The sequence below is a fragment of the Oryza glaberrima genome, chromosome 4, assembly GCF_000147395.1.
Source record: "Oryza glaberrima chromosome 4, OglaRS2, whole genome shotgun sequence".
Lineage (NCBI taxonomy): Eukaryota > Viridiplantae > Streptophyta > Magnoliopsida > Poales > Poaceae > Oryza > Oryza glaberrima.
Window position 1 is genome coordinate 13,698,882 of NC_068329.1, and position 70,159 is coordinate 13,769,040.

The 70,159-nt window shown below is 39.5% G+C and overlaps 7 protein-coding genes and 2 pseudogenes across 9 annotated transcripts; 7 read left to right on the top strand and 2 right to left on the bottom strand.

The window, feature by feature from the left end:
* Positions 1-1,903: 1,903 nt before the first annotated feature.
* LOC127769265 (uncharacterized) lies at positions 1,904-7,569 on the top strand. 2 transcript variants are annotated; one of them, XM_052294800.1, is made up of 11 exons: positions 1,904-2,161; positions 2,252-2,328; positions 3,130-3,274; positions 3,565-3,766; positions 3,857-4,521; positions 4,962-5,123; positions 5,849-5,962; positions 6,546-6,633; positions 6,715-6,770; positions 6,970-7,024; positions 7,137-7,569. In XM_052294800.1, exons 1-11 carry the CDS (start codon positions 1,964-1,966, stop codon positions 7,178-7,180), a joined length of 1,806 nt encoding a protein of 601 aa, XP_052150760.1. In that variant the 5' UTR covers positions 1,904-1,963; the 3' UTR covers positions 7,181-7,569. The 2 variants fall into 2 exon arrangements, with proteins under 2 accessions (XP_052150760.1, XP_052150759.1); XM_052294799.1 differs by having other exon boundaries at positions 3,565-4,521.
* Positions 7,570-10,211: 2,642 nt separating this feature from the next.
* On the top strand, positions 10,212-14,722 carry LOC127772107 (uncharacterized). Of its 2 annotated transcripts, none has more exons than XM_052298093.1 (6): positions 10,212-10,487; positions 11,220-12,214; positions 13,404-13,494; positions 13,582-13,637; positions 14,126-14,186; positions 14,307-14,722. In XM_052298093.1, exons 2-6 carry the CDS (start codon positions 11,396-11,398, stop codon positions 14,387-14,389), a joined length of 1,110 nt encoding a protein of 369 aa, XP_052154053.1. In that variant the 5' UTR covers positions 10,212-10,487; positions 11,220-11,395; the 3' UTR covers positions 14,390-14,722. The 2 variants fall into 2 exon arrangements, with proteins under 2 accessions (XP_052154053.1, XP_052154054.1); XM_052298094.1 differs by having other exon boundaries at positions 14,138-14,186.
* Positions 14,723-15,868: 1,146 nt separating this feature from the next.
* On the bottom strand, positions 15,869-19,306 carry LOC127769723 (uncharacterized). The gene is made up of 6 exons (XM_052295344.1): positions 18,922-19,306; positions 18,651-18,846; positions 18,401-18,473; positions 17,732-17,781; positions 16,333-16,446; positions 15,869-16,240 (listed from the first exon to the last, which is right to left on the bottom strand). The coding sequence occupies exons 1-6, from the start codon at positions 19,211-19,213 to the stop codon at positions 16,114-16,116; spliced, it is 852 nt and encodes a 283-aa protein (XP_052151304.1). The 5' UTR covers positions 19,214-19,306; the 3' UTR covers positions 15,869-16,113.
* Positions 19,307-19,923: 617 nt separating this feature from the next.
* On the top strand, positions 19,924-24,653 carry LOC127770779 (ethylene-responsive transcription factor ABR1-like; annotated as a pseudogene).
* Positions 24,654-28,347: 3,694 nt separating this feature from the next.
* On the top strand, positions 28,348-35,433 carry LOC127770349 (cell division cycle 5-like protein). The gene is made up of 4 exons (XM_052296015.1): positions 28,348-28,619; positions 30,515-32,239; positions 33,815-34,096; positions 34,396-35,433. Exons 1-4 carry the CDS (start codon positions 28,443-28,445, stop codon positions 35,128-35,130), a joined length of 2,919 nt encoding a protein of 972 aa, XP_052151975.1. The 5' UTR covers positions 28,348-28,442; the 3' UTR covers positions 35,131-35,433.
* A 3,251-nt stretch (positions 35,434-38,684) lies between these two features.
* Positions 38,685-42,139, bottom strand: LOC127769484 (U-box domain-containing protein 9-like). Its single transcript, XM_052295068.1, has 2 exons — positions 41,787-42,139; positions 38,685-40,131 (listed from the first exon to the last, which is right to left on the bottom strand). Exons 1-2 carry the CDS (start codon positions 42,078-42,080, stop codon positions 39,046-39,048), a joined length of 1,380 nt encoding a protein of 459 aa, XP_052151028.1. The 5' UTR covers positions 42,081-42,139; the 3' UTR covers positions 38,685-39,045.
* Positions 42,140-51,086: 8,947 nt separating this feature from the next.
* LOC127769768 (two-component response regulator ORR29-like) lies at positions 51,087-53,534 on the top strand. The gene is made up of 4 exons (XM_052295395.1): positions 51,087-51,198; positions 51,666-51,821; positions 51,938-52,099; positions 53,140-53,534. The coding sequence occupies exons 1-4, from the start codon at positions 51,087-51,089 to the stop codon at positions 53,532-53,534; spliced, it is 825 nt and encodes a 274-aa protein (XP_052151355.1).
* A 9,045-nt stretch (positions 53,535-62,579) lies between these two features.
* LOC127770780 (two-component response regulator ORR29) lies at positions 62,580-65,815 on the top strand. Its single transcript, XM_052296583.1, has 6 exons — positions 62,580-62,694; positions 63,089-63,244; positions 63,441-63,602; positions 64,427-64,503; positions 65,185-65,349; positions 65,462-65,815. Exons 1-6 carry the CDS (start codon positions 62,580-62,582, stop codon positions 65,813-65,815), a joined length of 1,029 nt encoding a protein of 342 aa, XP_052152543.1.
* A 3,426-nt stretch (positions 65,816-69,241) lies between these two features.
* Positions 69,242-70,159, top strand: part of LOC127770781 (two-component response regulator ORR29-like) — a 1,071-nt pseudogene continuing 153 nt past the window's right edge.

Here is a 70,159-nt window from a genome sequence, read left to right on the forward strand (position 1 = left end):
CTTCCCCCTTCCTTCCCTGGACGACTGGCCCTCTTGTCCCTCTTCTCCACAACGACAGCGAGGGCATGACGATGATGGGGAGTGGCGGCACCGAGCACTCCCCTTCTCTCCGACCTAGGAGGTGCTCGTCCAATCGGCTCCTCTTCAACCCAGGCGCGTCGGCCACGAGCTCCATACTAGAGTGATGACGAGATGTTGGTTGGAGGAAGAGGCTTGGAAGGAGTCATCGTCACCTCCTAACCTTCACCAATTGGCGACTCGATTGAGACTGTTGTCTACGTTGGCATCTCCCAGCTGATGTCACCATCATTATATTGATCTGTGCTACAGTCGTTGCCCTTCCTGTTGGCTTTGCCTCCCACATGCCTACCATGCCGCCAAATCTAGTGGAGACAGCCCCGGGCCAGTGGAGGGGTGGTGATAGAGATGGAGCTCGAGGCAGTGGCGACATGCGGAGAGGCCAAGTCTAGCAGCGAGCTCACAAAAGGCAGATCTCAACAGAGCAGGAGACTCAGTGAGCTTCTCCTGCCCCTCGCCACCCTCCACTTCGGGCTCCCTCACTGCTCTCAAGCGCCTCACAGCCTTCCTCAATCCTCTCCAAGCTCGGCCGGCGACGGTAGGTCTTGGAGAAGGCACGTCAGCAAAGGAGCTCGAGGGAGTTGGCAGTGGCGGCTTCTCCTCGACTACAGGGCCTATAGAGCCAGTCACCATCGATTATGATGCCATCCTCGAGGAGAGCTTCGTGGTGATCATGGACATCCTTCGCTTGTGCTACCTAGCTCCCTCAAGCTTCTTCATTGCCGTCACCCTACTGATGTCAGTCACCATCCTGCTGCGTTACCCTACTGCTATCAACCATCACCTTGCCGCGTTCAAAAGAAGATAGGGAGAGAGAGAGAGAGTGGGTGTTGAGCTAGAAGAAGAGAGGGGATGACATATGGGCCCTACTTTTTTAATGTTTTTTATGACTAGGATGCCACATGGACGCCACATCAGTGAAATTCGCTCTCAAAATAGCTGACGGAGTCATTTTACACGGTTTGATAATTAAAGGAGTCGTTATACCCGGTTTTATCGTTGACGGATATGAATTAAATCCGACCACTAGTTTAGAGAGTTTATTAAGGTTACAGATGAAACATACCTCCTATACTTGGATATACTTGGATACGTAACATAGGGAAATACCGCATACCAATATTATACGGAAAGATATATCAAATATTCAAATATAGGAATAAAACGAGTAAGAAATGTTTCCTCTGCTTGTGTCCCGTTAGGGTTCTCCGAGTAATCCGTATAGTGAATACCAGAAATATTTCATATAAACTGGAGTAGAGCTATTACTCATCCTGAGAGCCCAAACTAGTATAAAAATCTTTATCCCTCAATAATTTTTTTAAGGTGATCAAACCAGCCTGGAGTAATGGAGCTAACTAGGGATTAGACGACAAAATATCGGACGGTGTTTCACCTTTTATATGTTTTCTCACCAAGTTAAAGAAACTTTCAGTTGTTTCATCATTTGATAAAAAAATGTTACGGAGCTAACTAGGAATTGGACGATAAAATATTGGACGGTTTCACCTTTTAGATGTTTTCTAGTTACGGAGCTAACTAGGGATTGGACGATAAAATATTGGACTGTGATTCACCTGTTAGATGTTTTCTCGCTCAGTAAAAGAAATGTTTTAACTGTTTCATCATTTGATTAAAAAAATATTTCATCGCTTGATAAATAATATTTGAATCAAATGCAACATTGAAGAAAAACTAATAAAAAAAGATATTTCGAGACGCGAGCCCGGCTCTGGGGTCCCATGGCCCCACTCGTCAGTACTTCTCTCCATCCGTTCTCCTCCCTACTTCTCTCCCCCGCCCCCCTCTCCCGCCTCTTCGATTTTTATCTCCCAAAAAAGAGCGGTAAAAAAAAAAGAAAGAAAAGAGAAAAAAAAAAGTAAATATGGGCACCGAACCCTCCCAAACCCCTACCCCGCCGCCGCCGCCGCCGGCGGCGAGCCCTCTCCGGCGCGCGCCGCAGCCGGCCACCATCCTCAGCCCTTCCTTCTCGCGGAACCCTCTACGCGCCACCGCCGCCTCCGCCTCCGCCGGCCCCGTCCCCTCCCCCTCCTCCTCCTCCGACTGCGAGGAGCACCCCTGCGTACGCTCCCTCTCCCGCTCTTACTTTCTCGCTCGTTGGTGGTGATGGCATATTGGATTGAATGCATGAGATGCACTGACGCTGTTTCAGGTGGAGCTGTTCGATTGGTGGCTGAAGAGGGTGGAGGGGGACGACCGGAAGGTCCGCATCGCCGGCCACACGGAAAGGTGAGGCGTTTCTTCTTCCAACGACTCATCAAAATATGATGCATCTTTTCTTTTCTGGGTTGATGCCTCCCCCATCGATCCGCTTGGAGTTAGCATTGTGTGCATGTGTGTGTTTTTGTCTCTGTGGGAATCTTTTGTGGTTTTCTTTAGAGGAAAAAAAAAAAGAGATTCTAATCATTTGGTAGAAAGACCAACCAATGGGGCTAAGCGATTGGGAGCATTTTGGTTCATTTTAGTTTTTTCTTTTTGGACATGTTTCTACTTTCAAGTTTCAAGTCTGTTTGGGTAGATGAAGTGGCATGAAGAATTGGTCCTATGAGCTGGATTGTTTTTTGGGTGTTTGTTGAAGAAGAGATCATGGGCGCAGGCTAGATGTACAAATCTGCAATCTTCATATAACAGAGTTGTAGAACTGAGAGTCTGGAGAAATGTAATATAAAGTTGATCTGCTGTCCATAATTACAGTACTCAAGCCATGATAAGCATGCGTAGAAACATTCCCTCCCTGACCACAACCTCCTTGCTAGGGGTGTGCCCAGATGATTCTTTGATAATCCAACCCAAAATGTTCTTCAACTTGTGCCTTACAGTGTTATTCTTGCATTTAGTTGTATCTTGGAGACCATGAAACTGTAGTTGGGCTAGGTAGGTACCTCATTGTCTTGAAACAGATTGAGCATCATTGTTTAGCCATGATCCTCATATTTTGGAAGCATCAATAATGTTTCTCAATTTATTTTCTTGTTTTAGGTGCAAATTTCTGGTATTTTAGTGAAGTTATTGGTTGCTCATGTTTAACAGGAACCACAAACCCCATCTATTCACTTCTGCACCCATTGTAAAACGGCATAAGGCTTGTATGCTTGAAGCTGAAGACAGCATCATAGTGTTAATTGATGGCCCGTTGGACCTTTCGCAAATGGAAAATAATGGATATTCGCTTGAGGTATGCTCATTTTTTTTGTGCCTTTTGTCTTATGGACCACTGGAACGGACAATGTCAGGAACTTCTCAACCAAAGGCCTGTTTCTGATTTGTTCGTGTAGCTATCCTACTGTGTTACTATTTGATGATAGACAACACCAATACCATTTGAAATTCAAGCATTACCTATATTAACTTTGGCATTTTTTGCCTATTTGATAACTTCTGTTCAAATTCAGGTCCAAAAAGCTTCTACTTCTGTAACTGCACTTATACATGACATGGTCTTTAATATTGAAATAATGTATGCAGGTCTGCGAAAAATTCATGACTGGATTCCCATGCTTGTGGGAGAGTTACAACTTAGGATCTCAACAGAGCTGTTCTTACACTAGCATTTCACGAGATGGCCGAACTAAATTTTATTTGGAGCGATTCCAGATAGGAAACTTTATTGATAAAGTTGGATCTTCTTTCCTAGCGAACCTTCTTAACAACTCAAGAAGTTCCTCAGGTAATGATGCTGATTCCTTTGAAAAAGGTTCCTATTTGTCAAACAAAAAACCAAGATTTGAGGAATACACCTGCGACCTTGACATTTCAGCAAAGGAAAAGACTACTGCTTTTAACGAAGGCAGTACAGGATCTCTAGCTGTATGTAACAAGGTGGGTAATCAGCAGATAGACTTGGTCGTGAAGAGCTTTTCTAAACAAAGGGGTCATGGCAATATAGATCTTAGTGCATCTTTGACTTCTATAGAAGAAACTACTAGGGACAAAACTTCTGAAGATGCAGGGAATCAGAATGAATTTATCCATTCAGATGCAGAATATCAGGAGGCTGGCAGCCATCTTGTCAACTCTGATTCAATTTACGGTATGTCCACTGAGTCAGGGAATCAGAATGAATTTATCCATGCAGATGCAGAACATCAGGAGGTTGGCAGCCATGTTGTCAACTCCGATTCAAATTTCGATATGTCCACTGATAATATGATCTGTGAGATGGGAGATGGAAGTGCTAATGCTGGCAGTGCAGTGAGTCAGGGATCTAAAGAGGTTTTAGCCACCGTGCTACCTGAAAGGGCTAATCTCTCCCCAGACAGTTGTTTGGACAATATTCTACCTATAAGTACATGTAATAGCAATAATTGCTTGGAAAATCAAGGTTTCCCGGAAATAGCTCAGCACATGACATTGAACGAGGAGGTAGTACCAAATGAAGACATTTCAACTTCAGTTCATTCAGATGTGGAGTCCCTGGGAAATGTGAGTTTTAACAAACCATTAGTTAGTTTAATCAATGTTCAAACCTCATTTAGCTACTCGAAGTTTTTTCTTCAGGAATTCTTGCTTATGTAGTTCATGTGCTGATAATGCCCCTATTAGTTTTCCATTCTTTGGTCATTTGGTGACATTGGAATAGTTTAAACAAACTTCTTGTACCTATGCACTAAGGTTATGTCACAGATATTTTAACAAGCATAACAATGCTATTGACTCGATGCTACATATAACCTGAAACACTTGATATATAAATAAATAATGAACATAATGTAGCATCTGTGTGCAAGCAGAGAAACATCATACTTCCTTCTTATATTCATGATGCTGAATTCATATTTAGCATGTTTCTACCATTGATTTTAGTTGTGCTCCTCATGATGCACATTTATAATAGGCTTGATAACTTTTACCTGGAAAAGCAGCCTGTAGGCCCAGCAGAGGTGCAGAGATCAGAGTGTGACATATTGCAGGGTGCTCCTAGATCACCTAAGCAGCATGTAGGCTCAGCACAGGAGCAGAGACCTGAGCAGTCCATGTCACAAGGTGCTGCTAGATCGCCAGTGATCAGAACTCCAATTCCAGATGTAAGTATTACTTCACATCCTTTTTACTGTTTAAAATTTTAGAAATTTAGTGCTTGTAATCAGTTAAAGTATTATTGAAGGCAAAAATAAAACGAAAAATGGTAATGGCAAATCTCAGTCATTAGGACTAAATTAAGCACGAACCTACCAAGATTGACACATTATAACAGTTTTCGAACTTAGTAGCAGCCTAGGTGGGCACCTCCTCTGGCAGCAGGATCTCCACATATTCTCCAGCAGTGACGTCATCAATGATAGCACATTGCTGGTTGACATTTTTTTTCTATTGTGGATGTAAATCTTATTCACTACTAGATTAAGGCTACTTTAGTAGCTCAAAAACTATACTTTCTTATAAATATTATGCTGTCCTTTTGGAAGATAGTTATGTTAAACAAACTTCTTGTACTTATGCAAAAAGTTTATGTCACAAAGATATTTTAACAAGCATAACAACCGCTATTGAGTATTGACTCAATGTTACATATAACCTGAAACACTATGATATATTCCTGAAACACTCAAATGCTACATATAACCTGAAACACTATGATATATAAATTAATAATCAACATAATGTAGCATCTTTGTGCAAGCAAAGAGGCATTATATATTCCTTCGATATTCATGATGCCAAATTCATATTTAGCATGTTTCTGCTAGTGATATTAATTGTGCTCATTATACACATATATAATAGACAACTTTTACCTAATGTGTTGCAGGGTGCTCCTAGCTTGCGTAATCAGCATTTAGGCTCAGCACAGGAGCAGAGATCTGAGCATTTCATGTTAAAGGGCGCTACTAGATCGCCAATGATCAGAACTCCAATTCCATATGTAAGTATGAAAGTTACTACTTACTTCACATCCTTTTTATTGTCTAAAAGTTGAAAGTTTAGTACCTGTAGTCAGTTAAAGTGTTACTGAAGGCAAAAAAAAGAAACTGGTGATGGCAAATCTCAGTCATTAGGACCAAGTTAAGCATGAACCAATCAAGATTGACACACAATAACAAACTTCGAACGTAGTAGCAGCCTTGGTGGGCACCTCTTCTAGCAATAGCCTCCAGACCCTCCGAACATCCTTAACAGTGATGTCATCAGTGATAACAAATTGCTGTTTGACATGTTTTTTCTATTGTGGAAGTAAATCTTATACACTATTAGATAGAGACTACTTTAGTAGCTCAACAACTATACTTTCACCATGCTGTCCTTCTGGGAGATAGTTATGTTGAACTGTTGGGTTCGAACATTTGTGCTCTATATTCAATTAGGGTTGCCATTTCTTTCTGCCCATCTTCTGCACCTACATGGTACTTATCTGGCTACATGTACTATGTGAATCAGTGTTCACATCAGTATGATATATATTTTTTATATATAGTTTTCCTTATTGCAATTCTTTTGGAACATCTCAGGGACATTATTCTCCTCTTACCCGTGGCAAGGCCAAGTCATCATCAGTTTCAACACCTGAATCTCTCAAACTGAGAAGAACTAGATCAGGTACAATATATTTTGCTGCTGGACTCTGTTGCTTGAATTATTTATTGACTGCAACTAAATCTACGGCAATTTGTTTTGCAGGTCGCGTGGTAGTTCCCACATTGGATCCTGGATGCCAAAGGATCGTCTATGACAGAGTTAGTCAAGAAACCTGAAACCTCTTTGCCGTGTGATGAGATCTTGTCCATAATTAGCTTACATGTGTTTGCTAAAATTATTTAGCGTAGGTTCAGGGAATATGAGAAAAGCAGCATCCAACCTACTATTTGTGATTTGGTGCAGTGCATTTATTCAAGCCTTTTGCTCAGTGTCTCACTAAATGCATTCCTTTTGTAGGACGGTTTGGTTTCAGGTGTGGCTGGCTTAGAGTTTGAATCACCACCTCTCAAAGGTCTGTATATTACTGTTGTTTCCAGTGTATCTTGTTTCTGCTCAAGAGAGACTATCGGAGACAGCATGCCTCTGGGTAAAAGCATATAATGCTGTATGAACTTTGCTGGCAGGGAACGAGTCAAGGACTCCTGAGAGCAAGAGAAGGGTCCGTTGAGCAACTTCCATAGCCTGCGCATCGATTATATCCTCTTTGAAAATGTGGGCTCCATTCTGCATTTTTGATGATCTATCTGGAATCCGCTTGGTATAGGATGAGGATGGTGGATTTTGTATATACGCCTGGCAGTTTAGCTTGCAGATAATTGTTGTTTGGTAGCTGATTGTAGGCCTTGGTATGGACCAATGTTGCTAGTTTCGAAATGACCAATGTTGCTGGTTTCATGTCAGCACTTGCAGCACCTCTTCACCTCTATGGTGGCCATCAACATTAACTAGCTAGCTAGTTTGTTCTGCATCACCAGTCGCAGGTGTCTGATACAGCTAATGTATTTTGATTCCTGGAACTGTGCTATCCACACCAATATAAGACCCATTGAGTCTCTAGTCTTCTTGCTGTTGGTTGCGAAAATCATTCAAGCCTGTCTGGAGGAATTTGTGTTGGAAGGGCCTATTCGGTTTGGAGGAATTGAGTTGTTTCCTGTGAAAATCCTGTAAAATTCCTGCGTTCCGAAGCTGTTGGAATTTTTATTGTGCCGTAATAGTTTCATGGAACCGAGTGGATCTCTTCTCCATGGCATGAATCGTGTAGTGTTAACGTTTGCTGTATGGAGAAGAGATGCACATCCATGTATATATGTTTTGTCCATTGCTTATTCGAACAGAGGTTCCGTGATTTGATATGGACAAGCGTTAGATTGTACCATATCCCATTGGCAAATTACAAGCGATTTTCTTCGCTTTTCTTATCACAAAGAAAAAAAATTGAAAATATAACTATATGAAATCTCTACAACTTATAGGAAAGAAAATTTTCCTTTGGTTTTTCTAAATCTACATTCCTATGAACCGAATAACATTCATAGGAATTAATAATAATTATTAGGAATCCAAATATTTGGAAATCCTTCCAAAAGGAATAGGCAAACATTCCTCGGATTATCATGTGTCCACTCACAATAATAAAATAGAGGAAAGAGAAATACATAATTTTTAAAAAACAAATCTAGTGCCTAATGTAACATATCCTAGTACATGTCCAAAATTAATATTAGGATGTGTCACATCTAGCTCTAGATTGGTTTTTTTTAGAATTACACAGTGCAACGTAGACACTTACAACGCACACACACTCACCCCTATGAACGCACGCAAACTCTACCCCTATGAATATCTTTGAAGACTAGGCTGGTAAATCCTAAAGATTGGTTTTAGATACGTGGACAACCTAAAATCTCAAGCTAAGAGCAGCTCCAGTGTGGAGCTAAAATTGATTTCAAAGTAAAAAAAAAAGAGAAAAAACTAATCATGCACACTGTGAGAAAACGAACTGTGTTTGTCATCAAAAAAGAATTCGGCGAAGTGAGCATAGCTCAACTGGTTAGGTTCCTTGTGGTGGAACCTGCCCACCCGAGTTCAAATCCTAGATTTGACACGGGTGTTCGCATTTACGGCTAATTATTCTTTCAGTGGTAGGCGACGTACCCCTCGACAGCGAGGCGCCTGTGGTGACTTCGTCAATCTCAAGACATGACTGAGCTCTCAAAATAAAAATGTTTGGTTGAAGGGTCGGATTGAGATATGGCCACCACCTACGGATGGGTGCATCTGGCCGATTCGATCGAATGAGGCGGCTAGAGAGCATCAGCTCACCTCTTCCATCTCGCGATTCCTCTCCTCTCCCGTTCTTTCGTTTTTCTCAGCGGTGTGTATCCCATCTTAACCCTACCTCCTCAGGCGACACGGCCGGCGGCGTCCGGCGGCGCGAGGGAGGCGGTGTCCAGTGGCGGAGGGGTGACGTGGGCAGCGGTGTCCAACGACTGCGCGTGGGCCAGGGTTCGGTGGCGCGGGCGATGGCGTCTGGCGATGGTGCAGACGACAAGCTTGTTCAGTGGCATGAACGGCAGGGCCACAGGGTCTGCTAGCGCACGAGCAACCTTCCGGCGGCGATGTCTGGCAACTATGCATATGCATGAGGCTGAAGGGGGCCATATCCCAAAAACTGGATGGCCATATCCCATCCTTCCTTGATCATGAACCAAACATACCTTTATTGAAGCTAATCATAATGTATATTGACAAATTCCCCTAAATAGGGACATATTATCATCCAGATTCTCAAATTTGGTAGCTATATAATATAAAATGAACTAGGACCAAAAGTTATAGGTTTCTAGCTTCTTCAAATTCTAAAAAACTAACTACCAACCAACTACTCCCTCTGTCCCAAAAAACGAATCTATGACTGTAAGTGACATTTTAGTACGATGAATCTGGACAGAGGTATGTCCAGATTCGTACTATTAGGATATGTCGCATCCAGTACTAGATTGGTTATTTATGGGACCGAGGGAGTACTTCTCACCATAGTGTCTGTTTGGTGAGCTTCCTGTAGATGCAACTCTCCTAAAATCCAGCTTGCGGAAGCTCCCCAAACAATCTAGATTTTCACATATTCTGAGAATATACGGTTGTACAACTCAAAAAATGAATTAGAAGCTGGAAGCTGGGTAAGCTAGGTTTCTCAGCTTTTCCAGATTCTCACCAGCTGCTTCTCAGAGTCTTAAAACCAAGGTTTACCATTTTGATTTCGAAGTAAAAACTACTCACCGGTTTACCGAAATCTGACGGAAAATCGGTAAAAACCGACGAATTTCAGTCAACACCGTATGAAAACTGGTTAATACCGACCGGTTTTCATCAAACTTTTCACAAACCGAGACCTAGCGGTTTCGTGAAAACTGATCGGTTTCATGAAATTCAATCGGTTTTGTGAACCCTGTTAAAACTCCTCAAACAGAATACTTTATGTTTACTTTTCCAACCCATCTCTCTTGTTTTCCACATGCATGCTCTTCAAACTACTGAACGGTGTTTTTTTAAAAAAAAATTATACAAAAGTTACTTTAAAAATCATATTAATCTATTTTTCAAAGAAAACTTAATACCTAATTAATTTTGCTTCGTTTTGCGTGCGTGGAGTATTTGTTGAGCCTTGCTACCATCTTCAAATCCAACAGTGCCCGGAACGCAGATGCTGAACCGGACGAGAGCCCAACCAGAAGAAGCTCATAAACTCAGCCCCCCGCAGCTACCACCAAAAACGGCACGCATCTTCACCCTCGCGCCCTTCTCCTCCCTCGCCTCGCTCACCCATCACCTCGCTCGCAGCCGAGCTGATCCGGCCGCGGGACGGGGGAGGTGGAGGCCCAGCGTGGCTAGGCCGCAGCCCCCCTTCCCTCGCTCCCTCGCTGGGAGCTAAACCCTAGCCGCTGCCGCCGACGCCGCGAGCGCGTTTGCTGGGGGTACGTACGCTCCTCCTATTTCCATGGCTAAATTTCTATAAAATGTTAGATCTCCGTAGTAGACTTTCTTTTTTTTTAAGTACTGTACTAGTAGTACCAATCTAGGTCTGGACCTCTACCTACATATCAAAGTCATTTTTCTTTTTTTTATCATTATTATTTAAGATATTCAATGCAATGAAAAATTAAAGAACGATTTTGGTTACTACTTCCTAGTGTTCCCCTTCTTTGCTGCAAGTTATTTTTTTTGCTGGTCAGTAATTAAGTAAAACCCCCGACAGTGTTGGAATGAGAGAGGGCTTTGATTCCCTTTGAGGAAGGACGGGTTATTTTGACTGACACCCCCCCTTTCTTTGATTCGATTTGGATGGTGCGGTTTTGCATCGCATGTATGGCCGAGGTAAATCACATGCGTGTCATGTGTGCTTTGAGCTGCGGTTCGCTATCAGATTATTAGGGAGACAACTAATTGAACCCGATGATTTCTATACTCTCCTTTTATACATCTAATTGCAGCCATATATCTGATTTTTTTTTTTCCTTTGAAAGCACACACGGCATCGAAGATTTTGAGCTTTGGATAAATATATCAACCTCTTCTTTTTTTGTTTGATAACATGTGCACGTTTTATGTTTAAAGAATTCATGCAAGCATGCTTTTACTCTAGTAGAATAGTAACACTGTTGTGATGAATATAAGTAACCTCTTTTTGCTGTATGACTTGCATGCAGGTCTACTTGATCGCGATTCCAGCCAAGAGTAACTAGGATAGTTTTCATGGGCTGAGAAAACAAATCTCTAGATGTAATCTCAACCTGGCTTTGCTTTCGCGATTGGTCTGGAGAGTGTGCACGACTCAAGTGTCCTCAGAATAGTTTGTGGAAGGCAACTACTTGGAGCTGCTTTCATGGGAAACATTGTTAACACTGTAAAAAAGTTCTCGGGCAACAATGCTGATGGTGTTCCCTTCCGGAGGTGCTCTTACTTGCCAAATAGTACTTGTGACGAGAATGGTAGTTCAGTGACCAGAAAATCTGCTTCTGCTATAAATGGCAGTATTAATGGACATGGTACCTTGTATAAGGATGTGGGTAATGAGGAAATGCACTTGGCTACAGACAGTACTTCTAAACCAGGGTGTCGTGGTGATACTAATCACTGTACTAACAAAGAAAGAGAAACTCGGAATGTAATTGTCCACACCGACTCAAGACAAAATGGGGATGCTACTAATTCTGACAATGCTGTTTTAATTTGCAATCAGACGGCTGGTCATATGTCCTATGGTTTGGATGGGGAAAGTAATAGAAGTTCTGGAAGCTTAGCGGCTGTGGTCTCTGAAGTTCTTGTTAGTAAAGCACCACTTGAAAAGAGATGTCGTACTAACCTTCAGGAAACTGGAGATTTGGAAAATACTCCAAATGCACATGTGAGCAAAAGGTCGAGACTGCACAGGGTTTCTCCTGCAAACAGTCTGTTTGATCGTGAGGCTTGTGATGACTTAATTGATAGTGCTCATAATTTAGATTGTAGTCGCACTCCTAATGCTTCAGTGCATGATGAAACGGTACCAAATGAAGATAAAACACCTTGTACTTCTTTAGATGTGAGAGGTTGTGAAGGTACCCCTAGAGCTTCCTTGAAGAGACGAGTGAACAAGAAAAGAACTAAACGGGAAGCATCATATCCAACGACACCACTAAATAGAAATACCGGAGCTTTAGTTGTAAGTGTAATTTTATTTTCAGGGTACCTTACTTAATATGTTAAGGACTTAAAAGTGTTAACATGTCTACTGTTGTTGTTTACAAGTGATTTTTTTCTTCTACCATTGCTGAAACCTTTAATGGCTTTTTACCACTAAAACAAGGACCTTATCTCATTTTCTTTTCTTCTTTCCATATAAATACCAAGAAAATCACGGTTTTATTAATTGCTTCTCTAGAAATTTACGTAAAAGCAGGTTGCACATGTGTTTAAAGAGGCACACTCGTAGGTGTGTGCATGTTGTGTGTGTGTGTATATCTTCCTTGTAATCACATAAGGTGGGTATATAGTTCTCAAGGGTGGCAAAAGAAATTTTTTTTTTTTAGAAAATATCATAACACAAACTAAGATATTTTAAAGCTTGAAACTGCATAGTGTGACCACATGTTACATGTTTAAACCAGTACTCTATGTATATTGTGGAAATAGCCTCCAATTCATATAGGTATTGCCCGCTCATATTGAATTTGTACAAAAGTTCTTTTGAAATTCATGTGTTCCAAACTGCCAGCTATGGTAACTTATATGGTTTGGCATTCGCAGAGTATGTTTGAAGTTATTTAAGGCAAACTTTCTTACATTCGAAACTAACGTTTCACAAGGTTCAGTAAGAAGTTGTATTGGCTATGCAACTAATAGATAAAGCCCTAACCAAATGTTTTGATCATATTATTTGCATTATTAAACACATCCTTTGGTTTTCCGAAAGGCAAATGGTATTACTCTGGTTCCTAATTATAATGCCAAAGGCGTTATCAAGGGAGTAGGTAAGTACAAGTTGACACGACATGTTTGTTCTTTTAAGGAAATAGAGGTTGGGGGGGGGGGGGGAGTAGGTGGAATGCTCACTCAAGCCATTTAAGGAAGGGGTTCACTCTGTGGTTCTGCAGAAACTTTGTTGCGATCATGCTGTTGTCATTGTAATAAATAGTCACCTGAATAAAAATCAGACATTCAAGCAATCAGCAAGTTGTGCAAATTCTGGTTTTATGTTTTTTTTGTTTTGACACTTTAGGCCTACGTATTGCCTGCAATGAAGTTGCGTATACATTATAAATCCATTTGTCTTTCAATGTATAGTCTCATTTGCATGTGAAATATGTATGCTTCTATTGAGAACTTATTTAATAGTTTGTTGAAATTTGAAGGTGATTGAACCTCCCCTGACTCGTACTAAGGCTAAGGGTAAGGCTTTATCTCTTGCTACACCTGAATCTCTCAAGAGAAGCACTAGATCAGGTGAAGTGTTTGGTCTTTGAATTTTGAATACCGCTTAACCATTTATTCATTTATTCATTTACCAAGAAATGTGTTTATTTTTTTCAGGTCGACTGATAGTTCCACGGTTGGATCCAGGAAGCCAGAAGATTATATATGACATGGTTAGTAATAATATAATTGTTCATTTTTCTTGAAAAGAAAACATAAGCATTCATTTCTGCTGTTACCATAATCAGAAGTTTATGTAGACTCGTGCTATGTAATGTTAAAGTTATCAACTAGCACAAGTATCGTAATGTATGTGATCAGCTCTCAAAATTGAAAAATTGTGCTAGCACAAAAGCTGAAGGTTCACCAGGGATGCTGCATAACCTGATGGTTTGAATTGTTTTCACTTGGAACATTATTTCTGTGTACTTCATTGGAGCTGTTTTCACTTGAATTAAATTTACATGCCCATCAAATAGTTCAGCTGAAAATATAGGACTATGATATTAAAACTGCGGCTCATTATGTCTTCAAGAACTGTCATTAGCAGTGCTCACTATTTTCTTTCATTTCAGTGTTGAAACAGGTCTAGTGTATAACTAAAATTATGGGTGTGATAATGATATGCCTAGCAAGTGTATATATCTTACTGAATACACAGCTTTATTCACAGGACGGTTCTATCCTTGCCATAACCAACTTAGAGTCACCCCAGCTTCAAGGTTCGTTCAGAACTTCAGACATTTCACATCCAATTGTCATGCCCATACTTTTCCAGTTTCTTGTGCCTGATGATTTAAGCAAAACCTATTGTCAAGCTATGCCTTCTCGTCTTGCAACAGGGCCTTATTCGGAGCCGCCTCCTAAGAGGAGGAAAACGCCTCGGTGTTCGTCCCCAGGACACAGAAGATTGCTGCCATTCTAATGGTGAACATATGGTGAAAAAGAAATTCTGACACTGTCCACTGGCATGATGATATGGTGTCCAACCCGTTGTGCATCTGTGTGAAAGCTTTTTGTCCTTTTAACCAGCTAAGTAGAGCTAGCTTCTGTAAAATGTATCGTGGGTACACCATGATGTATGTTTCTTTGCTAGGCTTCGAAATGGATGCTTGCTAAAATATGGGCGTAGGTATTTTGCATACAATAGATGGTGTTGACACCCTGTGAATTTTGTAAGGTCACTTCCAGTTGAGAAACTATCCTTGGTGTACCCATATTTCGTGCAATGTCATGCTGGGTTTACCTTAAGTGAAAACCGCTACTGTCGGTTCATCGAAAAGCAGGTGAAAACAGCTCCTGTTGGTTTATCGAAATTGATGACTTCCCAACCAGAATAAAAACCAGCTAAAACAGCTTGGTTTTTATAAACTGACCTATAGTGGTTTCATGAAAAACCAAGCGGTTTTTGCGAAAATCAGTATTGGAGAATGCTACCAGACGATAAGTGCAGGATGAATGGTGGATAATGTTCCCTATAACCCAGGAGTTCTATTTTGCGCACCAAACTTTTATATCTGGAAATCAAGCTATTGTTGTACTGGATGCCTGAAACGTGTACATAATCAGCAGCTGATGTCTCACTCTGAAACTTCTGTAGTAGGTTCACTAAAATGTACTAGCAGTTATATTTTGTAGAACAGTTTTATGTAATGGGTTGTTGACAGTTGGCATCTTAAGCTACTCCCTCGGCCGTAAAAAAAATACATTCCTAGCATCTCAATATGAAATTAGTGGAGATGGAGAAGGACTAAAATACCCTTAATTACTGTAAAAAGTAGTAAGAGGTATCGAGGGGATAAAACTTAGCATCCCAATGTGGAATTAGTGGAGATGGAGAAGGACTAAAATACCCTTAATTACTGTAAAAAGTAGTAAGAGGTATCGAAGGGAAGTTGATTTTTTATGGGATAAAATTCAAACACGAAGTTGAATTTTTTTTAGGACGAACGAACTAATTAGGAATGCCATCATGGGACGAACGAAGTAATTAGGAATGCCATCATGAATCATGATATGTGGACTCTTGTGATGCCAGCATGGTCGGGTGAACAAAGGTTGTTTCATTAATCTGGAACAAAGGTTGTTTCATTAATCTTCCTCATTTTTCATGTGTAATTTTCAAGGGAAATATTAACACAAAGATCTTGTGGGAATCATTTTACTCCATTCAAATTTAGCTTGTTTTACATTAGTAGCTTCATCATTTCGCTTATGCTTATACTTATAAGCCAACTTTTTAATTTTAAAATTTAATTTTGGAGTTGATTTTGTAGTTTTCTTTATCATAGTTTATTTACAACATTTGTTTTTGAATCGCTAAGGACACATATGTAATGCATGATTAACTGAGTTTTAAATATTACAAAATTAAAAAATAGATTTACACTTTAAAAAAATTCCATTTTTCAAGTTCATAATAGTTATACTTAATTAATTTTCGCATCAACCATACAAACGGCTGAATCGAACTCAGCCTGAGTTTGCGAGGACAAAACCCAAAAATTGGTAGGATTGAAAAAAATGCACTCAAAATTCCAAAATTTTCTTGCCCAGCCTGCTTCTACAAACTTCTAGTATGTCAAAAATACATATCTAGTACATTGACTACAATGTGCACATGACACAAATTCATCGTATCAGCCATTTTTATTCCGCAGATGGAAGGGCTTTTTTCACATCTTTCTCAGAGACAGCACCATAAAAACATAATCTTGTATCTCCTCCTCGAACTTTCTGATCGAGATAGCCCTTGTATAAGTCCCAGAACTCGTTGCTGCATGGTGATGCCAAAAAAAATTAGAACAATGCCAATGGTTGTGCATTTTTTTTCTTTTTGTGGTTAAAATATTGTTGTCAATATACTACCTGACTTGTGGCAACGTGAATAAGGTAAATGACTTTGCATCTCTCTGCATGTCAAGTACAACTAGTTTCACCCGTGACAGAGATAATGCTTCCATGTCAATTAGCTTCTTGATCCTGAACAGGAAAAAAATTGTGAGATAAAGTTAATAACAGAATAAGCATGCAGTACTACTGCAGGAAGCACGTCATTTTTGCTGATATTTAACAAACAAGGAAGAAACCAGATCACTTTTTGCACTGTCTTGAACATATATTTTTCTCCATTAGGCTCTTCACACTAAAATTAGCTCACTTTCCTAACATCACTAGCAGAAGCATTTACTTTATGCTTACCATAAGACATGAACACCAAATGTTTCTAGATACAATCTAATCATAAAAAATTTCGACTTCAAACAATGATCTAATGTTTCATGTTTTCTCAAGTAAAATGCTGAAAAAGTTGGCATATAATGATGGCATAGTTGACATTTTGATGTGGTTCCAACGACATGCAGAAAGCTCCAAACAAAATGAAGGGTATAAATGACCAAGTTAGAACTGTCATCTAATCTTTCTAGGGTTTTCTTTGTTGCAGTCATAGTAAAGCTGTAAAGCCCCTTCAGTGGTACTGTCTCTAAGAAGACATGAATGACCTAGCCTGGCTATGGAGTTGAAAGTAACTGAAAATTTCTCTTCTGTTGAACAAAACATGACAAAGATAAAGATAAAATTTCCAAGAGCCACCCTTATTTCACAATAGAAATTTATTCATAAAAGCGAGATATCACATTTCCTCACAACCATAATATGCCAATATGCCTATGGTATCGTGTTGTCACACGAAAGAGATTAGCGAAACACTCCTGTGCAAAGGAGAATGCAGGCAGGGAGATAGATGGATAATAGTATTCAAATTTTGGCTTGATGATCTGAATATGTAACTTTATCAATCCGCTTTTTATTATTTCTGTTGGATGGCAGAGAAAAGCTAAACAAATTTGCTTGAACTGTTATCTGCTTGACATGACTGTTAACAAAGCTTCATCATTCATTCTTCTCTAATTAGTGATTTAGCGTACACTGATATGCTAAAAAAAATCCATGGAATATAGCTATAAGTAATAAGAGCTAATCATTTATTTTCAACATATCGTGATTTTTCTTGAACATATTAGCTTATTCAGAAGCTGCTTTCAGAAGAATAAAAATATTACAGGTGCAACATAGGAAAATTTGGTTAGTTTATATCCTTTATGTTGTGAATAGGATACATAAAAAAACACTTACTAATACTTCAGACTATAATTTAATGCAAAATTGGTCTTGAATCAGCGATTTATTAAGGCCCCATTGTATGCTCATCAAACATAATAGGAATATGAGACGGGTGGATGCATGAACAGGCAATATCACATACCTGCTTGGTGTACCGCAAGCAATATTAACTCGAGTTTTAAGCAACGCAACCTGCAAAGAAAAATTGGAATTAAGGTAGAAACAAAAACAGTAGGAAGCGGTTCCCTTGAAAAAAACACTAGGAAGCTGGAGGCTAAAAGCAAAGAACAACTGAATTTACACAATACAACATTGTCGTCTGCAATTCAGCAGAACTATTACATGACCAAAGCACACAATTATACTAAAAAGTAACAAATATCAAATCAAGAAAAAAATAATGAAGTGCAAAATCAATACAAGAAACCTTATCATTTCAACACAACATGGGCTATGACTTAATTTTCTTCTCTTCCTAACATAGTGATGCATGATCAGTACTCAACTAGAAAAAAGAGGTGACAAAATGTTGTATGGAGTATATCCTTATATCAACATAGAGTTCCCAAAATTAGTCACTATGTTACACTGCAGAAGCATGATCACTTTTATATTTCCATTAAAACTGCAGAAGCTACACTGTAAGTGAGCATTCCAAACAACAGTGTTGTAGGGCTAGGTCATAAGGCAGCAGCATTATCATTTCAGTCATGGTAGAGAGTGGATGAACTGCAACCTTTGGTTTTGGTATGACTAAACAAAATGCAGTAACCTAATGCCACCCAAAATTTCCAACTGAGACAATACAAACCTGCTCCTCCACTTTCATGTGCTTAGCAAAGAGCTTAACAGGGCGGCACTCTTTAGTAAACATCTTTAAACCCCTGCAAAGTACACACCAACTATCGTGTCAACAGAACATGATCAATTATTTAGAACAAATCAGAATAATTTGGCGATATCGAGATAGACGCAACATCATATCCTGTCAATTCTCTACGGACTCGACATAAGGACACAACGCAAAACGATGTGAACCATTCGCAACAAGTTTCTACTACCTAAGAAGCTCCAACGATCTCAGAGCAGCTGAGCAGATAACCAGGAGCGCCGGGCTGCCCGCGTCCACGGCGCCGCCCTCAAGCTCCCCCTCACAAAGCTCCTCCTTCCAAGAGGAGCCAAAGGCCCCTTTCACATGGTCACCGAATCCCTCCACGTCCTGGCTCGCCCCCTCCGCGAGCGGCACCATGCATCCCTCTGCAAATCAACAAAGCTGGTAATCATTCATGGCGCCAAGAAGCATCTCTGGACTCTGGTGTGGGTAGGGTTTACCGGAGTAGGCGTCGAGCTCGAGCGGGGAGAGGCGCATCTTGGCGGCGCGCTCGAAGCTGCGGAGGAGGAACTCGAGCTGCCGCGCAGGGGGCATCTCGGCCGACAGGAGGACGCCACCGGCGGCGGCGGCGGAGGCGGATTGGTCCGCCTTGGAGGGCGGCGGCGGCTTCTTCTTCTTCGCCTTCGTGGAGACGGGATTGGTGGGGTTCTTGGCGAGGGTTTTGGTGGGTTTGTGCGGCTTCTTCCGCTTGCGGGTGGCGGCGGCGGGCGGCCGGGGCTCCGCCGGCGACATTCCGGCGTGGGTGGGTTCCGTGGCGACGGCGGTTCTGTTGTTAGGGTTTTAGGCTCAGCCCCTGCTCGCTGCTCTCGTTAAGGAAAATTCCCCATCGTAATTTGGCGGTTGGACGCTCAAAAATGAATAATTTTAGACTTTCAAAAATAAAAATAATTTTGGGTTTCTTTATTGGAAAAGGAATAAGATTATAGTTCAGCGGTCGACTGAATTACCTTCAAACTAAATATTAGATGTTTTACGCTCTCAATTATTTATATCGGACGAATTACCGCTGGCACTGTTATGAGTTGTTTTAACCTAGAGCTTGCACATGGGGCAATTCAATCAACAAAAATAATAACAATAATTTGTAGGGCCCACCTGTCATCTATTTTCATCTCTCCCTCAATCTCTCCTCTCCACCATCTCTTTCCTGCTCTCTCAAGCTCATAATGAGGGACGGATAGAGGAAGCAAGAGAGGTGTGCCTCGGGATGGGGACGAAGGCCAATGGCGGAGGCGAGGCGAGGCCCCCTCTCTTTTCATCTCTCGAGCAGTTGGTAATAGGGACGACGGATGGCTAGAGAAAGCAGGGCTTAGGATGAGATTGGCAACCGAGGCTAAGAATTGGGCGGCGGAGGTACCTAGAGGTGAGACGAGGCCCCTCTCTTCAGTCGCTGGGAATGGGGTTGACAGACAACTGTGGAGGTGAGGCTTGGTATTACGGCAATGGCTGGGGTGAGGCGGCCATTGGAGGAGGTGGCTGGAGGCGAGGTTCGGCATGGTTCTAGCGAGTGTGGTGGGTGTGGCAGCGTGGATCTGGGGCGGCACATGATCCTAGATTGTTGCCTCCTTCTATGGCCCCATCAACACCATCCTCATTGACGAGGTTGACAGCGCCACTGACAGCTCTACACCAACCATGTTGACGTCCCCGGCAACGACCACCCCCGCATGAAGCGTGCCTCCGTCCTGGCTGCTCCCACCTCCACTCGCGACAACAACGGCATTAGAGCTCTGGCGCCTCTAGCGTTGGGCGGAGCTACGCTTCCACTGCCTCGTCGCCGAGGCTGACAAGGCCTACCGTGAGTCTGTGACTTCCACTACACTGCTTGCGTCATCAGCAAGGATCATGTGGTCCTCACCTCCCACCGCTTGTACCCACACTTCACCACCACTACCTCTAGAAATTGTGTGCCTTGTCCTACCCCTCCACGTTCAACATTCTCGTCGTCCTCCCGGACCTCCGTGCGGACCTTCCCGGCTTTGCGTCACGGCGGGAGCACAACACGTGTGGATGTAGGGTGGCAACACCGGACAACGCACGCTGGGGAGGGGTATTAGCTTGAGGGAGATAAATGACAGGTGAGTCCATACACTTTATTTTAATCTTCTTTGCTGATTGGATTGCCACGTTGATGTCACGTGTGCAAGCTATTGGTCAAAACCACTAAAAACAATGCTGGGGTAATTTGTCTGGTATGAATAATCGAGGATGTAAAATGTCTGGTATTTGAGTTTATGGGGTAATTTGGTCGATCGTGATAGTTCCATGTGGGTAATTCACTTTTTCCTTCTCTGTTTAATACTTCAACCATCCCAAAATATAAGAACCTAGAACCGGATGAGATATTTTCTAGTAAAATAAATCTACAGCTAGGAAATGTCCCATCCAGTTTTAATTTTTTTTATATTTTGGCCCATTCGGTCCTAAGTTTTTATTTATTTATATCTGTCAAAAAGGTATGATGTAACATAAATTCTTCCTCAGCATAGTATAAAAAAGTGATTTTTTTCTCATAACAATACCACAGTCATCACTGTTCGGCATTTGAGTTGAATTGTCAGCTAAAAATCGCTTCATCTCTTCCAGCAATATCAGATAGCCTTTGCACAATAAGGCTATGTTCGGCAGCCATTTGTTGCCACCTTACCTTCCTTAGTAAATGGCTTTCTAAACTTGTACGCGTGTGTTTTGAAAAAATATTCTATAAGAAAGTTGCTTTAAAAATCATCTTAATACATTTTTAAAAAAAATAGCTAATATTTAATTAATATTATACTAATGAGTTGCTCCGTTTTACACGCGTGAGGTATCCTATATACTTATATAGTTCATCCCTACTAAGTGTAATTCATCTAGTTTTCCCAACATCATCCACCAAACACAACCTAAGTACCAATACCAACTTTACATGACCCTTCATATTTATCGATGGGAGGAGGAGGGATTGAGCGTGGCTGTAGCCGAGAGAGCATAAGGAGGTTAACCCGGAGTAAGTTGTAACACACAACTTCGCATCTTATAAGAGGAGAGCACTCGCATAAACCAAATGGTTGGGGAGACATGACTTAAACCTCCTCTGTAATGCATATGAGGTCTTGATCTTGTTTTCTATGTGATTGCTTAGGGTTCTCATAGTGGTGGAAGTGTATTGACCGTGAATACACGGGAGAGTATATCCACATCCTCATCATATGATGATGAGGAAGTGGTGTTTAGGGTTAATTCCGTAGCTGCAGGAGAGGATGATAACTGGGATCTTATCGGTAGGTTACATGTATTTTTATAATCTTTAATCACTATCTATCAAACTATAGTTTGATGGACTATATAAAGTTGGGCAACTTGAAATGGTAATGTAGAAACTACCATTATGAAATTACACAAGTATCAACTTCTCTCCTTGGCTAGATTTAGAACAACTATAAGCATATTTTTTTATCATAATTAACACGTAGAGCTACGTAAGATGATGTGTTGAGCACTTGAGCTAGATGCGGAAGAAAAACCTTTTCCAATATTTCGTGGAACTAGCCCTTTACATTTCAGGCATAGATAAATTATTTTCTGTTTTATTAAGAGCAAGTCTAATAGAGCAGCCCACTCCTTACTCCAATTTCTTATACATCATCTTTACACAATTGTAGAGACACCTCATACAATCAATGGGGCTATAGTACTATACATTACATAGGGATTATTTTATTCTAAATAGGCTACATATCTATCCTAGCTATCTTCTCCTTCATCAGCTTGTGCAAGAAACCGGTCGTGGCACCAACGATTGCCCTATGTCTTTCCAACCAAAGAGATCGAAGACTTGCTGCAAAAAGTTAGATCAAAATATCATGATGAATGCTTTGCTGAGGAAGATTGTATGAAAGCAACGATACAAAGGACAAGCAACTGCTTCTAAGTGAAGCTCCATCACCATGGCTCGTAGAGCCTCACTAGATCTAAACATCTTTTTTTATGCAATGGCTAGCTATGACTGATGTTGCTGCCCGCGATAAACATAAACGACGGAACTACGAGCATCATCACCGCTCGAGACAAACCTGACTTAAAGGAGATGGCTACGAGCCAAGCGCCGCTGCCTCCCGTGGCAAACATGAATGAGGCGACCACTAACGCTGCCGCCGACGAACCGGAGATCAGCGGTGTCAAAGACATCGAGCACTCCTTTTCGCTGCCTTTTTTCTCTACTTTTATCCACTCATGGTGCCATTTTGCCCATCTTCTTGTAGTTCATATGCAGTTCCGGTGATAAGTTAATCACCAGTTTGCGTTCTCTCACCTCCTCTCTTCCCTTCGGTGCATCGTTCGAGTCGATCTACGTATAACCATTGTCGTCAATCCTTACCGTTCTATTGTACATGCTCTAGAAGAGAGATGCCATTTTCAATAATAATTTTCTTGAGAGGGAATAAGACTCCGAGATAAAAGAAAAAAAAATCAGATTATCAATTAGGTACTACTTCCGTTCTAAATTACTTGTCGCTTTAAGTTTTTTTTAACGTTTAATTATTCGTCTTATTAAAAAAACTATTAAAAAAATTATGAAATTATTATTTATTTTGTTTATGACTTGCTTTACTATCAAAATTATTTTAAGTATAATTTATCTTTTTTATATTAGTACTAATTTTTCAAATAATAAGATGAATGGTTAAACGTTGTAATAATAAGTCAAAGCGACCACTAATTTGTCACATAAGTGGTAGCCCCTGAAGCAACGGGCGGCAAGGCAAAGTGCCCTAGCTTGTTGGACCGACCGACCGAGTGACCTGAACCTGTTCGCGGTCGCACCCAAGAATCACCGACCGACCCACCTTATCACTCGTCCTCTTCCTCGACCCAAAAAAAGCCCAAAACCCAAATCCCCACGGCCTCCACTCCCCCTCTCCTCCTCCGCCGCCGCTGCTGCAGAAGATGATGAACTCAAGTAAAATGGGGACGATTAGAATCATTAGTTACCATAACACAATCAATTAATTATTCAGTGTTCTCCGTAACACAATCAATCCATGTGTGCTGTATTCTGGTATTTCTCTAATTGGTTTCTGAATGAATTTTATCACTTGCATTAATGAACACATACATCCATCAATCCATGCATGCTTGTTTTCCCCCAAAAATCGTTCAGGATTTGTATTTGGATTTGAAATTTGTGCGGAATCTTGCATGGAAAATGCAGGTAGTACATCAGCTGTTGAATCTGTCACAAACCTTCAGGCAAGAACACCACCCTCTCCCAAATCCGGTGGCGCCTGAGACCGGGGGCGCTGGCATTAAAGCAGGCAAGCGCGGCGGCGGCGGCGGCGCGAAGCCGCCGGCGACGAAGAAGAGGAGAAGCAAGCACGGGTTCCTGGGTGTCCACCGGCGCACGTACGGGCGTGCCGTGGTCGGCCGAGATCCAGGACAATGTGATCAAGGGGTCCCGCTTGTGGATCGGGACGTTCGATATGGCGCCGGAGGGTGTCAGGCGACACCGACAACTTTCGGCAAAATCTATAGCAAAACTACTTATCTATATGTTATAACATCATGATCTAAGCATAATTAGCATACTATGACATTGATAGACACGTTATGACACCAACGAATCGATTTTCTTGATCCGCCACTGGTTGGAGGCCGCGCTCGCCTATGACGCCGTCTCGCAGGCTCTACGGCCTCAACGCCAAGGCCAACTTCGCCGCCGGCGAAGACCTCCCTCCGCTGCCGCTGGCGCCGGCGCCCGTGGCGATGCCCTATGCAGCTCCACCAAAGCGGCCAAAGAAATGCAACACCGCCATGGCGCCGCCGCAAGCCATGGATACTCCGGCGGCGGCAGCAGGTGGCGTGGAGTTGACAAGCCTACTATATATGCAGCGTGGCGGCGCAGGCGCAGGAGGTAAGCGACGTACGGGGGTGGGAGTTCATCCAGGAGCTCCTCCTCCTCCTCGGCGGCGGCGTTCCGCCGTTGGACTACCCCAACGGCCAGGAGCTTGTCGGCGCCGATCTCTGGAGCTTCTCAAGTTCTGATCGACCAATTATAAGGTATGTACGTGTAAGCATGAGTTCATCAGTGACTCACTGATCGATGCTAAATTATCTAAGCATGCAGATTAGTGAGTAAATTGCACCCAAGGTACAACTTAACATGTGGGTGTAATATAGTGCAAGAACTTGAGAATTGAACGTTCGAGTGCAACAACTTGATAAGTGGGTATGTTTTAGTACAAGAACTTGACTATTTAGTATTTTGGTGCATCAATTTAGTTAAGCATATACTAGGTGAGTTTTTCTCGCGATGTCAATATACCATTACATAGCAATCCTACAGATGTTACCTTATAATATTGAATTTAATCTTTAAGAATTATACTGCACATCAATTACCTTTATGAATTATTGTTTTCTTCACCTTTCCAAATCTCAACTGAAATATAATAATTTCTACATTCAGTTTAATTGACTTTCAGTTATTAGTTATTAGGATAAAAATATAAATATGCTTATATACATATCCACACTAGTATAATGTTAAAATAATACTTAAAAATTGAATATGTATAAAAAAATGCTCCAAATAATTAAGTTGTCGCATAACTTCTGAACTTATTGTATCAAAATTATACATAGCTAAAGTTGTTATACTAAATTGCACATATCTTCCAAGTTGTTGCACTCATTCTTAAGTTCTTGGAAGATATACACCGTGGGTGCAATTTACTCCAGATTAGTAATTAGCCTACTAGTATGAGATATTAGTTACTTAATTAATTAGTGGCATATGTATGCAGATTATATTAAGTGTGTACGTGTGCCTCTGCTAGTTGGTAGTAGTATCTTGCTTTCGTAATATATGATTCGTGGTTGGATCGATCGTACTATCACCGGTGCATGCTAGCGCCAAATATATGGATTATGAACCTCTCTTCTTGTATATTATATAAATGCTTGTAGTATTATTAACTCATGTGATGTCTTGTGAAGAATTTGATTGCTGGAGGCCTTTTTGTTCCTTACCCCAGGCAATGGCCGTCTGGCCGTTTACGTTGTGTATGGAAAAAAATGTTTTATTCTAATATACTGATTTGCAATCTTTTTGCACGCTCGTGAAAAAAAAAAAGATTATTGGAGGCCTATTTCAAGTCATCACGTTAGATATATAATTTTATCATGCTTGAAAATAAAAGGGTGAATAGTCAATACGGTCCCTAAAATTTCGCTTTGGGCTCAATTTAGTCCTCGATGTTTCAAATCGTCCAAACGAGTTCTCTAAATTAATCATTTGGGTTAATATAGTCTTTGGACCCAAAAAAGTGCCACGTGAGCACGCCAAATCATCCTTGCATGCAACGGTATGATAAAAATGACCATTCTACCCTTATATACCATATAGAAAAGAAAGAAAAGACAAAAAAAAATAATAGGCCAGCCCAAGCCTAGCATTGTTATGGATGGGTGGCCGACAAAGGAATTACACGATCAATGCTTGGCTACAGCAATCATAAGTGACAATTCTAAAACGATCATACACATGTAAAACATTTATCTTCTTTTTTTTCTTTTATATATGGTATATAAAGGTAGAATGGTCTATTTCATTCATACCTCTGCATGCGAGGATGATTTGGCGTGCTCATGTGGCACTTTTTGTGGATCCAAGGACTATATTAACTCAAATGATTAATTTGAAGGATTTGTTTGGACTATTTGAAATCTCAAGGACTAAACTGAGCCTGAAGCGAAACTTCAGGGACCATATTAGCTATTCACCGAAAATAAAACTTAGGTATCAAATAGTTTCCCTAATCCGTTAGTCACTAGGTATTTCAAGGTATCAAATAAAATTTAGGTATCTCGTTGTACTTTTCTAATATCCGTAAAATTTCTCCGTCACATATCACATATGTATGATGGAAAAACAGAAGGATACCATATGATGCTTGGCAAGTTAATTAATACAGAGAAGCACGGTAAAAATGGGCATTAGTAGCTTACCTTATTGTATCTTCATCGTCTGATCTAAGATGGATGGTCCAGGTGATCAACCGCTACAGTGTTCTGGCATATATACTAGTAAAAGTTGTAAAATTAGAAAGCTATGTAACATTTCCATATTTTTTCTAGAAATGAAAGAGGGCCATATGCATGTGTTTTCTCTGCAAAAGCTAGTGCAGGTAGAAAGCTCACAGCTTGTCGTGAAAACAGAGATCAGTTGATCAGGATCTATAGTTCAGCTGAAAGAAGAAGTTCAGACAGACAGAATTTACCAGGCGGCAACATGCCAACAATGTTTCTGTTTACTAGGGTTATCTAATCGTGGACATTAGAGCTATCATCCATAATCACACAACGTGTTATCACCCAAAAATCACTAAATACAAACTATATACTCCCTCCGTTTGTAAATATTTAACGCCGTTGACTTTTTAAAATATGTTTGACCGTTCGTCTTATTAAAAAAATTTAAGTAATTATTAATTCTTTTCCTATCATTTGATTCATTGTTAAATATACTTATATATATACATATAGTTTTACATATTTCACAAAAGTTTTTAAATAAGATGAACGGTCACACATATGCTAAAAAGTCAACGGTGTTAAATATTTAGAAACGGAGGGAGTATTAGGGAGCGGCTGAGCGCGCCAAATAGTGTAGTGCTATTAAAACAATAGTCTTTTGCATATGTAAGAGCAGAGGATCTGATACGTAAAAAAAAGAACCGGCTCATCTTCAATTAGAAATGTATCGTGCACATAGTATATAGATGACCTTGTTTCGATTCATATGCATGCATGAGGATTAATATGGTTTTGTTTGGTTTGAAGCCTAACCATGTCGCCTAAAATAATGCTATTAAAAGAGATGTTTAATTGGTAAACCATATGCAACAATGGTTCTTGGCATATGTAAGAGCAGAGGATCTGCTTTGTTGTAAAAAGGCTCATCTTCTGTTGCGAATATATGAAATAGACTCTGTCACGAATACATGAGCATTAATATAGTTTATTTGGTTTCACTACTGGAGAAGTGATCTTTGCTGGGTAGGGGCACCGGAGCTCCGTTGCCAGCGGCGCTGCCTCTGTCCAGATCTGACAAGGAGGACCGCGAGCAGCGTCTATGGCGACGGCGGCGGTGGAAGAGATCCATGTCATCGCCACCGTGTCACCCCTCCACCCAACCGAGTGCCGCCACTGGCCTTCCCTTCTGTAGCTCGAGCTCAGCCGATGGAGGAGCAACTCGTCTTGCTGATAAAGGAGGCGTCGGGCCTTGAGCTCCGCCGCTGTCGGCCCCGAGCTTCATCGCTGTCACGCATCTTGTCTCTCTACCAGGAGAGAGGAAGAAAAGAGATAAAAGGGGAAGAAGTAAAAGTGACATTTCACAAGTGGAATTAGACGTAGGTTGACAGAAAAATGGATGTGAGTGATATTGTTTTAATTTTCTCAAATTCCAATAGCATGTAACTAATATCGTAAATAGTAATAACATTTTTCTAATATACCAAATTTATTTACAGTGGCACGATCAAATTAACCAAAGAATCATTGGGTACTAGCGACTAGCATCGGGCGGCAAGGCAAACTGCCCTAGCTGGTTTGACCGACCGAGGTACCCACCTTATCACTCGTCCTCCTCCTCGACCAAAAAAAGCCCAAAACCCAAATCCCCACGGCCTCCACGGCCTCCACTCCCCCTCCCCCTCCGCCGCCGCCGCCGTCGCCGCCACCACCGCCACCGCCCATCCCCGCCCGCATCCGCATCCACATCCGCATCCTTCCCTCACCTCGATCCCCGCCCTCCACATAGCCCTAGAACCCACTCTGCCCGCCGCCCCGGCGAAACCCTAGCAGCCTCGTCCGGGAGGGGCGGGGGGTGGGGGTGGGGGAGGGGAGAAGCATCGGGGGCCCTCCGGCGAGGAGGAGAAAACCAGCTTCGGGGAGGTGAGCGAAGGAGAGGGGAGGCAAGATGAGGATCATGATAAAGGGCGGGGTGTGGAAGAACACGGAGGACGAGATCCTCAAGGCCGCCGTGATGAAGTACGGCAAGAACCAGTGGGCGCGCATCTCGTCCCTCCTCGTCCGCAAGTCCGCCAAGCAGTGCAAGGCCCGCTGGTACGAGTGGCTCGACCCCTCCATCAAGAAGGTATGTGCATATCCCACTCCCCCTCGTGATCTGTCTGCTCTGTTAGAGCTGCATTTCTTGCTCACTGATTTAGATTTAGCGCATGAATGAGTTTTTCACATGAGATGTTACAGCGTGATTAGGGGAAAAAATGTTGTTTAATGTGGTATACTGTTTGCATTCTTCGTTGTATTTTAGACGTTAAGATGGATGTTATAGTAAATTGTCCGTGAGATCAGCAATGTCGAGACAAAATTAGATTTAGATTAGCGCATGAATGACTTCTTGACATGAGATGTTACAGCCTCAATAGGGGAAAAAGTGTTGTTTAATGTGGTATATACTGTTTGCATTCTTCGTTGTATTTAGACCTTATAAGATGGATGTTATAGTGAATTGTCCATGAGATCTTATTCAATAAAACATGGTTTCCTGCATTTCAAAATCTAGTTGGATGTTTCTGTAACGACATGCCGTCACCATGTTCCCTGATCTGTCAGCCTGTTTGGTCCTGAGCCGCGTGGTTCGAGCTGCATTTTTTGCTCACTGATTTAGCGCATGAGTTAGTTCTTGACATGGGATGTTACCTTAGGGGAAAAAATGTTGTTTGATATAGTATACTGTTTGCATTCTTTGCTGTATTTAAAAAAAATGTTGCCACTCGCTACAAGTTATTTCTGGAGCATGGAAGTTAAGACTTTAGAGTAGAAAATTCTGTTGTGTTTAAGAAATCTTATTCAAGTAGAAATTTATCAGGTCCTAGAACCTTTCCATGTTTGGTGAACTTAGGAATTTCATCACCCGCCACCTCATGATTTGTGGTTCTGTAAAAATACTATTCTATATCTCACTTCCATCTGAGCACAGGGCCCATACTAGCAGTGGGTCACATTCCACTGCACCAGAACTTTTGAGTGAATTAGAACTGAACACTTCGCAGTAAATGATCTTTCGTCAAATTAGTTCAAACTCACATATACAGATTTCATGATTACATTTGGAATCACAAATTCAGGACCCACTTTAGACATATGGGACTATGACTCTGAGGACGTAGGCTTTGTATATTAACAATTCCTACATGATTAAAAAGAAAAGTAACAATAGTATTAGTATCTTTCTGTTAAACAATAATCTGGGTCATATTAGTAGTGTGGTTTAGAACTGTTCTTTACATGTATATTAATTTTCTCAGTTTGCAACACATGCTAATATGCTGCTTAAAAAGTAAAAGAAGGGTTGCTTACTAGACGTGGGTTTTATTTTATCTGGCTATATATCTTGTTTAGATATTTCCCAGTATTTTTGTCTACTTTACTGAAATGTACTCAATAGTTTTGGACCAATATATAAAATATTATCAACATATTCCTTCCATTCCTCTAGTTATGTTCTCATCAACATATTCCTTCCATTCCTCTAGTTATGTTCTCCTCATGCCATATTGCTGCAAGCATACACTGCTTTTGAAGGGCTGATGGTGTGTCTATTGGTGGTAAATTTACCATATGGAACTAATGCTTAATACAACTATCTCTTTGTGAATGCCAGAACGATGGCACATTTAAACCATGCTGCTACATCATTATGTTGCCAATTGACACTGCAATTATGAAAATTCTCTGATGTTAAACCCTCAACATTCTGTGATTTGATTGAAATAAGTGCTTTTGTACGTGTTGTATCTTGTTTGCCATTCTATGAACCTAAATTGTTCAAATTATTGTATAGCATTTGGTATGCCCTTTTTGCTCAGTCTGGATAATTTCGTCTCATGATATGTCATTAACAATATATCGCATTTATTTCAATTATTGGTTCTATTTGAGCATAACCAATGGCACTTGCAGATTTGTCACACCAACTATTATTCTCTCATTTTATTTTCTGTGCTAACTCTTTTTTGTTGATGGCAGACCGAATGGACAAGGGAAGAGGATGAGAAGTTACTGCATCTTGCTAAACTCATGCCTACGCAGTGGAGGACAATTGCACCTATTGTTGGTCGAACACCATCTCAGTGCCTTGAGCGTTATGAGAAACTTCTTGATGCTGCCTGTGCAAAGGATGAGAATTATGAGCCTAATGATGATCCAAGGAAGTTACGGCCTGGTGAGATTGACCCGAACCCCGAGTCAAAACCTGCACGTCCTGATCCTGTTGATATGGATGAAGATGAAAAGGAGATGCTTTCTGAGGCAAGGGCTCGCTTAGCTAACACCAGGGGTAAAAAGGCAAAGCGGAAGGCAAGAGAGAAACAACTTGAAGAGGCAAGGCGACTTGCCTCACTGCAGAAAAGGAGAGAATTAAAGGCGGCTGGTATTGATACACGGCAGAGGAAGAGAAAGAGAAAGGGTATCGATTATAATGCTGAGATTCCTTTTGAAAAGAGGCCGCCTCCAGGTTTTTATGATACTGTTGGTGAGGACAGGCCACTTGAGCATGTACAGTTCCCAACCACTATTGAGGAGCTTGAAGGTAAGAGAAGAGTAGACATAGAGGCACAATTAAGAAAACAAGACATTGCCAGGAACAAGATTCTCCAGAGGCAGGATGCTCCTGCTGCAATTATGCAGGCAAATAGACTCAACGATCCAGAAGCTGTCACAAAGAGGTCCAAATTAATGCTTCCACCACCCCAAATCTCTGATCATGAGCTAGAAGAGATAGCAAAGATGGGTAATGCTGGTGATCCTTCTTTAGTTGAGGAACTTGGCGAAGGTAGTACTGCCACAAGAGCATTGCTTTCTAGTTATTCCCAAACTCCAAGACTTGGAATGACACCATTGCGGACGCCACAACGAACTCCAGCTGGGAAGGGTGATGCTATTATGATGGAGGCAGAAAATCTAGCACGTCTAAGGGAGTCTCAGACCCCTCTTTTAGGAGGGGATAACCCGGAGCTTCACCCATCAGATTTCTCTGGTGTTACACCACGTAAGAAGGAAATGCAGACTCCAAATCCAATGGCAACACCTTTGGCAAGCCCTGGCCCTGGTGCTACTCCAAGAATTGGAATGACACCCTCCAGAGATGGAAGTTCTTTTGGTTTAACTCCAAAAAGTACTCCTTTCCGAGATGAGCTTCGCATAAATGAAGAGGTGGATATGCAAGATACTGCTAAACTTGAGCTTCGTAGGCAAGCTGAATTGAGAAAAAGCCTACGATCTGGGTTTGCTTCTATTCCACAGCCTAAGAATGAGTACCAGATAGTTATGCCACCTATCACGGAGGAGGAGAAGGAAGAAGCTGAAGAGAAAATTGAGGAGGATATGTCAGACAGGCTTGCACGAGAGAGGGCTGAGGAACAAGCAAGGCAGGAAGCCTTACTCAGAAAGAGATCCAAAGTTTTGCAGAGGAGCTTGCCAAGGCCACCGGCAGCTTCTATAGAAATTCTCCGACAAACTCTAATTAAGGGTGGTGAAAGCAGAAGCAGGAGCACCTTCGTGCCTCCTACATCACTTGAACAAGCTGACGAACTAATAAATGAGGAGCTTCTTCGGCTCCTTGAGCATGATAATGCTAAATATCCTCTAGATGAGAAAACTCAAAAGGATAAAAAGAAAGGAAGCAAGCGCCAGGCGAATGGGACTCCTTCTGTACCTGAGATTGAAGATTTTGATGAAGACGAATTAAAAGAGGTAGGTTTTCTTCCCCTCTTATTATATTAGTATTTTAGCAATGAGACATGCCTATTTTAATCTGTTAACATCTATTTGAAGTGACTGATAGACTCTACTCATGAATGCAAATTTTGTTGGATTAGTAATAACTTGAAATCCTGTAGTAATAACTTGAAATCCTGTGTGTGCAAGATTGATCAATGTTTATCTCTCACTGAACACATATAACATGTGCCTTAAAGCATCAATCCTAAATAATTTATGACTTCATGTAGCAACTTTTGTATTCTTACTCTTTGATTCTCAAGCAGCCAAAGTTTGAATTATCCTAATGGCATCAAATGTTCTCTGGAGGATAACTTGAATTAATGCTAACTTTATATGTTATACTGGAAAGATACCATGTAGCTGTGGGATCCATAGGATCATGTGCTTAGTTTTAAGAACGTAATGTTTGATCTGATTAGCACTATAAAGATATAACCATGTGCTTGGCATTGCAGGATCATGAATCTGTTTACATGTAGTACCCTTTTGGATACTTTGTATTTTGGTCTTTGGATAGTCAGAACAAAAAACTTCATTCCATAAAAAATTGCAATGCCTTATTTACGGTGCATCCTTTGGTTATTGAATGGCTCAGCCATTGTCTCCTTGGTATCATTGTTTGATGCAGTAGATGGCTAGAACATATGAGCTCATTTCACGTACTCAGCTTTGATGGGAACATGTTTCACAATGAATTGCCCATGTCGTTAATGATTCCCATAGTGACCCCAACAAAAGATCATGTCTTGTGTGGTGAGATGTGAAATTGCATCACATCATTGTGAAAATTTAATTGACAGTATGAAATCCGTGTTATGCCATTGTGAGAATTTCATCTGCATCAACTAGCAATCACATTGATAGCAAAGGTGATCTAGCTTACATGGGGCCTTCATTGTCAGTAGAGTAATGGGGTGGCATCATTTTATATTGGAAGACAATGCACATATAAATTTCCTTAGCATATAATCTCTGGACAGGGCACAGAGAGCTGAAGGTAACGCTTTCAAGTTTCAAGCCAATCTCCCAGACAATTTAAACGGAGATATTTTGTAGAGATGGACCTAGAAGCTATATTCTCTCATCTAGTCATTTCCATACATTGTCTGTGAAGTTATTTCTGTACATAACCTGTAGATTTTCATCAAGAACCTTCCATTTCGCATCTATTTTTTGTTTCTAGTCAGTTTGGCATATGGTCTATTTCCTGGGTTTCTTGGATTCTTTTGAACAGTACTTATATTAATGCTATACACAATCCGCATGCTGTAGCCAGTATTCAATTTTCTCAGGAGTTACTCAGGTTTTAGTGTACTACATCATACGCGATATATGGTCGGTTTTTAGTTGTCTCCATGGTTAGTTTATTGTATTGATAGTAAATGTGATATTGCTTGATGCTTACCGTGAAAAAAGCTACGATACTACCATAGTAATTGGGATCATCTGCAAGATATGACTTCATATTATTTCCAGTCTTGTGCCCCTAATTTATTTATGTAATGGTGCAAGTTAATCCATATTGCGTCATTTATTTGTTCACAGGCCAATTCTATGCTTGAGGAGGAGGTTCAATACCTTCGTGTCGCCATGGGACATGAAAGTGAATCTTTGGAAGATTTTGTGAAAGCACATGATGCATGCCAAGAGGACCTTATGTTTTTTCCAAATAACAACAGCTATGGTCTTGCCAGCGTTGCTGGAAATTCTGATAAGATAGCTGCTTTGCAATATGAGTTTGAAATTGTGAAGAAGAGAATGGATGATGAAGCTAAGAAGGCTTCGCGGCTTGAGCAGAAAATCAAGCTTCTGACACAAGGATACCAGGTAGGCTTGGGATGATGCACCATAAGCATTGCAACATGTCTATATTAGCATTACCGATAACATGGCTTCATTACTCTTTTATCTATCTCCCATTTTGTTGTATTGAGAATGCAGTATTTGAAATTTCATCCCAAGGCTAAAAGACAAATGTTGTGTTTGCTTTTACCTGCCATTTAACATTTCCTACTAAACAGTGTCTTTTTCACTTGATACTGATTTTGTTCTCTGATTGCATGTTAATTCTTACTTTTTATGACCTTTTGTTATGCTGATGTCGAACATACCATTTGATTTTTTAGGTACGAGCTGGTAAACTCTGGTCACAGGTTCAAGATACATTCAAGCAGATGGACACTTCAGCAACAGAGCTTGAATGCTTTCAAGAGCTGCAGAAGCAGGAACAGATGGCTGCATCTTATCGTATAAGAAATTTGACTGAAGAAGTAAACAAACAGAAAGCATTAGAACGGACTCTCCAAAGCTGCTATGGTGATCTGTTAACTAGTTACAAGAGGATCCAAGAGCAGCTTGAGGAGCATAAGAGGCAACTGATGATACAGGAGGAAATGGAAGCACAGAAGCGTGCTCAGGAGGAGGAAATGGAAGCACAGAAGCGTACGCAGGCAGAGGAAGAAAAAGAAGCGGCGAAAGCTGAAGAGGAAGCAAGAAAGATGGATAGGGCTGCTGATGAAGAAGCGGCAGGAAGCAAACAAGTCAATGAGGATCAGATGGATGTTGACAACTCTAATGCTGATGGTGATGAATTCGTAGGTCCGATTCCCCCAGGACCAGGTACTCAAGGTGACGACAATGTGGTGGCGGTCGAAGAGAACTCTAGCTCGCAGGGCGGTGATACTGCTACCACGGAAGATGGATCTTGTGGCATGATCGACGCATCAAAATCAGGAGGTCAGGATCACATCGACAGCAAGGATGAACTTCCCACTGTTGGTGCCAGTCTAGATGATGGAAGTGCTGCTGCATCTTCTGATCAAGATGTCTCAACTGAGGTGAATGCCACTGTCCCTGAATAGAATGTCATTTCTTGTACTTCATCTTCGAGGGCGGCACAAAGAAAGCTAAGAGGGACGGATACCTTGAGAAAAAAAAGAAGAGGCAAATTGAATGTCCAAAGCTGTGCACTGAATTTTTATTCGCTGCTTGATTGTTAGTGAACGACAAAATGCGGGACTAAGCTTGTTGTACAATGTTAATTTTGTCAATTCCCATTGAGGACTCAGCTCTTAGAATTGCTACGAAAGCATGTTAGTTCGATGTACTATCTGAGAAATTGAACTTGAAAAAAGAAAAAAGAAACAATGCCGATAGATGTGAGATCTCTAATTATTTCTGCAAAGATCATTAGGTCTAGACGTCTGTCCTATCCTATATAGTTTATGCCCTTAATGTCCCACTTAATGTAGTTAATGTGATTTTGCTACCATAATATACATCCTCCTTCCAACTGCTGTGTGAGACGAAGTGAGACCGACTTTCCCGTTTAGTTTATGTAGGGGGTGAACTAACAAGTATATGATATGAGACAAATGGATTTCAGATTTCTTGAAGAGGAGTTGGTGCCTCCAAAATAGGGGCTTTGGGAGTTCGAGGAACTATTCAAGGAACAAAGTCCTCCTTGCATCCGAGTTGAGTGGGACAGAAGATAGTGGCATAGGTGGCGACTGTGCAACACTGCTACAAAGGTGCCCGACTGCCGTCAGTAGCAGCTTGGGGATCCACCAATCCTTTGTGTTTGGCATGCAATGAGTATCTTCCTGGAATTACCACACCCATAGTGTAGTGCCCGAAGCAATGGCGATTCGCACTGGCATCAAGAATATGGCGACTGCTTTTCTGGCTTGTTCCTTTAAACATGTTAATCGTTTTGTCCAATGTTGCGGCATACAACCTACTATCTCGTTCTTCTGAGCTCTTGGCATGTAGTAGTATTGTCTTTCGAGATGAAATTGCGGAGTGTATCTGGGATGTGCTGCTCTGTATTGATGCTGCTTAATCAATTAAGTGCCGTGATTATCTTTTAAAATAATATAATTGTCCAGGCCTTCCAAGTCATTATTTCCTCTCCGTATATATACATACATAAATTTGGGCCGGCCCAACATACTCCACCTACCTAACCAACAGATTTGGCCCATTATATTGTTTTCTTTGGTTACCTCATCCTCCAAGTTTCAGTGCAAACGAGCTTCGCCGTTTCATTGTCTGCGGATCTACAAATTGCTGCATAAGAAGATCCAAAATTGGTGCACGTGTACGTATCACATCATCAGATTAACAATCTTTTTTTTGGATATTTTCTTTTCTCAATTTTATAATCGATCAATTCATAACTCATACTATTTACTGTTGGTATTAGAATTCTCAGGTTCATGATTACCACGTAGTGTTTGATCAAGCAATTTTTTTTGAGGCCAATTACTTCTGTTAGCAAATCTAACTTCCAACTGTCTAACGCCGAGTTCGGTTGAACAAATAGCTAGTACAACAACTTTCTCAATCGCTATGAGCACGCTTATTAAACTGCTATGTTTCGTGCAAAAGTTAAAATTCAATAAATTCATTTTTTTATATTTATAGTAACTAACACTCAATTAATACTACGCTAATGATTTGTTTTATTTGAAGTGCCACAGAAAATCCTAGCCCAAGACTCATGGTGATGTAGATCGATACCAAAACCAGAGATTTACATATATATACTGATATACAGTATACTGGCTCACAATAGACTCATCTGATTTGGTATATGATTATCTTTGATTAGGCGCAACCTCTATTTTCTACATAACAGGGTTTTCTATTGTTACGCAGCAACGTGCAGGGTTTTATTTGATTCGGCTGTGTTCGGTTGGTAATGTTGGAAACTAATCCCCCACGCACGTAAAACAGAGTGACTCATTAGTACATGATTAATTAAGTATTGATTTATTTTTTAAAATAAACCAATACTCTCTCTGTTCCAAAATGTAAGCATTTTTAACTATGAATCTGGACAAGCCAAAAGTTGCTACATTTTGGGATGGAGGTAGTATAATTTTTTAAAGCAATTTTCGTATAGAATTTTTTCTTAAAAATATACTGTTTAGTAGTTTGAAAAGTATGCACGTAGAAAATGAGAGGTTTGCTAAAGCACCCTGTTGTCTCATTCCTGTAGACTTGGAGAGTGCTACTTGAATTGAGACAGATAGGCAGTTTTGGCAATTTCGAGTACCGTTTTTTTCGAGAATCCAAGGAAAAAGACCGAACCACCGAAAAATCGGTTTTTACATGACTGCGACCATCTCTCGGTCAATTCGGTCTCGGTCCGAGTCTTTGGTTTTATTTCACCCACTGTAGTTTATGTCACTGTAATAACCGATAAAGTCCAGTCCAAACAGCAGGATTTTCTGCAAGGATCCTGTGGTGATATGGTGGCAGCGAAGATGCCGGCAATGACAGGAATCCAACATGTGAGAGCACGTGATTTCCTGGTACCTTACTAGCGACTTGCGCAACAGCACCGGGGTTACTCTTAAAGTTTGGTAGGGTTAGCCTTAGAATTCATTGGTAGTAATCCACTTCGGATCCGGCAATAAAACCAGAGGTGTACAGTAAAATGTGTCTGGCGCTACAGCGGAAGACAGTAATTTGTAGTAATTTACTGTAGCACGGTGCAAAATCGGCGAAAGATATTGCGCATAGTTACCATTCACCGATGTACTGTAGCAATCGCTCTCGCTCGTTCACTGTGAATTGGATGGCTAAAAATACTCCAAAGTCACAGCCCTGTAGCTCTCTGACTTTACACATGTGAAGTCAGAGGATCCAAATCCATATACTTCCTCTATCCTAGTATAGTTTTAGAATTGAAAGATCAAATTAGTAGAAAAAACGGACTAACTAAATGCTCTTCGTTAAATAGACGGGTTAGTGCGAAGGTAGACTGAGAGTAAGATGGGAAAAAAGTTTGAATAAAAAGTAGTTGGAGGAAAAAAATTGTAAATAGGACAATACTTATTATGGGACGGATGTAGTACTAGGGTGATTTCAGCAACAAACTAAACATGCCCATATATGCAAAAACTTTATCCTTGGTAGTTTTTACCTCTTTATAGGAGTATAGGAAAACAAGAGAAAACTAACATAGACTTTTTAGAAGGGAAGTATATACTAATATTTTTCGAGGTGCTGATGATGTGTCAAATCTGCAGTTCTGAAATACATAATGTCGACTTAATGTTGATTTGCATGGTTGCTGAACATCTTAGTTTGAGCCCTGGAATATCAGGACACTAGGAAACGTCTAGAAGATTTCAGCTTAAACTACCTTTTTATGGTGAGTACTCCAAATATGAAACTCAAGTTAATCTGACGTGATGTCAGAAGGCTTCTTTCTTCTTACTTCCTCCTCATAGAACACTAAGGGCCTATTCACTTTGATACCATTTTCAACCTTACCAAATTTTGAGAAAGTTGCCAAAAAAGTGGCTACATTTAGTTTGCTGCCAAATTTTAATAACTATATAATAAATCCTGCCAACTATACCAAAATTTTGGTAATACCAAATTTTGGTAAGGTTTTTTTTGACATCAAAGTGAACAGGCCATAAGATTTAAAATTCAAAATTTTGTGAAAAGCCTAATATTGCGGTCTCTGCAATGATATTATCTCCAGATTGAGTCTTAGTAAGCAAAACTCATAGTGTTCAGCATATGCTGAAGGATTGCTAATCTGAAGAAAAATTCATTCGGCTGCCTGTTTCAAATGACCAAGATTCCAAAAACAGGCAGGACCAACGAGTAAAAACTCTTTACTATTATCTATGCATATGCGGATCTCCTATATACTGAAAAAGGAAAATAGCTATATATGTATCTCAACATATACATCAAATGAGCATCCTCATGCATTGTTCATCGTTCCTCCAGCTTCATCTTCGTTGCTGGAGCTAACATGAACAATGCCTATTGTGCATCGTCCTCTTCATCTTCTCAAGGATCCCAGAAGCTTTCCTCCTTGCCCTTTGAGTGCCAGTTTGTGCGAGAAAAGTGAGGGAGCCGTTTATGCTCTCATCTGCCTCGACCTCCTTCAGCTTTGTCCTGTTGTATGTACATATAGCGAAGAGAACTACCATCGCGTTCTCTTTGCTGCGCTTGCACTCACTCTCCCTTATCGAACGGAGCATGGAAGCGGTACCGTTGAACTCGGTGATGATCTCCACCATCTCTTGATTTCTTGATAGCAAAGCAAGTATAGCTAAGGACTCCTCAACAAGGGACTGATCATCGATGGCTCTCATCGCCACATCGACAATTCCGCTCCTTGCGGCTATTGACCTGTTCTCATGGAGCAGACAAAGACTGAAAATCGCAGATGCCGCATCTTTCTTCGCTATGATGCTTCCATGTTCAAGGAGATCAATCAAAGGATCCATTGCCCCTAACTTGCCAATCTTCTCCTTGTTTGAGTCGAGAGCTGACAGAGTAAAGATGGCAGCTGCAGAGTTGCTACGGCTCCCCATATCTCCCGATTTCAGTGCCCATATGAGAAATTGGATGGCTTCTGAATCATCTCCAATGATCTTCTTATTGCTATCATGGATTGAAAAGTTGAGAATTATAGTTACCATGTCCTCCAATACTTGTGGATCATTTTGTAATCCTGGGGTGGACCGTGCCATGATCATTTGTGCGATGGAATCTGGTCTCTGTCCTAAAACAGCTCTGAATTCGCTGTTACGTTTTGTAACAAGCCGAAGATCCTTGATTGCTTGCTTCCGTCCACCACTGCTTGATGAGGAAGTTATTTTGACAAATATTTCATCAAATGTTTTCTCCTCACTGTTGGTAACATGATCTTCTTCTTGGTTCTCAATTTCTGGCAGAGTGAGCCCATTTTCTGTGCACCACTGTGAGATCATGGTACGAACAAGGTGGTTAGGAATGAGAATTGTGTGTGAGAGCACTTGTTGAGTCTGCGGGCATATCTGGTTTCCAGCACTAAACCACTCCTGAATGGAACGACGATCATAGGTCTGCATGGAACAAGAAATAAAGATCAGTTGGATAACGTCTCTAGGTTCTTGTCCTAGTTGTTAATGTGGCGATGTCAAATTTAAACCTAACACTTTGAAACCATCCTCTTGTTTATTAACTCTGGCGAATTCCCCACAATGTTGTCAAGTTATACGTAGCTATTTCCTTACCATATTTGTTGACTTACTATTTTGCTCCATATTCTTAGAAAACTTCATCATATCAGCATATTTAAACAGTAAAAATTCGCCTCGGTACTCATAAAGGAAAGTAGTGACAGAAAACACACAAATAGCATGGAACTGACTAGCCAAAATAATATACAAGATCCAGACTTCACACTACACGATCCAAATGTATGTCATAATGTTATTAATTCCAGTACAATCAGTATGCCGTACTGTAACTTCATATAAGTACCAATGCCATAGTATATAATTTCATAAAATTTTCATACTAACAAATATTGGTCAATACAATGGCCAAATTTGGTTTTTGGAACGCATGCAAAGTGCTACATTCACTTATGAAAATTTCAGCGTTTAAAACATACATATCTCCTTCATTTATGCATGAAGCAACAGAAACCATGCTAAACCTTTAGGTAATTCTGCGTGTTGTGGAGTGAACGTATAAGATAATACCGTAACTAATACTTACCAAACAAGTACTAGACATAATTTTTTTTTCCTCAATAACCATTCAATTCACACGTTTCGCATGTAAAGAAAGCAAACCAACTCCATTATGTGATAATTACAGGGCTTAAATGGAACCAAATCCATCTTTAAAACATCCGAATCTTTTACGGGAATCACATGCACAACAGCAATTAAATGTGAAAATTGAAACTCTTCAATTCGCAAACTCCAAAGAACGAATTAAAACCATTCTAAAATTGGAAATGTGGATTACAGGTACTAATCCCTCCATATCCACGCAGATTTACCATCAATCATGAATTAAACATTCGCCGAGAGAGTACCGCTTTCAATTTCCTGTACTAGCAACAAACTGTACTAAACAAATATAATTAAGATCCTAATATTAGGGACCTCTAAATGTACCAAATGTGACAATTGCAGTTGCTCTGCAGCTTTACCTACTCAAGGCATTGTCAAGTACAGCTACAAACAGCTCTTCTGTTGACCACCACATATTCAATAGCTTCTAACTAACAAATTTGCTGTAACCACAAACAGTGGTAAACAGACAAAAGAACCTAACAATTTGGAAGCCCCAAACACGCCACATCTTCGCACTGATTGGAGCAAGAATCGGCAGCAATCATGTTTTGATGTACTCCCGGCGGGAAAAAAAGGTACTAAGTACCATCGATTTCACACAGGACGAACCACGTATACGGATTCCGAGGGACGAACAGTGCGTTAATCGTTCACCAAATGCGGCGCGGTTGGTTGAATCGAACTAACGCAAGAACAGACCACGACGTTTGTGCTGCTGCCCAAGAACTGAATGAAAGAATGCTTGGTGGGTGGTAGCCGATCGAGAGCAGAAATTGACCGCGTTTACGAGGTGAGCCGCAGGATTGTTGGCACCGACGGCGCATTCAATCGAACGAAGGGACCAAGAACAATTGAAATGAAGCAAAGAATTAATGGAGGTGAGGTGAGGTGCTCGTCGGCGGACTCACCTGTCCGGACTCGATGACGACGGGGTCCCTCATGATCCCGGACGAGATCGGGCACAGGAACAGCGCCGGGACGGCGGCGGCGGCCGCCTCCTCTCCTCCTCCGACGCCCTTCCTCCCGACGCCGACCTCCGCATCCCGCAGCGCCGCGAGCGCCGCGGCGGCCTCGTCGAACACGGATTCCGAGGCGGCGCCGGCGGTGGCCGCCGCCACGAGCCTGCGCAGGCGCCTCCGCAGCGCCGGCGCGTCCTCGTCCTCCCGCGCCCCGGCCGCCGGCGCCGGCGCCGGCTTCGCCATGTCGGTGATGGGGACGCGTCGCGTCGCGGCGGCGGCGAGGGGGGAGAGAGAGAGAGAGAGAGTGTGTGGGGGGAGGAGACGGGTGGGAGAGTGGGAGGGAGAGGTTTTTATTTTTTTATTTTCAATTTAATTTAATTTAATGTAATTTAATTGGAGAGGATTTCTCCTTCAGTCGCTCGCTTGTCGCCACGAGGGCTCCAGATGCTGTAAGGAAAAATAAAAACGCCCCCCGGGTTTATGGCCCTTTTACAGCATGCACAGTACTATGCTATAAGCCCAGCTATAACCATATTTTAAAGAAATAAAGAAAGAGAGAGAAAAGCGGCGGGTTACAGATCTATAGCCAGCTACAGCACAGACTCCAAGACATAATGTGTGTATGACAAGTAGGACTATATATTAATAATATAGTAAGCAACTATTGTATGAATTGGCTATTACATTGGCTATAAATGATTTGAAACTAGTAGTGGGCTACACTATTAAACTTGCTTCTAATGCCATGTTTACTTTATTTCAGCTTAATGTTATTATAATCTACATTATTGAGCCAGCTTACTGTAAACTGGATTGTAATAAACAGATAAAGAATAAAATATTAACTGTTTGTTTCTCGATTATTAGTTGTTTGTTAGCTGTTAGCTACCCAATAATCTAAAAAAGTATATTTAGAGTGGATTATCAGATTATAGTAATCTAGCTTATAGATTGTAATAATATATCATAATAAGCTATTTGTTTGTTTCAGCTTAGTCTTAGTAATTCAGATTATAAAATCTTAAGCTGTATCAAATAGGGCCTAAGCCTAAACAAACAAGTTGCTTTTTCGTTTAGTGTGTTTTGGAGTCATAAGCCACTCTAGCACTATTATTAAGCCAAATCTAGGTTAGAGAAGTTTATTTTTCTTATGTGAGATAGATGTATGACTCTACCATTAAACTTAGGACATTAAATCTATCGGTTTATAAATCATATAAGCCAATAAGCTGACTTAAAAGCCTAAGACAATAAACCTAAGCCTAAACAAAGAAGGCCTAATTAAGATACAGATTAACGATGCAGTCATACAAAAATTCTAGTTATTAAAGTAATAGTGTTATTACGTCGTTGTATTATAGTTACAGATTTTTAAAAATTACATAAAAGTTGTATTATAATTACATACAAGCTACGATATAATTACACTTCAATTACATTATATCTACATCTGTTAAGTTTTTAGAACAAAATTTATCGACGAATGTACAGCGAAACTACAAGTTTAATGCAATTTACCAAGTAGTCACTAAGGTTGCGTTCCCAAGTACTGCCATATAGCAAGAGCTGCTTCCTTATTTATCGTTACTAGCATACTTCATTCTCAAACTGCTAAACAGTTAATTAATACTCCCTCCATCTACTTTTTTTTATAGTCATATTTCATCTTGACACACAGACCAATGATAAGTAATTCTACTTATCATCTATTTAAACATGCTATTAGTCATTCCTTGTAAATAAGCGATTCATTAATATTTACATTTCTCAATGCCCATGTAGCCAATCATGTGTGGAAGAATGGTGAGTCACGCATTAAATTCGAGAAAATCATTAAGAGGATAGGTTGTTGGATTGAAATATGCCTATCAAAAATAAACTTTTCAGATTTGGAAATATGACTATCAAAAATAGATGGAGGGAGTATTCAATTACTCATATGCTAAACACTCATCTCATTTAAAGTGCTTCCGATAACCCGAGCCTTTCCTCTTGATCGAACCGTCGATTTAAAAGGATGCAATCGTATTTTTTCTAACCCTTTATTTAGGCATTTTTATATTAAAAGGGTGTAATTGTATTTTCGTAACCCTTCATTTAGGTATTTTTGTATTTTACATAATAAGGTTTGACTAGATCGATGGAGCCTAGCTCGGCATAAAGTCACAAACCCCAGGTGAAATTGTAAGAGTTATCAGGGTTACATTTTATCATTCCATTATTTACTCCATCCATTCACAAATGACGCATACAAGTTTTTTTGTGATGATCAACAAATAAGATTTTTGAGGTTATTGAAAATTGATCAGCATATAACCAGTTGGAGTGGTGCCTGTTCATTTATCTATGTGTGGGAGTTAATGTGCATCGGTATTCACCTTCCCTCTGCGGAAACGAAACAACCACGCATCTCGTTCAATGGGAGATAAAGGTACTCCCTCCGTCCCAATATATAAGCATTTTCAGTATAGTGTCAAGTTAAATATTTATAACGTTGACTGTTAATAGCAAATAAATAAAAAAGATCAATCATGTAAAATTGATATTACTAGATTTATCATTAAACAAACTATCACAATATACTACTCTTTTTATTTAAAACATATTACTTTTATAAATATCGTTGGTTAAAGTAGCATGTCAAAGATCGTGTCAAAGTTTAAAAGTGCTTATATTTTTTGGATGGAGGAAGTAGTTGATGTCCAGAGCATAGGCCTTGTTTGGATCCTCCGAGCTATTAAATAGCCCTCCGGAATCTTGCTATTTAGGAGTATTAAACATAGATTACCGACAAAACCGATTCCATAACCCCTAGCCTATTTTGCGAGACGAATCTAATGATGTATATTAATCCATGATTAGCGACTGATTACTGTAGCATCACTGTAGCAAATCATGGATTATTATACCTCGTTAGATTCGTCTCACAAAATAGCCTAAGAGTTATGGAATGGGTTTTATCAATAATATACGTTTAATACTCCTAAATAGCAAGATTTCGGAGGGCTATTTAATAGCCCTCCGGATCCAATCAGGACCATATACGACGATCAAATGTGAAAGGATAAAGTATTTTATTGGACTAAATTAATTGCATTGGTAGTACTACTAGTATAAATTAATCTGGTCCCTTAGATAAGAAAATATTAACTGTATTAATTTCTACCACAGTAGGGAGCACATTAGAAATCTCAAGTTACGGAAAATGTCGGCTGAAGATGGATGGACCACGAGTATTTTCAAGGGGATCTCAGAACATTTTTTTTTTTAAGGAATCAGAGAGGGGCATTGGTGGTTTGGACACATGGGTAACGAAAAAAAGGTTTTGGCTCTAGAATGTGAACCCGTTCATGTCAGTTTTCATGTAAAAAATAACAGCTTGTCAGTTTGACTTGCGTGCACACGATCTGCTCAGCAGTTTTGTCACGTTTTCTTCAAAGAAAGAAACATGTTGCTGTGAAAAACTATCTGCAAATTGCACTAACACATTTTATCTTTCTAGACCCTCCCAACCATTTTTTTACGATATTCTGGTGCTCTCTACTAGTAGTATTATGCTATCAGTATTATTAGGGGTAAATTAGTAATTTACTAATATAATGTTTAGGAGTTACATTATCATTTATGTTTTTCCCAGCTAAATCGATATATGATCATCCATTACACTGACATCGCTCATATTTCATTAAAAAAGCCAAAAAAGATAAAAAGTTTAGTCATAGCTAAATGACGATTATACCCTCCGCATCTATTTTTTCTGTGACAATAATATCCCTCCACATTTCTACTACCGCTAACCGACGAGAATCTGAATACTTCGATCAAATGAGATCAACAGTTAAGATTGATTTTTACTGCTAGTAGTGAGCACCGTAGTGGGACTGTAGGGAAAGCCATTCGGCTAGATTTTATTGATCTGAAAATATAGTTACATTGTTAACCAATTTGCTCATAATAAAACCAAGGGTTCATCGATCCAGATACATGACTTTTTATTATTAAAATCTATACCGGTCAATTCATGAGCTACTTGGTTTTCTTCCCTATTACAATACTATATAGAAACCATACCAAAATCATTCAAAATTAATTTGCATTCTTGATATATTGGAGCTGACACCGTTGCGAAAAACATCCTCTCTCCCTTCGCGTCCTCGAGTTGCTTCGAGAAAAAACGAAATAGATCAAAACAATCGTGAAAGATAAAAAAACCCTCTGGCGAGCCACCAGAGGAAAAAAAGGGAACCCTAGAAAACCCTAGGGGACCCTCCCAACCATTTTTATCTTAAGCATATATGGCCTTGCCTATTTTTAATCACTTAAAGGTAAATTCTCATATTATACCCTTAAAAAAAACTCACCTTATCCCTTATTGGGATGGGGACATGTTCAACCGTAGATGTTTTTTTCATGGGCCTCAAGTTCGACTCATGCTTATGCTTATTTTGACTGCACCTTTCAAGTTCGACTCAGCCCTAGTGAATTCCACATGGAATTCTGATAGCTCAGCTGTTTATGGTGTTTCACCAAGATCAAGAAAAAGTTTTCAAGTACAATTCTATTAGAAAGGTGCCCTCCATACTGAGAAACTAGAGTGCATGCATGCTTGGACAAAAAAGTGGATATATACTTGACTAAGCACATTCAGGTTGTTTTCGGATTCAACGGATGTGAACTAATCCCTCCCGCACAGAAAACGGAGTGGTCCATTAGCGTGTGATTAATTAAGTATTAGCTAATTTTTTTTAAAAAAATGGATTAATTTGATTTTTTAAGCAACTTTGGTATAGAAACTTTTTACAAAAAATACACCGTTTAGTAGTTTGAAAAGCGTGTGCGCGGAAAATGAGGGAGAGGGGTCGGAAACATGGGGTTGCAAACACAGCCTCAATCTTTTCTAAACTCGATCTATATGAGATTTGGATGCATTCTCTGTTTGCCTCCATTCTTAATTTGAACGATATCATTGATTAGTTAATTTATTTCGAACACATAGAAGATCGACGTAACATTTCATTAATAATAATAATAATAATAATAATAATAATAATAATAATAATAATAATAATAATAGTAAATAAATAAAACATACCCATGAGGGGAATTCAGAAACTCCCCAGCCTAAACACTAACACACGTTACAAAAACTAAAAGACACTAAACAAGACAGGGGCGGACACATTCTGGGGCATGGGGTACAATTGTACCCCTAATTTTTTTTTTTGCCAACAATCAACTACATATATGTCTATTTGCCATGCATATCAATCCAAGTATCAGTTAGAACTTGAAAAATATCAATCTATGTAACAATCCACAAACCCATCTACCTTTCAAATCTCTAGCTTCTCTCAGTGAATGAAGCACCACTGCACAAGCTTCGTCGCAGCAGCGTGAGGTACCCCTCCATAAAAAAAAAAAGACCAATTCTACCCACAAACCAATAATTCGTTTTTGTTTTTACAGAAGAGAGAACACCACCTTCTTGGCTGCTCTGCTACCCCAACACAGGCACTGTCACACCATCCATTCCACCCCTCCCCAACAGTTCCACCGTCCACGGTCACACTGTTCACTCCCACTCTCCCCAAGGCTTCAGTTGATTGTTGATTGCTTTTTTCTTTTTGTTTTTTTGAAGAATAATGAATTGAGCAGGTCATTGATTTATGGCACCCATATGAATTTGTGATTTTAGGTTATAGAGCCTTCAAAGAAGAAGAAGTTTTTTTTGGGTTTGAATACATGTGGAGCAGAAATGAATAGAAACAGAAATATATATATAGTTGACAACAACAATCTTCTCTCTTCTGAATGGGGAGAATTTACTTTTTGCCATCCTCTCAAAGTGCCTAGTTCTCAAATACCACTCTCCCAAAATTTTATTCCCAAATACCACCCGGACCCATATGTCAGACTCTTTTCCCATTCAAACAAAAGTGATGTAAGCATCTCCTGAACAAGATTTTTTTTTTTTCCTGCAAGTATGCATCTAGATTCGAGAACCTGGAATTATTGATTCTTTGATTCAAATTCATTTTCTTTATGTAGTAATATAGTACATGTTGCCCATAGATATAAAACACAAGTGACAAGAATATGCTGTACCGGCCGTCTCCTCAGCTTGATCACAAAAAGGGCAAGAAGCTGCAGGGTGTGGCAAGCATCGCCTTGGATAGGCAATCGGCCGTCCAACATCGATTGTTTACCGTGAGCGGTGGTGAGCCACACAGAAAATTTACACTTCAGGGGTGCCAACTTTTCCAAATCCTCTTCCATGGAGCAAATATGATAGTCCCAACAAAAAGAGCCACAAATGCTGATTTGCGACAGCATAAACCAGATCCTGATAAGCTCCAACGGTGCTGATCCGCTGTATCATGTTGCAAATTTACTCCAAGCGCACTAAATCCCAGATCAGATGATACTCTCTAATCACCTGCACAGCGAGAGCTCCTTTTATATCTGTGGTCCATGTTTGATCCATTAGTTAATTGACAGTAATATATGTGTATAACTTGTGTTATCTATGTAACTTAAGTATGTGGAGTTTATATATATAGGTTCGGGCCCTCCTCAGGGTACATCCTGTATGTTGTATGTTTGTATATAATTGTATGGCATCCTGTATGTTTGTATATAGGGAGGGTACAACATTTTTTTTTCTAGATAATAGAATATAAATTCCGACCTTTACTTCAAATAAGCTACAACTACTTACTAAAAAAAAACTCTCAAAGAGAGCCAATAGTTAGGCAACAATAAGAATAGAATAATAAAACCAACACATGAGGAGAAAACAATTATTGAAGTCTATTTGTGAATCTCCATCCGTAGTTGGTGAAAATCTGCATGACCGTAACTTCTAAGCTTCGACATGCAGTATGTATGAGCTCATTGTTCTCTTCACACTTTTGAAGCTGTGCCTAGAAGCGGAGCCAATGCATATAAGATTTATTTGGAGATTTGTCAAAAACTATCTCATTCCTATTCAACCAAAGAGCCCAACAAAAAGCAGATGCTCCAACAAATATGAGATTTTTAATTTTTGAGTCAACACAACCAAGCCAATTTTCAACTACATTAGAAATACTATTAGGAGGTTTCAGTCCAAAGGAAAAATAAGCTATTCTCCAAAGAAATTTTGCAATATGGCAATCAAAGAACAACATATATAAGTTGGACTAATCTAGAGCTACTCAACAATCTCAGGGTGACTTGTGGGGTTTCAACGGGTCTAGGTATGGTCTTCAGATCCGTGGCACTAGTCCATCTAGAAAGTCTTACCCCCTGGAGGTCCTACCCCCTGGAGGTCCTGGGCCTCATGTATTTATTCAAATGGATTTTTAATAGTTGCCTAAATAGGAATGCCCAAATAGGATTGACCTGTATTAACCCTGGTCTTCTGGATTTGATGCCCATCTCATACTTGGGCTGATATCTTGAGACTAAGATATATGTATCTAGATATGAACCAAACATAAAAAAGAAATTTCTCATATGATAATCTATTTCTATGCTTGATATTAGGCATGTTCAAAGTACAAACTCAACCCAATACAGGCTGATTTGGTTGTCCACTGGGCTAGGCTTGCACCCACATTTTGCAGCTTGGAAGCTTGAAATTTTTTTGAAAAAGCCTAGGGTTTGGGCCAAAATTGGGCTTGCTTTTTAGGGCGGCATCATGCTTAGGCCTGCATTTTTGGCTTCCATTTTTTTAGGCCAGGCCCGAGGTTTGAACAGACTTATTAGAGACATGTCCCCTATTTATTACACCAACAAATAGATATGGAGAAATTAATGCATAGATCATCAAGATATGGATGTATGTTGAAAATTCATAAATGAAGTTATGTGAGATGTGGTGCATTAAATCCATCATATCTTCTTGGAACATTAATGTCTGTGTTACACTTGAAAGATATAAATGTTTTATATCTTGGCCATCTCATTTAATTCATATGGTATAATCTCATAAAAGACCTTGGATTGGTATATATTTATTTTTCAAGACCCTTGTTTGGAGGTAGCACTAAAAGCCTTTCTCAGGACACAGAAGCAATATTTCTTTTTTTTTTAAGTTAGAGTGTGGAAATAATATTGAAACTCCAGGACAGTTGTTCATGGTTCAATCAGGAAAAGTCATCACTAATTTTTGTTTGGAGCAATAATTCGAGCATTGTGGTAAGTCGCAACTTGGTGGCTTATATGGAGTAAAGAGATAGCGTTACAGAATTTCATTTCAAATTTGGAGTAATAATTCGAGCATTGTGGTAAATCATAACTTGATGGCTTACATGGTGTAAGCTAAGAATTAGAGATAGCGTTATGAACTTTCATTTCAAATTTAACATTTTCAAAACAGCACAAAATGCCTTTGGGTAACATAAGATGAAAAAAAAAAGTGCTTACATTACATATATAGCGTGAGAGGATCACTATTTCAGAAATATGCCTTCCAACCATCATGGTTCACTTGAACAACACTCAAAGTAAAAATATACTTTAGATTTCTTACTGTGTAAATTTACAACAAAGATTGTAATAGTCTCAATGGCAACATTGCCAACTCATTTGTTTCCATTAGGAACATGTCATAGATTGGAAGTTTACCCATTAGGAACTATTACTCTGGTTTGAATACATTTTAATGTCACATTTTTTGTCCGTGATAATGAAATAGTACTCCTACAATAGTAAGGATGTCGTACTCCTACAACCAAAGCATGTATAATGCTTTATTTTCCTTAATAAATCACTGATTTCATTTTAGGTTTCTCTTTACATACGACACTCCATATACACTGTAGTGACCATATAAGTTAAAGAATAACTATATTGGAATCATATTAACAAACAATATTTTTATATATGGAAAATATCGTGTGGTACTTTCCCAATTGTTCTGCTATCCCTGTTTTATGGCATTTTTTTAACACAAAACATGCGTCACACAGAATATTAACATTTATATATTTAGTCCCGTAAGTTCTTTTGAAATTATACGTATAATTGCTAGCAGGGGTGGTTGTATAAATATTTATATGTTATGGCGTTTATGAATATAAACAGTGTGAAGTTTGCTTTGCTTTTATTGAATGCAATATAATAATGATATCACGACAAAAACTTTATAGCGGAAACCGTGTGCAGGAACCCCATTTTGTGCTATAAATAGATTCCACCGCTTCCAAGGGCTTCACACCAAAAAATAGAACCAGAGCAAGTAGAATCCATAGCTTTGAGAAACTCATGGCTCAAAGGGTAGGACACTCTGCTGATGGGGTTTTTGTCATGATCGTTGATGAAGATAAGTCACATGCCAACTTCGCAAGAGGCATGCTCTCCAGCCTCAATTTTCATGGTAAGTTAGTTCAATTCCTGTATATAATCCATGTAAGGGAGACATTACAGTGGCGGATTTACCGCCCGCTCGGTGTTGTCACCAAAATCTCCAATGATTTTTTATGTTTTCCAATAATTTAATACAACTTTTCTTTAATCGGTTGATACTAAGTGTAGTTAGATTTGCTTGGGCTCTGAAAGTTATTTGGATATGTCTCAGGGAAACATACATATGAAAACATTTCTTCAGCTAAATTATTGGTACATGATTTGTCACTTCCAGATCATAAAGTGTCAACATCTGGAGTGACAAATCCTTGGTTTTTCATTTGGGGTACCAACAGTACTACTTTTGTGATATATTGATTTTGGCCTATATGTTACCGATCTCAGCTTTGAAGTATATGACATCAGAAAATGTTTCTATAAAGTCCTGAAAAGATACTACATTCCAAATGGTTCTTAAAAGGTATTGTTGCTTTTCAGTGATAGTGTACTCAAGTCCTGTGAATGCACTCGTTTTTCTGGAGAATAACGCACAAGACGTCGCTGTAGTCTTGGCAGCAGTGGACATGAAACAATTGAGTGGTTTTCAGTTCCTCGAAGCTGCAAGAGTGAAACGCCAGGACCTTCAAGTTATCAGTAAGTAGGCTGATTCTGTTCTAATTCAACCCCATTATTTTTCTCTGATGCATCTGGAGAGACAAAATGATTTATTGGGAATTGGTTTTCGATAATCCTTGCTTTATTTGTATCAGTGATGTCAGCTGAGACAACAATGTCCACAATGATGAGGTGTGTTAAACTCGGTGCACGTTTTCTAGTGAAGAAGCCTCTTAACGAAGAAACTGTAGGTAATTTGTGGCAGCATGTTGACCTGAAAGTTTTGAAGATGGAGAAGATCAGGGAATTACTGCAAGGTTGGAAATAGTTTTTGCAATAATTAATATTATTTTTAGTAGTTGGTATAATTAACCCCAATAATAATCCAGCCATCTATCTCACATTGTTTCTTGAAGCTCATGCTGCAGCTGGCTACAAATCAATATCCTGCTTTTCTTCTGTCTCCTTCACATAAGCACAAATCTAACTTGACAACTTGTACAATACACTTATGTCACCTTATTGTACTCGCTCTTAGATATAAAATGACTTGATTAATTAGTATCCTGGTAGCAGATGACTGTTATGAGCAAGTATATTGAATGTCTTTCATTAGGATGATGCGTGCATTAGTTGGGGTATTCCTAATGCTATGCCTCACCTAGTATGCATGTGTAATATATAAAGTGACATTGCTTGTGAATTAATGAAGCAATAGATGACATGTGCAAAGTAAAGAAAACAATAGAGTAGAGAGATGAGTAATGGTCTTGAAAATTTTGCTATGAGTTAGACAAATAAAACCTATCCATTGAGATGCACATTTTGTTGACACAAATTTCTTGTTCTTTCTTGCTAGACTAGTTATAGACCCGTGTGTCGCAATGGTTCGGTTTCTTTAGTTTGGTGAAAGGATTTGATTGGTTTTTATACCATGGTTGATTTTTTTGAGACATCGGATTTTACGGGAGGGTAACAGTTTCTAGGAGAAAGTGGTGGAGGGCAACAAAAGGAGGACGACTCTCTCTTTTAATCAGTAGAGAAACAACTGAAACTTTACATTGGAAGTGTCCACATGGATCTATAATAGGGCAAGTAATATAATAGAGTTACCGCTACAAGATAGATGTGCAAACAGAGAATGTGTAGCTATACTCATAAGCAAAACACTAGGAAGATACCTTTTCCACTAAAAGATATACTGACCAAAGCTTCAAGAAAGTGCCACTGTTGTTTCCATCTTCTATTTACAATGTGTCTCACAGCTAGTATCTTAGCTTGAATTTATCAAAACTATTTGATTGCTATATTTATGTGAAAGTTAGCTTGATTCAGCTTCATATGTTGTACAATGCAGATCCTGGACAAGAGACGGTGATAACTATTAGTTATGAAGAGCAATTCTCTAGAGAAACTGAAGCAGATGAAAATAATGAAGAGAAGGAAGTGAATTCCTTTGAAGCTAAGAAGGCTGATTCAGTTAAAGTTCAATCAGATGAGAAGGGACATGACAATGCTAAAATCTCTAACATTGCTGCTGCTGAAGGGTCTGATGAAAAAGTCTCTAGTGGTGATGGTCATGTAGTGCCTAAAGTGTATAATAATGTGAATGTTGAAGAGAGCACAGGTAGTAACAATACTTCAGGTGAACAAGTCTCCGACAAGATCAAGAGTGATGCAAGAGTTGGGGTGAGCCTTGTGGACTACCCAGATTCTGAGGATGATGAGACCAAGAAACCCACAAGCACTTAGATATAATCCGGTCTCGACTCGACTCTGTGTAGAGATCTAGTGAGCTGAGAATGTGGGGGGAACAAGTGACTGCAAGAATGCAATACCATATATGTTTATGGTAGTGTTTGTATCTTACTTTCTGCAAAATAAGAAATGCACCATGTGCTGAATATCTGGAACTGTTAGCATTCTGAACCGCGATATTGTGCAAAATTTGTAGAACTATTGAGCATACAAGAAACTGCAGGTAAAAAGGAAAAACACAATGTTGCATAAGTATTCTAAAACATGACATCACAATGCTTTACCAATTAAAATATACAAAAGGAAGTGTACGGTATGTAATAAGCTTACTTCTAAAGTTAGAAATTATAAGATTTTGAAACAATATGTGAAGTTCCCATCAATCTTTGTGATGGTGATATCTAGGAGCTCCTACCTTAACTCTCTCTAGTGACTTCAATATTCTAGTGGTGCTCTTGATATAACAACACTAGTACACTACCAGTCCAAGCAGAAGCTCCACCTTTGCTCAAAAAAAAAAACTTAGACTCCATTGGAGGTATACATGCAACCGAGGATAAATGTCGTGCTGCCCTTACATCATTTTGGCCCTGCCAAGTATGCTAGCCATTAGCCCTGGTTTCAAGCTTGTAAAACCCTATTGAGCTCTGTATTCATTGTCAATTAATAGTATACGATTTTCAAGAAAAAGTATACAAACAATCATGGAAAATTATGAAATAACGTAATGATGCATATACCAATACCAAGGATATTGTAATACACTACGCTAGTAGTATAGGCTCATGTGGCACGTAAACACATATGGTAGTGCTGAATAACTAGAACTATTAGCATTCTGAATTGTGATATTATGAGAAACTTATAGAACTATTGAGCATACAAGAACCTACTAGTAGAAGGAAAAACACAAAGTTGCATACAAACATTCTAAAACATGACATCATAATGTTTTACAAATTAAAATATCCAAAGCAAAGTATTCATCATGTAATAGGTTTTCTTATGACCTTTCATCTATCTTTGTATGTTCGAAATAGATTTGGCATAGACAAGAGTCAGAGCGGGAGCTCCTCTAGTGGGGAGGAGTGGCACATGCCCTTTGGGATTCGGCAGGGGAGTGGGTGTGCGGAAACGAGGCGATTGGCGTCGCATGTATGAATGAGGGATACAAGAGATGATGGTTTAGATAGGTTTGGGCCGCTCAGAAGCGTAACATCATACTCCTGTGTTCTTAGCTAGATGATAATGATTAAGTTTACAATGTGGGTGTTGAGTTGGGTGGATGTTGTTCTAGGTGGGAGAGGATGAACCCTTATTCATAGTATTGTGGCTAGATCCTAACTTCCTTTCTCCTTTTTCCTTTTCACTTTTTCACCCTATGGCCTTGGTCCTCCTTTTGTAGTTACAATGGGATACCGCAGTGGCCCATTTCTTACAAATGGGCCCTAGTACAGGGGTTATGTGTGTTTAGTCCTGTTGCTTCTTGATGAGTGGGTCCGGCCATCAGACCGCGTGCCTACTGTCAGAAGAAAGTGCAAGATAGCTATGGACCGGACGCGTGGCATGGCAGTCAACCGTGCTACCTGACAGCCCATGCCTTTCCACATAGGGGTGATGAAGGCTTGTTGCAGGGTTGGAGTGTGCTGTCTTGTCGCGTGTTGTCGCAGTCACATGCCGGGTCGATATAGTTCGCCCCGTATTGAATGTGAGGCCTAGTGGGCTTCATGCATTGCTGCTCCCCGAGCACTCGGGGCCCGAGCGTGGGGGTAGATGTGCCACGAGCACAGCGCATAGAGTGTTGTGCTTCGGGGGCAGCGTATAGATGTACCTCGAGCACCACGTGCTCTGGGGATGTGATGTAGATGTACACCAAGCACAACCGATGTGGGGCCATGCTCTGGGAATAGGATGTAAATGTACCCGAGCACAGCCCACGAGGGCCGTGCTTCGGGGGTTGACGGTAAATGTGTCTCGAGCACTACCCAAAGCAAAGCCCGTGGGGGCTGTGCTTCGGGGGCAGCCTGTAGATGTGCCTTGAGCATCCACGAGGGGCTGTGCTTCGAGGGTTGGTGACTGATGCCCCCGAGCACAGTGCATAGGGGGCCATGCCCGAGGCTCTTGGAGCCACTACTAGAAAAATAATTTATCGCCACAAAAAAATTCGTAGCATTAATGCTAAAATTGTGGCAATAGATACATGTTGCCACAATCTTAAAATCGTTGCTAGCCGTGGTAATAAATAGCGTGGTAATAGGTTATTGCAACGATTTTTATTTAGTTGTAATAAAATTTGATATTGCCATAAATGGATGTGGCAAAAAATATATATTGCAACACTTCACATCGTTGCAATAAATAACTATTGCCACCACTCCATGTGTGGCATTAGTTCTATGTACCAAATTAAATGTTTCAATATTAATTTATCATCCTAACTATTTTCTTTTGATATCTTGTCATGCCAGGATTCGAACCCAAGATCTCTCCCTCACGCGCGCTCTCTATGACCAACTCACCTACGCATCAATTTTGTTTAAAAATGCATACAATTCCATTTGAGACTGCCTAACTGAGATTTGAATCATGAATTTGAGTATTTAAAAGGTTTCAAATGAAATATTTAAGTTGTAGATCTCATCGAGAGCTATAAATTTCATATAAAATTTGTCCTAATCTGTGTATGCCCCCATACTCAGGGTTTCACGAGTGCATTGTCACGATGTCACCATGTCATCAACTTGACAACACAAAACCATGGACCCTCTGCTGTCTCAGACAGAGTTTCCTAAGCAAAGACAAAGTGTCACACTTTGCATCATGAGTCTTTCACAATCGTATCTATCTTGCAAATTTTGCCGACACCGAGTGTCGGTTCTCCCTAAGAGATCTAAAACTTGCTTTGTCCTTTTATCAACAAACAATAGAGGTTATGGGAGAAGAGCCTTTTGAACTCATGCTTGAGGAGCATGGTTGCGGAGGTACCATAAAAGGTGGAGCGATAAAGGTATATGAGATTTCAAAATCACATGGGTATTATGCAACTAATAGGTAGGACCATCAGTTCGTCACATGAACCGAAGCTGGTCAAATTTAATGTGCATACTAAAATACAGTTTTGCAAACAAAACATATATAAATTAGGGGCAATATGATCAAAGGGTGACTTTCGTCAGGTATTTGTCTTCAAAGTCTTCGAAAATCCTCGTCCGAAATAATTTTCGTCATTGTCGACTATGCCAAAAGAGAAGAGAGAAGTACACAACACCCCAAAAATAAATTACTATTATTAATGACTAATAGTGCCATAGTGTAGATCTTAATTTTAGAAAAGTTTGGAGACTTGAACGGGATCAATTGGAGTAACGACTGAGGATATATGGATTTTCGGAAAAAAAGTTTTATTTGATGAAGAAAAATAATATTCTCAGCATTATTTCTTTTCTGACAGGTTCGGTATGGTGTCAGTGGGTCAACGGTCCATTGTGGAATGAACCCACTGAGGAATGAGGACCACAGCCTACTAGGCCGTGAACCACAAACCAGCAATCAACGGTGGATAGTGCGCAGCACCTTGTGATGATTGCTGGCGGCTCATCATCACTGGCAGCCTCCGGCACAATGAGTGAGGGATGAAGAATGTGGTGAATGGCTTTGATTGGGTAATGGGAAAGTGGCGGCGAGGAACCAAGTGCGATTGCCAGGCTATGCGTCGTATGGTCCCCGGCGGTGATGGAGCACGGCCGTGGCTTTGCTCAAAGCTAGCAATCATTTCTAGGGAAATTCGGGGACAGTTAGAGAGGGGCTAGGGCTCACCAGAACTGAGAAATTTTGGAGGCAAATTTGAAGAGCTTAGGCTTAGCCAACACAACAAGAGTGGCAAGACGACCCAGATGCAGTGGGGAAACAAGAAGGGAAAGGCAATGGATTTATAGGAGCAGGGCATCGCAAAGCAACAATAGAGAGAGCCATTGGCTACAGGAAAGTGGTGGCGAGATTTTTTTTTTTTTGCCTATCCGCGACGAGATTTTTCTTGCTGAACATGGAAGCAAAACAGACCCGCGCGGAATGAAGGTATGTCGGCGATGGCTTGGTCGGTGGGTCAGATGGTGAGGAGGAGAGGAAGGCTAGGACTCGGCTAGCGATGGGACAACATGGTGGCAGAGCGACGTTATTCACTTGCACATTTGATCGAGCATGTGGTTGACGTGGAGAGGGAAGATCGGAAGTAGGGGGATGAGAGGACACAGGCGGGCGTTTGAGCGAGTGTTGCGAAGCTGGTGGCTAGAGAGCGGGCCTGTAGTGAGGGAGAGATGGGCGGCCGGTCATGCATGCGTCGTTTGGCCAAACACAGCGTGTGGGCTAGCCCACTTGGGCCATGGGCTTTTGTGGCTGCAAGCGGAGAAGAGGAAAAGATGACGTTGAATATTTCTCAGGATTTAAAACAGTGGGAGTTTGGCTGGGACGTTGAATATTTCTGAATATGATTTGAATTTTAAAATTCATGACTCAGGATTTGGGATGGAATTTTCGGATTGCGGTTTTGGGGTTTCGGGGATGGATCTAATTTAGATATTTGGCACTTAAGTCCTTCATTCACACATAAAGAACCAAAATTTTGAAAACAGTGTTTTTATTAAACATTTTTTAATGTCTCAAAAATCGGGGCGTTACAATTGGCCCTTATTGTCCATGATGTGGTGCTAGTAAGATTTAGGGCCAAAGGATATGGAGACTATACCCGGATGCCCCTTAGCATTTCTCATTAGCAAGTAATAATGTATATTAGTTTGGCCCATGTATGTATTCTGGTGTAGGACCATGTGGCCTATGTGTTGTTGTGTGATTGGATTAGTCCCATGTAGAGAGTTTAAATAGGTTAGGGCTAGCTTATAAATCCTTGTGCTCTAACCATAGTAATTTTGGTTCATCTTTTTATATGTGTCAGTGTTGCGGATTAGGTACACTTCTTATACTTAGATTCATAACCACCAGGAATACCTATTATATTAAAAGATATATGCAAATATGAGAATATAGTAGATAGGGACGAAAATTCCTTCCACGTGAATAGGAGATGTCGAAGTACGACCTAGGGAAGGCAAGGTCTTATATTCCTGTATCCTACAAGGGCTCTCCGAGTTCTACTTGGAGAGGAAGTTGTCTACCTGTATAAATACAAAGCCCCCGGGAGGGGAGGGCATCGAATCACAAGCCATAGTCACGAGTCACATTGAGAGACAGCTAGGAGGAATTCGATCGCTACCCGCTGACCCCAAGTCATTGGATTAGATCTCGGTGGATACTAGTCGACGGGTTAGATTAGCTAACTTGCTCCCCCATTGTAGTCAGTGTGATACATCCTAGAGCTATACATATAAACTGGAGTAGGGTTATAACTCAACTTGAGGGTTCGAATCAGTATAAAAATCCATGTCTCCTGTCTACTTTTCCGCAATCTCGCATATACCTTAGTATAAATGTCCCCGTACTATACAAATACCATTGTCGGGTATAGCCTATCAACAGTGTGAAGATGATAGTATAAATTTAGTGCTATACATACATGGGCCTGTTCCTTGGAAGAGCTAGACTACTATGGATTTTTGGGCCAGGATGTTATAGATACCAGTGAGAGGTCAAAGTTCAACATAACAGAAGGATAGTATCATTTATGGCAACAACCAGGGAAGTTTGGTTGGTCGATGTGCATGGTGGTGGTTGGTTGATATGCACGGTGGTGGTTGGCTAGTGATATTACATACATGTAGCGTATATATGTGCACTTTTCTAGAGGGTGCAATCCAAACTTTCTATTTCACTTTTGTCTTTGTGTAATAGATGCAAGATATAGCTTATTTATGGGTAGGTGGGATAACTCCAAAGTACACTGACCCCAAAGAGATGCACTGCGGAATTGATGGCCCATTTCTTTTATTCTTTATTGTTACATACCACCATACCTTTTTTTGACTGAAAATGTCATCATATCTTGCATATGTAAGTAGCTGAAGTCAAAGGTCTTCTCCATTAGCCTAGGCTCAACCGGTAGAATTTCAAAAAACACCCTTACAATTATTGTATTTTGTTTAAAAACTTTTCTTCCCATGTACAGTCATATTATTTTATACTGTACCATTAATGGGTTATTGATTTTTAACCCCTTCTTATGTTCAGGCTTTCCACCAAGAATGATTACAGAGTTGAGTAAAGAAGAAAAGGGGAGATTGAGGTGAGCTGGTTTTTTTTTAATCCTTTTGATTATATCTTTTCGTCATGCAAAATAATTATCTATGTTGATATTGGTTAAGTAACTAGACCTTTCCAGCATACCAAATCATATGTAATTAGTAAAGCTTTCTTTTCCCCACTTGTTGCGACCATATTCTCTTTTTCGCCGTCAACAATTTGCACTTCTCTCTTTTACCTTTACTGTGTTTTTATTTTTGTTTTGCCATCCCCTCTAGTCAGCGAAAATTGCCTGGTAAGTTTATCCCTAAAAGACCATTATGCCCTTGTAGCCAAAACAAAATGACACTAAAAAATTTAGCAAATATCATATTTTCCATTTGAATAGTTCATTAAGCACAAGTAGAACTCTTTCGATTTTTTGTAATAATTTTGTAGTTACATAAGGGAATAATTGTCATTAGCTTTCACGCTCAAGCTGCTTAATAGGAATGTATGTATATTTTGCATGATGATAAACTAATTGCAGCACATTACAACGCATATATTACCTCTATCCCATAATATAAAGAATTTTATCCATGTAATAACTATATCCAGGGATGGTGCCAATGTCCAAAATAACATGTAGGGCCGCAAGCGGCATAGTGCTGCACTTAACCAGGTGTGTTACAATTTTGGATCTGAATTTCCAAAATTTCAAGTTACAGGTGGATCCAGTACAAGGTTCTCCCAGCCAAAATTTTCATTTTTTTTAGATTTAGCAAATAATTATTTAAATTTATAAAAAATTCACCAAATTCTTCAAGTTATTCATTAGAAATTTGTGGAATTTTGGCCACCCTGAAATAGTTATGCATTCCAAAATAGTGAACCCTGCACGCAAGCAGTTGGCTTTTATAGTCACTAGCTTGTAGCCGCAATTAAATCAGATGATCGGTGCTGCAGCCATCATTGAAGCCTGTGCAACGTTGAACTTCGTATGCAGTTTTAATTGTGACTCGAACAAAGAATTGTTTTTGCTGCTATGTTTTCGTCATGCTAATGAGTGAGAGTTGCGACAATGATCTGAAAAATGTAGATAAACATTATTTGGTAGTCCACACTATGGTAATGACACAGATCAAAGCCGGTAATGGCAATGATAGTGAAGGTCAGGAATGGAGGCAGTTATGGCCAGTCATGCTTTCTGCACCAATTATTCCATTTTCGTACTGGTCCTCATCCTACTCAAGCTAATTGTAATCCACAAACTAGTCCATCCAAGTAACCCGCAGTCGTAGACAAATTTTGAAATTTTAAGCTAGAGTGGATTTTAGGTTGTTGTTGTAGTTTATTTTCCAGCCTTAACTTTTTAATCCTTCTGTTCCCTCAATTTATTTGAAAGTTTGTGACCAATTTATGCTTGGCAATTATTAGGAAATGGAATTAAGAAAATAAATTGAAGGGGGGAGGGGGTGAAGTGATGAGCCAAAATAGAAGTATCTAGAGTAGGGCAATGTTGGAATTTTACTAATGGAAGTGTAGTGGTGGCAGGCATTTTGAAACAAATGATTTGGTCAAATTTAATAGTTATTCAGGACTGTGTGAGTAAACTACTAATAACACACATATAAAAGTTCTATTCATAGATTAGTTTTGATTATTTCGTTTATTTTTGTATGACTTATTAGCCGTAGCTAAACCAATCAGACAATTAAACTAGGCCTCCATCATGCCTTAGTATCTTTGACGATGCACAAGTCTCCAACCAGTGGAAATAACAAGGATTTACCTGCGTTTGCATGCACAATATAATGGCTGCTGTGGCTGCCTTGACATAGTTTATTTAAGATATCTCCAAGAGCACACATCAGTTTGACAAAGATGCTATGGATGGATATCAAAGTTTCTAATACTTTATATCTCTACGCATATTTCCTTAAAAAAATAATATATATTGCTGAGCACATCGCAATATCCTACTGCATGCATCACTCGAGATATATATCTAGAGTCAAAACTATTTGGCTAGGTCCAATTGGTAGAATTTCAGAAAGGACCTTGGTTGCCCCTCTATCTTGCGCAGAAACCTTTCTTTGGCAAGTTATTCTTGACACTAAAATATATACACTAGTTAGTGCTGCACCTTGCGTTGACATTCTACTCTATATGTTATCAATGTTAAGGACATGATTTTTTTATGAAAAGAATGGGATTATTGGTACAGCAAGCATAGAGAAAATTTGTGTGATTATGGTGTCATCATAACTGTGTGAATACATTACGTCACTATAGTGTGACGTTCTGATTGTGTGATCTATATGTGTCAAAGGAATAAGATAACACACATTGGAAGTTCCATCAATGGTGGCCATCTAACTAATCGGAATTGTTACATCACTATAGTGTGTCACTCCCACGATCCAACTTTTGCCTTATTCGTACAATGTGGGTTCCTCCACTGTGTCTTGTTAGTCATAATCCAACTAGAGAGCATCCTGCTTATGATACACATGCATATTCTTCGTGTATATTGATAATATCATCTAGTAGTTGGTACATATTATGTTCTCTAACTATATATGTTCATATGGAAAATATTATTGGATTTTATCACATTACATGTATCACCATGATAAATTTAAGCAAAACTAATATAAATTAGTTATTTATATCCTTTCAAAATTTATATTTATACAATATGGACCTATTTAGAAATTATCATATGCAATGGCCCTTGATGAATAGCAGTAACAAAACATATACCAAAAACAACATACATCAAACCTTGTTGCACTATAAATAGCCTCTAGTGCTTTCATGCTTCACAAAGAACATAACTAGCGGAATGCTATTCTTGAGGAACTTATGGCCCAAAAGGAAGGACTCCCTGCTGGTAGGCTTAGTGCCATGGTAATTGATGAAGATAAATGCCATGCTGATTCTACAAGCTACATGCTTTCTGCAGAACTCAACTTTTCTGGTAAGTCCCTTCAATTCTGATCCTCCAGCTATGTTGAAATAAAGGTTGTGTTTTTGTCAAGGACTAGCTATCTGCATGTGTTGTAACCTTTGGCTTGATTGTTAAGTCGCATGTTAAAAGGTTGCAAACAAGTTATATATATCAGCTATAGTACTTATGAAGCAATGACAAAAGCTGTAGTGGATGTTATTCATGAACTTGTCTATATTACGTGCAAAAAAAGGCTCAATGAAAACTTTGGGCGGAATGTGTTCCAAGTATGCATACTGACATTAATTCTATGTGTATATTCTTCAAACACTGATTTTAACTTTTCATTTGGTTGGCATCCAAACATTGTAAACCTTATTTTTTAAGTTGGAATAGGCACTGAGATTCTTTTTTGGTTTTTCAGTCACTGTATTTACAAGCCCCATAAAAGCACTAGACTTTCTTCAGAATCATGCAGAAGGTGTTGATTTGGTGCTGGCAGATGTCCACATGGAAGAGATGAATGGTTTTGATTTCCTTAAAGTTGCAAGAGAGCTTCATAAATCCATTCAAGTGATTAGTAAGTAGGCATGCTAATTATTCTTTCTGGAGACTTTAAAGTTCATCTGTAGACCTCCGATTCTTGAATGTCCAGGCATCATGTTTATTAGTTTGATTGATCTACTAAAATATTTATCTGAGTTATTATGCTAATAAATATATCTTTTCAATTAGTGATATCAGCTGAAACGATAAAAATATCTCTTTTCAATTAGTGATGTCAACTGAAACGACAATGTACACAATGAAGAGGTGCGTCAAACTTGGAGCTCAATTTTTGGTCAATAAGCCCCTTGATGCTGGAACCATTAAGAATTTGTGGCAATATGTTGACTTGAAAGTTCTAAGAATGGAGAAGATCAAGGACTTGCTTCAAGGTGGTGTTGTTATAATTTATCAGTTTATTTTATAACTGAAAAAAATATAGCAGTCTTATATCAGCTTGGGTATAGTTTATCACATTTGTGTTTAGATAATTTTATAATTGTCTTATTTTGACTGCAAATATGTTTATTATCTTTTGATAATTTCTCCAGCAATATTTTATAATTAAGAGCATATTTTAGGAAATATTGTTTTATAATTATATAGTTTTTTTTACTACTGCATTGTTTTAGTTTATTTCGGATAGTCAAAGTTGCATTACTGCTATGCTGTGAAGTGTGAAGTATACAAGTTAAAATAAATAGTATCAACTAAAAATAAACTCTATATATGTAGAGTTGGCATAGAGACATATGCACACTTATTCAAGAACCTTTGTAGTGAGAAATAGTGATGGAAGAAAGGCTTTCTAATTTCATTTCAAAAAGTAAAAACAAAAACTTATTAATTTGAAATTTTTTATGTATAGTACCATAATAAAAGCAATATACTTTTTCATACCTTTTTCACAAAAGAACAGACAAGTGATGACAGGAATGGGCAGCTACTGCTCTACGCATATGTAGGTATTGGAGATGAAAGCACTTGTGCCAATGAAACGAATTCTCTTGCTGAAAACCCGAAGAATGATACTAAGAAGAAATATTATCTCATGTGGACTCCACATCTACAGAAAAAGTTTTTACATGCTCTTCAAATACTTGGAAAAGGTTAACAACTTCTGTGTAACTAAGTTCATCGCTATATAGAAGATATTTTCGAGTCCATATATATAGAGAGTAAATTATATACATGCATGTTGATTGATTTATCTCAGATGCTTCACCAAAAAATATAAAGAAGATCATGGGTGTGGACAACATTGATTGTAGGCAAATTGCTGCTCATCTGCAGGTATGTGTAACATATACATATAAATGACATAGAAGTATATGGTAATTATAATTGCTTTGAAATCTAAAAATAAAGGTAAACATTGACCAAGTAGAAAAGCATTTTTCCTTTGAAGAATTAAATGATTGTCTTTTAGATAGAATAACGAATGCACTTATCCATTGTAAGTAAGCTCGATTGAGAACCTACACCCCTGCAAAAAAAAAACACTAAAGTTATGGATTTGAAAACATTGCAATAACTGCATCTTAACTGTGTCTCTCCTAAAGTGAACCTGATCATCCCAGTCAATTGCAAATGAGGGTGCCTTATAGCATCACCAAAAGATACCTTAAAATACATGATTCAGAATCCTAATAACAGAATTTGGGGATGCATTTTTAGACTTCTCTTGGGCATGCTCTTATGGTGCGTTGCAAAAACAAAAGGATTATTTTGCTATAATGGTTGTTGGTAACTTTAGTGTTGATGATGTTCTCTTTGGCACATTTCTTGTCATTCCTTTTGTTTTCTTGTAATTATTTTTCTTCTTTTGAATAAAATATACACAACACTCTTGGGTATTAGGGAATGTGTGTGAGAGAGAAGGTCCAGGTGATATGTCATACGAAGAATATCATGACAGTTGTGCCTTCTTGATTATACAAATATTTCATTAATTGTTCCGTTAATTTATCATAGAAACATCGACTACGGCTAACAAAGGATTTGAAGAAAGCATCATTTACAACGGATACCATCAAGGATGAATCAAATTCTAGAATAGGGCCTGCAGAGAGTCATCACGTGTGCCGCAACGCAAGTACACTGCAGCCTCGTTCCAACACTCAACCTACAGAAACAACCGTGAGTTAAACGACACAAAACTGGACATTATTAATTACCACGCTCAAATATATTGCCTGCACACTTCATGAAACAAACTGTCAATTTTCTCTTTTCCTTTTTTACCTTTTAGATGCAAATCCTCTCTGAAGACGCTGAATATGACGATGTTTACGCCGCGATGCGAAGAGCCTTACAGTATGGGATTGTCTTTGATGAGTCCAAGCATTCCAGTGATCCTTCTGGTGATGAGGATGAACAAGTTGTGGTAGGAGGAGATCAAGATGGATGTGCCAATGAAGCCAATGACATAGACTCATCTGGTGATCATCATCAGGTTGCTGCTGTTGTCACTAAACCATGCAACGCAAATGCTTCACAAGAGATAATCAACAAGATGACTAATTCTGATGGTATGCAAGCCACCAAAGGAAGCAAGGCAGCAGTTTTCCGCCTTGTGGATTATTCAGAATCCGATAGCGATTAGACAGAGGCATCGGTCTGCTGCAATCTACTACTAACTGGTCGTAGTTGCAGCAGTAATTAGTAGCCTTCTAATAATAATAATGATGGCCAATTGCATATGGCAGTTCATTATATACATGTCCTTCATGGAATGTTAAAACTGTTGAAGTTTCTGGACATTATAGTAAAATTGTGATATTGACATATTGTCTGTTAGGAATATGGTTCCAATCAGTGCTTACTTGTTGGGTATACCTTCTGAAATAACATGGTTGGTAAAGCTTAGATATTACAACCCAAACATAATGGAGCTGTTTTTTATTTATGCAAAGTTCACGTGCTGCCCATGGAAGATTAAAAATAAAATTAACAACGAACCATCTATATGTGCCTAGTAATTAGGAGCAAAGAATTATCTAAACACTCGATTGACGATTGGCCCAATTGTAATAGTTGGACTGCAGTGACAAGCTCATTGGTTCAAGTTATGCTAGGTGGCTAGCTTCATCCGGCTACCCAAGATTGAGAAATGTTGGTCGACCACCGGTGTGCACATGTGCAGCCAAGACACAAGATGACATTGAAGATTCAAGTACTCTAACTTCTAATTGACTTTCTAACCCTTACTTCCAAGAAGAATATGTGATCAACTTTAAGTCCTCAGGTTGGAATTTTCTGTAGCATGTACCTTGGACCCTACGTGTTGTTCGTTGTAGTTCTAATCTAAACAACTTATATATGCTTGCGGTTCTACTGAAAATTGTAATTATCCAATCGATCTTCAAGTTAGTGATGGAACTGCTCTAATCCTAATACCTATCGATGCGGATACGCAAACCCATGCTATGATATTTCTCGAGTTGGCCGCCCTCTTTGTTATATCTTGTCCCTGCTGCTGGTCTCACTCTCACATGCCAGGGCTTACATTTGGAAGTGGTGTGGGTGAAAATGGTATGGAAGTTTCCAACTGTACATGCCGGCTTTTGTTTCTGTTTTGCACCAACTGTTTTTCTTAAATTCAGTAGTGTCCAAAAATAGAACATAAATGGTGGAGGGTTTTTTTGGGACTATTTTAGCGTGGTGTATCATGTTTTCATCTTAAATTTTACCAAAAAAAAATTAAAACCATGGTATAGAGAGAACTTTTTCTTCCCTAGTGTCTTATAAACCCAGCTAACTAAAACCAACATCCACGCTTCAACAACGTTAGACTGACCACATGATACTCTGAGGTTTGGGAACACTTAACTATTTGCCACTTTTAAGATGTGGCAATTAAGGATTTGCCACTCGCTGCCTATGACATGTAGACCCTCATGTGTCTATGACATGTGGGTCCAATGGCAAATCCTTTATCACCACTCGTAAGAGTGGCAAATAGTTAATTATTCCACTTTGGGGAGTTCACTGTCACTTGAAGTATAGCACATGCTTTTCCTAGCTAACATGCGTGTGTAGTGTGAGTGTGGTGTGCGTCTGCGTGTTCTTGTTGTAATCTCTCAAAAAAAGTTATAGCACATGTTTTTCCTCTTCAGTAACACGGATTTTCATATATACTCATTATGCCATCACGTAAGTCTCATATATATCCTATACCGCTAAACATTTCTGTTAACACCATCAAAATTAAATCAATTATTTTTATCATATTATCAACATTAAATCAATTTAATTAACCCGTTGTCGTCTCGGTTTCAATTATTCGTGATTATATGAACGGTACTCAGCCTAGAAAACCACCGGCCCAAGAACAGAAATCCTTTCTTTTCCAGCTGATTGACCAGCCAGAGGCCTTGCTCACCGAATTGTTCAGTCTTTCCTTGCTCACACGCTTTGCTAACTTTAGAGAAAAAACTGACTTTGGTTTCTACCGCTGTAGTTGAGCACCGCACACATGCTCCCTATCAGTTTCCACGGTGACTCCTATATCGTCTCCCAAAGACCCCTACTAAGGTTCTTGGCATAGGCATCAATGTTTCAATCTTTGCATTTTGGAAATTGCAACACATCCAATTCTCCTGTTTGGGGACTATCACCTATTAGGTTGTTTGTTATGAATCACCAAAATCATTCACGCCATATATTTTTGAATAAACACATTCAATCTAAAATTGATCTATGTGATTCTTGCATGGATGCCTCCTTTATTAATTTGAAATGATATGGAAGAAAGTGCTTTGATCAGTAAGATATGGATGTATGTTCTAAACCATAAATGAACACCTGTGAGATGTGGTGCATCAAGTCCTTTATATTTCACCTACATAGCATACATGAATGCGTTAACTCTTCATAGCATCTGGATCATTTATGTTTGCATTACCCTGGAAAAGTCATAAATGTTTTATATCTTAGGCCATCCTCATTTAATCTAGGTGATGCAATCACACAAAATACCTTGGTAGACTATTTTTTTTAAGACCCTTGTTTGGAGGTAGTACTAAAAAATTTTCTTTGCAAATGCTAATTATTTAGTATGGAAGCAATATTTCTTTTTTTCCCTGAAATAAAGCCTTAGCCATCACTGAAATTTTGGTCTGGGGTTATAATCGAGCAATATTGTAAATCATAATCTAGTGGCTTTCATGGAGTAAGCTAAGAATTATAGATAAGAGTTTCTAATTTTTTTTCAACATATGCAATGCCAGCCTTTGGGTAATATAGAATAAGAATGTGATTTTGTAGAGCGAGAATACCACTATTTTCATGGTTCGCTTTAACAACATGCAAATTTCTTTCCTTTGAGACCTTTGTCGTTTCACTTAAATAAAAAAATATTTTTCTATTTCTAACTCAATAAATTTCACTAGAAAGATTGTAATTGTTCCTATGCTAACATTGCCAACTCATTCTTTTCTCTTATGGCAATTATAGCACAACTTCTGCCGAGGACTACGGCATAGATTGGCAGTTTGTCCCAATAGGAATTACACGCTAATGCTTTCCTTTTTGTTAATTAATAGCTGATTTCATTTTGGGTTTTGTTTACATTTGAAATTCCATATACAGTATACTAACCATGTAGTTTAAAGAACATCTGTCCTCAATCATATTAACAAACAATATTTTTTTAAGTGGAAAATGTCACGTGCCATTTCACCATTGTTGAGCTATCCATGTTTTATGGCATTTTATTTAACACAACGCTTGTGTTACCCACAATATAAATATTTATATATTTACTCACATAAGTTCCTTTTAAGAAATTACATGTATACTTGCTAATATGGGGGGTCTGTATAAATGCTAATATGTTATGGTCTTATATATATGGTGCGGAGATTTCCTGCTTTTATTGAACACATTAGAAATATTATATGACGACAAAGGCTTTATACAGATATCATGAGCAGGAACCCTGTTTTGTGCTATAAATAGACTCCAACGCTTCCAAGGGCTTCACACACCAAATAGAGGACCAGAGCTAGCAGAATCCAATCAGAATTTTATGGCTCAAAGGGTATGACACTTCGCTGATGGGGCTTTTGTCATTATCGTTGATGGAGATAAGTGTCATGCCAACTCTACAAGAGCTATGCTCTCTAGCCTCAACCTTTCATGGTAAGTCTGTTCGATTCCTGTATACATCCATGCAAGGGAAATATTACGGTGCTAGATTTACCACCATGAGTCCGGCCGATCGGGCTCTTCGCCAAAAACTCCAATTAAGTTTTACGTTTTCCAATGATTGAAGACGTCTTTTCTTCAATTAGTAAATACTAAGTTTTGTTGGATTTGCTCAGTCTCTCTAAAATTTTTCTGGATCTGTAACCAGGAAACATACATATGAAAATGTTTCTTCCACTAATTGTCACTTCCAGATCATAAAGTGTCAACATCCAGAGTGAAAAAAATCCCTGATTTTTCATTTGGGGTACCTACAGTAATACTTTTGTGGGATATTGATTTTTGATCTATATGTTACCAATCTCAGCTTTGCAATATATTACATCTGAAAATATTTCTATCAAGTTCAGAGCAGATACTGCATCCCAAATGGGTCTTAAAAGTAATTGTTGCTTTTCAGTGATAATGTACTCAAGTCCTGTGAATGCACTCATTATTCTGGAGAATAATGCACAAGACATTGTCGTAGTCTTGGCAACAGTGGACGTGAAACAATTGAGTGGTTTAAAGTTCCTTGAAGCTGCAAGAATGAAACATCAAGACCTTCAAGTGATCAGTAAGTAGGCTGATTCTGTTCTAATTCAACTCTATTAATTTTATCTTATGCATCTGCATGGACAAAAAAAATTATTGGGAAATGGCTTTATTGATAATGCTTGTTTAATTTGTACTAGTGATGTCAGCTGAAACCACAAGGTTGTACACAATGATGAGGTGTGTTAAACTCGCTGCACGTTTT

Excerpts from the sequence above, each read along its gene's own strand:
- LOC127769265 (XM_052294799.1), top strand. The coding sequence starts at position 1,964 with ATGGGCACCGAACCCTCCCAAACCCCTACCCCGCCGCCGCCGCCGCCG. Across the intron at positions 2,162-2,251 it reads ACTGCGAGGAGCACCCCTGC|GTGGAGCTGTTCGATTGGTG; the intron begins GTACGCTCCCTC and ends ACGCTGTTTCAG. Across the intron at positions 5,963-6,545 it reads TCAGAACTCCAATTCCATAT|GGACATTATTCTCCTCTTAC; the intron begins GTAAGTATGAAA and ends GGAACATCTCAG.
- LOC127769768 (XM_052295395.1), top strand. The coding sequence starts at position 51,087 with ATGGCTCAAAGGGTAGGACACTCTGCTGATGGGGTTTTTGTCATGATC. Across the intron at positions 51,822-51,937 it reads CCAGGACCTTCAAGTTATCA|TGATGTCAGCTGAGACAACA; the intron begins GTAAGTAGGCTG and ends TATTTGTATCAG. Across the intron at positions 52,100-53,139 it reads GATCAGGGAATTACTGCAAG|ATCCTGGACAAGAGACGGTG; the intron begins GTTGGAAATAGT and ends TGTACAATGCAG.
- LOC127770780 (XM_052296583.1), top strand. The coding sequence starts at position 62,580 with ATGGCCCAAAAGGAAGGACTCCCTGCTGGTAGGCTTAGTGCCATGGTA. Across the intron at positions 64,504-65,184 it reads AAATTGCTGCTCATCTGCAG|AAACATCGACTACGGCTAAC; the intron begins GTATGTGTAACA and ends AATTTATCATAG. Across the intron at positions 65,350-65,461 it reads CTCAACCTACAGAAACAACC|ATGCAAATCCTCTCTGAAGA; the intron begins GTGAGTTAAACG and ends TTTACCTTTTAG.
- LOC127769723 (XM_052295344.1), bottom strand. The coding sequence starts at position 19,213 with ATGTCGCCGGCGGAGCCCCGGCCGCCCGCCGCCGCCACCCGCAAGCGG. Across the intron at positions 18,474-18,650 it reads AGATCGTTGGAGCTTCTTAG|GGGTTTAAAGATGTTTACTA; the intron begins GTAGTAGAAACT and ends TGTACTTTGCAG. Across the intron at positions 16,447-17,731 it reads GCTTGCGGTACACCAAGCAG|GATCAAGAAGCTAATTGACA; the intron begins GTATGTGATATT and ends TTTCCTGTTCAG.
- LOC127772107 (XM_052298093.1), top strand. The coding sequence starts at position 11,396 with ATGGGAAACATTGTTAACACTGTAAAAAAGTTCTCGGGCAACAATGCT. Across the intron at positions 13,495-13,581 it reads CAAGAGAAGCACTAGATCAG|GTCGACTGATAGTTCCACGG; the intron begins GTGAAGTGTTTG and ends TATTTTTTTCAG. Across the intron at positions 14,187-14,306 it reads AGAGTCACCCCAGCTTCAAG|GGCCTTATTCGGAGCCGCCT; the intron begins GTTCGTTCAGAA and ends GTCTTGCAACAG.
- LOC127769484 (XM_052295068.1), bottom strand. The coding sequence starts at position 42,080 with ATGGCGAAGCCGGCGCCGGCGCCGGCGGCCGGGGCGCGGGAGGACGAG. Across the intron at positions 40,132-41,786 it reads TCGTCATCGAGTCCGGACAG|ACCTATGATCGTCGTTCCAT; the intron begins GTGAGTCCGCCG and ends TGTTCCATGCAG.
- LOC127770349 (XM_052296015.1), top strand. The coding sequence starts at position 28,443 with ATGAGGATCATGATAAAGGGCGGGGTGTGGAAGAACACGGAGGACGAG. Across the intron at positions 28,620-30,514 it reads TCGACCCCTCCATCAAGAAG|ACCGAATGGACAAGGGAAGA; the intron begins GTATGTGCATAT and ends TGTTGATGGCAG. Across the intron at positions 32,240-33,814 it reads ATGAAGACGAATTAAAAGAG|GCCAATTCTATGCTTGAGGA; the intron begins GTAGGTTTTCTT and ends ATTTGTTCACAG.